This window comes from Raphanus sativus, chromosome 6 (genome assembly GCF_000801105.2).
Source record: "Raphanus sativus cultivar WK10039 chromosome 6, ASM80110v3, whole genome shotgun sequence".
NCBI lineage: Eukaryota > Viridiplantae > Streptophyta > Magnoliopsida > Brassicales > Brassicaceae > Raphanus > Raphanus sativus.
This window is the reverse complement of record NC_079516.1, coordinates 49935865-49987709: the sequence shown is the minus strand read 5'-3', so window position 1 is coordinate 49987709 and position 51845 is coordinate 49935865. Positions and strand designations below refer to the sequence as shown.

Here is a 51845-nt window from a genome sequence, read left to right as displayed (position 1 = left end):
TAAGACCTTTTATGGCTGTTTCCTCAGGACTGTAGCTTTTGTCTTCGAAGACCAGAGCGTTTCTGGTTATCCAAATCGCCCAGCATATCCACGGTAGAATGTTCAAGGAGAAGCCCGACGGTGGGAGACAGACGACTGACCGGAAAGCCACCACCATATCTTTGAAAGTAGCGCTTGCAGCTATGTGAACTGCTTGTTTTAGGGGAACGCATTGCCAAACTTTAACAGCAAACGGGCAGGTAAAGAACAGATGTGTGTTATCCTCCAGTGCATTACACTTTAGGCAATTTGAAGCTGATACCAGTCCTCGTTTCTGCAGGTTAACTCCAAGGGGCAATGCATTCTGGATAATCGTCCACAAGAAAGCTCTCATCTTAGGTGAGAATTTCCCGGACCACACATCCTTTATCCAGTGGAACTCTTCATCTTGTGGTGCTAATCTTGTTTCAGTGCAGGGAGTAGTCGCTGTACGGTACCCAGACTTCGTGGAGTATACCCCCGATGGCGTAGGGTACCAAATGTAGGAGTCTGGCCCGCCTTTTCGGCTAGGTTGGAGGCAAAGAATCTGCGGCAAGTAGGTAGGTAAGATCTCTTGTATCCTACTGCTATTCCATAGTAGGTCATCCGTTAGGAGGTCTGAGACAGTGAGGTCTAGATCCGATTCTTTGATGGGTCCTATGGGTCTCTCCACTCCCTCGAGTGATATCCAAGCATCTTTCCAGATTCGTATAGTTTGTCCATTCCCCACTGCTTTCCCAAGATTAGCAGTTAGGAGGTCTCGACCGAATAGAATTCCTCTCCATCCATGAGAACAAGCCTGAGAAACTGCCACATCTAGAAAATGCTTCCCATGGCAATATTTTCCTAAGAGTATTCTTGCTAGTAGACAATCTGGTACTGTAAGAAGCCGCCAAGCTAGTTTAGCTAGGAGAGCTTGATTGAAAGTTTGGATGTCTCTTAATCCTAGTCCTCCCATGCTCTTAGGTGCTGTTAGACGATCCCATGACACCCAGCAAATCTTTTTCTTTTCGTCGTTACCATCCCACCAAAACCTTGTTAGCACCGATTGGATCCTTTTACACAAGCTAACTGGAATTTGAAAACATGTCATCGTGTAGGTTGGAATGGCACTCAGTACAGACTTGAGCATCGTGAGTTTCCCAGCCCTAGAGAGCTTCTTCGAAGACCAGCTGATTGCTCTCTGCCTGATTCTATCCACAATGGAGGTGAATAAATCCTTTTTTCTTCTTCCAAAGTGTTCTGGCAACCCTAAATACTTGCCTAGTCCTCCTTCCTTTGTGATTCCTAGGATTAACTTAGCATTATCTCTGATCTCAGGTGGAGTCTTGCTTGAGAACGTAATGGAAGACTTGGATTTGTTGATCATCTGGCCAGAAGCTCGTTCATAGTCTTTGATGATCTTCAGCAGATTCTCGCAGTTAGGGGCAGAGGCCAAACAGAAAAACATTGTGTCATCTGCAAAGAGCAGATGACTGACCCTCGGGCACCCCCTCGCTACTCTGACTCCCTGTATTAATCCGTTTCTCTCTGCCTTTTTGCACAAGCCAGACAGCACTTCACTACAGAGGATGAAGACATAAGGCGACAGGGGATCACCCTGCCTAATCCCTCGGTAAGGTTTCACGTCCCCGTAGACTGAATCGTTCACTAGGTAGGAGTAAGACACTGTAGTGATACACTGCATTATCCAGTTGATCCACACCTCATGGAAGCCTAGTCTTTGTAGCACATGTAGGACGAAGTCCCATTCTATTCTGTCATAGGCTTTAGACATGTCTGTCTTTACCGCCATTGTGCAGTTTTTCTCTGCCTTAGACATCTTTAGAAAATGAAGTACCTCGTGGGTTATGAGGACATTGTCTGCTATTGCCCTCCCTGGTACAAAGGCTGACTGATTCTCTGATATTAGTGAACTCAGGACCGTCTTTAGCCTTAGGGATAAGATTTTTGATATAATCTTGTAGAAAATGTTGCAAAGGGCGATAGGCCTATAGTCTTCCACCTTTTTGGCTCCTGTAATCTTGGGGATCAGTCTCACATGCGTTTTGTTGATTGCAGGGGCGAGCAGGCCTGTGAGGAAGAAACTCTGGATCTCTTGGATAACAGCTGGGCCGACAACCTCCCAGTTTGATTGGAAGAAACAAGCTGAAAAGCCATCCGGCCCAGGAGCCTTGTCAGCATTGATAGCAAAGGTAGCTTCCTTTATTTCATCTGCTTGCGGCATTACAATCAGGCTTTCATTTTGTGCTTCTGAAATACAGGGGTGTAGTGCCTCTGCTATCGTCTGTTGACCATCAAAGCCACCCGATTGAAACAGGTCTGAGTAGTAGTCCGATATCACCTTTGAGATCTCTTCTTCTTCGAAAACCGGTGAGCCATTTTTCTTTTCAATTACTGAAAATCTGTTCTTTGCTGAGCGACTTTTTGCCACTGCATGAAAGTAGCCATTGTTTGAGTCTCCCAAAGCTAACCATAACTGCCTACTTCTTTGTTTCCAGAAATATTCCTCGGTTTTGTACAGGTTCAGTAGCTTCAAGTTTAGCGCATGGATCTCCTCATCATCTGGAATATGGTTAGACATTGCAGCTTCCAATTTCTCCTTGACTTCCTCTAGTGCCTTCTGACTATTTTCATGAAACTTTTTGCACCAAGCACAGATAGCTTTCCTGCAGAGCGTAAGTCTCTCATCCACTGAGAGGTGATGTTCTCTTCCCCAAATCTCCTGAATAATGTTTTTGATCTCAACATTGTCTTTCAGGCGTCTATCATATCTGAACACTTTTGTGCCTTTTTTCCTTGACGTGTCTAGGAAAGTTAGCAGAGGTCTGTGGTCCGAGCCTTCGAACTTCAGGTACTGGTTTCTGCTAGCTGGAAACAAGTCTGTCCACTCGCTGTTGCTTACTGATCGGTCCAGTCTACACAGCACCAGATGCGTGTGCCTTTTACCTCTCCAAGATAAGAATTTCCCAGAAAATTTTAGATCGAACAGATCATTCTTAGACAGAAAGGATCTAAAGGCGCAGAAGGTCCCTTCTGCTCTTACTGGTCCTCCCCGTTTTTCACTGTTGTCCACTATTTCGTTGAAATCCCCTGTTAGTAGCCAAGCACCTCCTGCTACTGGCTGTAGGTTTGATAGTGTATTCCAGACTTGGACTCTTTTTGATTGATCTGGTTCCCCGTAGACAAATGTAGTTTGGAAGGTCTTGTTTTTGTAGATGATTGTTGCATTGATATAATTATGAGAATATGAGAGTATCTGAAGATCAATGTCTTTTCTCCAGGATAGAAAGAGACCTCCTCCTCCTGGGGAGTGCGGTGGAACCGCAAAGTGATTATTAGTCTGAAGCCAGTGAAGTTCTTTAATCACCATCTCTGTGGGGTTTTTGGTCTCCATGAGGAAGACTATATCGGGATCGTTCTTCTTCTGGATCCCTCTGAGACGCTGGACTGTTATGGGGTTCCCCAGCCCACAACAGTTCCAGCTGAGAATAGCTAAGGAGCCTGGTGTGGAAGAAGGCGAAAATCCGCCTTCCTCCTTGTAGTAGCTGGGATGAGATGAATGGGGGGGTTGCTCCTGCCTTGTGGTGCATCCGTATCCTCATTACCCGCTTTCCTCAGCATTGGCTTCTTCCTTGACGGCCCACTCTCTGAATGCCCAACTCTTCTTCCTGGTGAGTTTTGAATCTGTGAGAGATTTCTCTTTTTTGAGCTTGCTCCACGCAGGATATTCGGACTGACTCGAGGGGATCTTTGTTTTGCAGGGTTTTTCAGGCGTTTCTTTATCTTGTCTTGGAATGCCTGCAACGTCTCCTCTCCCTCAGGTACATTTTGTGCTTCTTGTTCTGTGTTAGCCTTTTCAGTTTGAGACCGATCAGCGTCAGGGCTGATTATGATTGATCTCATCTTTCGTCCTCCTCTCTCTGCTATAGCTAGATTTTGTTGCATACGAGGAGGATCTCCAATTGACACCGAGGTCCCACCTCTTTCCTCAGCTCCACCAAGTGGGGAGGTGTCATCCACTGGTAATGTTGGAATTGTTGGCAGGAGCCCATAGTCATAGGGGTAGTCATTGATAGGAGGAGGTGTGACAGGGTTACTATCAGACAGTTGCAGCTGACGCGGTGTGGCTGGAAGCTTTGTCGTGGCCGCTAAGATTGTTTCAGCTGTTCTCTCCAACAGTCCATTAGTGTCGCTGAAATGGACTCTTTGTTTTCGGGCCGCCGCTTCTACCGGATCAGGGCAGCTTAGGTACTGTCTTGTAACCTCATGTAACTCTTCCATTATTGCCTCCTTTGCTAGTGCTCTTTGTTCATTGACTTCATCTTGTTGTATTGTCATAACGGGTGCAGCAGGAGCTCCAAGATTTTGGACCGACTTGGAGTTGTCTGGTTCTATCTCCGCAGTTGACATGTTTCGCTGCCTCCAGTCTCCTGGGCTTTGTTGAGGGAATAGGTCCTTTCCCCTTTGTGAAAGCCTGGTTGATTGCTCTCTAGTCTTTGCGTAAGGAGGTGAAATCATCAGAGCATCTCTTCCATTTGATTCCTTTACCTTCCAAACTGACTTAGAGTTCTCTTGTGTGTTCCTAGGGATGTTCGCAGGTGGAGGGGGGTTACGCGTCTGCTTCGTGCTGACCCTCTCTCCAAACCTATTTCCATGTCGAGGAGAACGTGCTTTCTGCTAACTCATTCAAAATCTTATAATAGTAACGAATTAGATAAATATCAAGTCCACAACACATGGTCCACATCTATTTTGTCTGGTAACTTTATAGTTTCAGTACGCGTAGATAAAGAAAGAAGAATATCAAGATTCTAAAACTGAGGAATGAGAAACACATCCATCGATCTTCGAAGACTTTTCTCCTTCAAACTGTACAACAAATCACGAAACCCCACTTGTGTGACTTGTCTAGTTTACACACATTATTATAACTAAAGGTTCATATACCTACCATCTTATGCTCTTTACCATTTCACTATAAACATTTGAAACCTCCCAAGAAAATCAAAAGTCATCAGGATCATTGACTCCTGTAAAGAGACAGAGATAGAGTGACATGGCCGGCGCTTACGATGCGAGCTTACCGGGGGTTCCTGATTGGCTCAACAAAGGAGACAACGCGTGGCAGCTTACGTCGGCGACTCTGGTCGGTCTCCAGAGCATGCCAGGTCTCGTCATCCTCTACGCTTCCATCGTCAAGAAGAAATGGGCCGTGAACTCCGCTTTTATGGCTCTTTACGCATTTGCCGCCGTTCTCCTCTGCTGGGTCCTCCTCTGTTACAAAATGGCTTTCGGAGATGAGCTTGTGCCTTTCTGGGGTAGAGGTGGTCCCGCCTTCGACCAAGGATACCTCAAAGGACAAGCCAAGGTCTTGAAACTAGTTTATGTCCACAAAGTGTTCTGTAAGAAAATGCCTTTGGTTGACTCTTGTTTTTTTTTTTTTGTAGATTCCAGAAACTATTAGGAAGTTTGGGAACGGTACGACGGAGAAAGAAGCGACGATGCCGTATTTTCCGATGGCGACTTTGGTTTATTTTCAGTTTACTTTTGCGGCGATAACGACGATACTTGTGGCAGGGTCTGTGTTGGGGAGGATGAATATCAAAGCGTGGATGGCTTTTGTGCCATTGTGGTTGATATTTAGCTACACTGTCGGAGCTTATAGTCTATGGGGCGGTGGGTTTCTGTACCATTGGGGTGTCATTGATTACTCCGGCGGATATGTTATTCATCTCTCCTCCGGTGTTGCCGGCTTCGTCGCCGCTTACTGGGTACGTTTCAAGAAAATTTAATGTCTTCAGTTTTATGTTTTTTCTTTCAAGATTACATTAAATTTTCTCGTACATTTGTCTTAAATATTTCTTTCCACTCGTGACCAACATAATTTCGGACCTATTTCTTTTTGTGTCTTTACCATTGAGTATTCACTGGAAGGTTTTTGGTTAGTTTATTTAGTTTCGAATCATGTTGGAATTAAAATCCTGGGATATTATTTTATTTTCTTTATTTTATTAATAGAATTAAATTAAAAATAGTGGGTTGGAAAAACGGTACATTGAAGAACAAGATATTTGTATATCGATAGTTGTTGAAAATATTGGATTTAACTAAATTTACGGTAGACGACATGGTCATAGACTCGGGAATTTTCTAATAAGTATATTTTGATGTGGACTTGTCATAGTTTACCAAGTCGTGTTTTGCTTCCTCTTACAAGATGATCACGTATTCAAATTTCAAGGTCCTTAGTTAATTTATAGATCAGTTTAATGATTGATCGGCACACTAACAAAAAGTAATTAACAGTCTACATAATATACAAATAAAACTATGCAAAAGAAAAAGAACATTCGTCAGCAAACAATAGGCGAGAAGAGTCGTACTCGTACCATGACAATATTACTACCATGCTGAATAATTTATATTGAGTTGAATATAACGTAGACTGAATTAAATTCGATATGTGTGACACATGTTGTAGGTGGGACCCCGACCTCAGGCTGACAGAGAGAGATTTCCACCGAACAATGTTCTCCTAATGCTTGCCGGAGCTGGGCTTCTATGGATGGGATGGTCCGGTTTTAACGGCGGGGCTCCTTATGCCGCCAACTTAACCTCCTCAATCGCGGTGCTCAATACCAACCTCTCTGCCGCCACAAGCCTCCTCGTATGGACCTGCCTCGATGTTATTTTCTTTGGTAAACCTTCAGTTATAGGAGCCATTCAAGGCATGGTTACTGGCCTCGCCGGCGTCACTCCCGGAGCAGGTCCCAGTCTTCTAACATCAGCTTAATAGTATCTAGTTTGTTATTGATTAAAATAACATATGTGAGAAATAACATTGGGTAATATTGGTTACACAAAGATAGTAACAAAAAATTGGGATAAGAGATACTAGTGATACGTGTGTGTCTGTTTGGTTGGTGACTCTTGTGTTACAATCAAACAGAAAAACATTGCATGGTGAATATACTAACAGACAAAATGTAATGCAGGGTTGATCCAAACATGGGCGGCCATAATAATTGGAATATTCTCAGGATCAATTCCATGGGCCTCTATGATGATCCTTCACAAGAAATCCATTCTCCTCCAACAAGTAAATTATCTTCACCCTTACAAGCATAAATTTTTTTTCTATATACGACTGTGTTTGTGTAGTATAAACTAGATAATAGTTCTTTTTTTTTTTGAAAAAGAACTAGATAATAGTTCTTACCATATAATAGTATGAATTTGAGGTATGCTTTATAAATAATTGTTTATTTTGGTTGGTCAAATAAACAGGTAGATGATACATTAGCGGTATTCTACACACACGCAGTAGCTGGAGTACTAGGTGGCTTACTGACAGGCTTATTTGCACATCCTGATCTGTGCGTCTTGTTACTTCCTGTTCCAAACACCAACGGAGCTTTCTACGGCGGCAATGGCGGTAAACAGTTTCTGAAACAGTTGGTCGGAGCTGCTTTCATTACTGTCTGGAATGTAGTGTCGACGACTCTCATACTCCTTGCTATAAAGATGTTCATACCGTTGAGAATGGCTGAGGAAGAGCTTGGGATTGGAGACGATGCTGCTCATGGAGAAGAAGCTTATGCTCTTTGGGGCGATGGAGAGAAGTTCGATGCCACGAGGCATGAAACGCAGATGCAAGAGTTTGAGAGAGATCAAGAAGCTGCTCATCCTTCTTATGTTCATGGTGCTAGAGGTGTCACTATTGTTTTATAAAAAGTCTCTTTATCTGCTTGCATTTTTGTGTCTCTCTTCTTTTTCATTTGGTGTGGGACACGAAAGAGTTGTGTTCTGTATATGTATAACTTCTTCATTTTTTTCAAATGTAACTGCAGCTAAAAACCATTTCTAATTTTTTTTTAAAATGATGCGTGGCAATAGTGATTTAGCTTGGGATTTTTTAGTAATGAACATATTTTCTTAAATTTTTCTTTGTGCCAATAAGACTTGTTATATTTGCCAAATAACTTTTTATCCTAATGGAGGACATGTTAAAATAGAACTACCGGTTTATTTAAATAGTTCTCATATATAGTTTGGATTATTGAAATTAATTGGTCTTTTGGGGACTTAACCAAACACATTCTTGTGATAGTGGTCTAAAAAGATGCGTACAAGGGAGCCATTGAAACCAAGATGAATAAAAAGCAAAGCTACAAAACATGTAGAAAACACACACAAGAACTTTCTAATTCTATAGTATCTTTTGATTGGGTGCCAAAAAAGAATACTCCCAATATGCCATGGAATAAACTCTTTAACAAAATATGACGTCAATGTATGGCTTAAATAAAAAAAGTTTTATCATGGGTAGCCAAATCTTAGGTTGGATGACAATGATTTGGCCAGGAAAAAAAAATGTAATAACCTAGTTGTTTACTTTATAGATGATAGTGTTAAACCTTTCCTTTGTTCATAGCTTTTTTGACTCTTTGACATGTGATGATGTGAGTCTTAAACCTTAATCCTCTCATAAACTTTTGACTAATACGTCACTGTTATTGTGTTAAATTCAATCCCTCTCTGGATTAGAACGAACTTCACATGAAACTCTTAAATCATAATTCTCCTTAGGAGCAGGGGTGATGTATCTACGTTAAACTTTATCATGAAAAAGTTTAGTGTATGAAATAATTGAACACTAATGAAATAATTGAAATTTTTGTCCTAGAGTTGTTCTTATGTGTCACCACTTACTTTTTATTTAAATTAAATTAAATTATTCACCCTAAAAAAGGTTTTACTTTGCAAGAACAAAAAGGCCTGCAAGTGGCGTGGTTTACACAGGATGGGCCTATAAATATCTAAAACACGAAAAACCTTTTCTCTCTTCTTCATATCCCATCGCCACTCAAACCAAACTCGTGGCTTACTGACTCTGACCTGAACACATAAACACAAACAGAGATTCTGTCTGGTTTCACCATGGAACCGAATATTTACCAACTTGCCCTTGCGGCTCTCTTCGGAGCCTCCTTCGTTGCTGTTTCAGGGTTCTTCATGCACTTCAAGGCCCTGAATCTCGTCCTCGAGCGTGGTAGGGAGAAGAAAGACAACAACAACAACACCACTACCGAAGGAGGAGACTCTCCGCAGCATCAAAGCCAGAGCCTTTCGAGGCGGCGGAGCCAAGTCAGAAGGAAAGGACTAAGCCCCGCTTCTCTCCCAGATGCAACTCCCTTCACCGGAGGAGCCGCCACCGATGGCGGCGGCGGCGGTGAAGCAGGAGGAGGGCGTACTAACGGCCATGTTTATGTCGATGAGATCCCTCCTGGCTTGCCTAGGCTTCATACTCCATCTGAAGGTATTGAGAAACTTGTCCTGGATTGGATTGTTCATATTAGAGTTTTAGTGTGATTTGTCGGAAAAAGATCCTATTTTTATTTCTGGGTCTAGTGTCTTTTGGTTCTCTGAGTGACGTGGATTGAGAAAGATCCAAACTTTTTATGTGGGTTAGTGTGGTTTTCAGTGTTCTGAGGGTTTGTAATGATGTTTACAGGGAGATCGTCTGTACATGGGACTAATAGTATAAGGAAAACTGGAAGCTTTGTCAGACCAATCTCTCCCAAGTCTCCCGTTGCTAGTGCTAGTGCCTTTGAGAGTATGGGAGAATCAGATGATGATGATAATATGACTGATACTGCTGGTTTGGATGCTTCTTACTTGCAAGCGAATGGAGACTTGGTGAGTGTTTCTTATTCAATCATTGGTTTTGTATTGAATGAGCAAAGCAAAAGGCTTACTTACTTACTTACTTACTTTGCAGCCTGCGGATGCAACTGAAGAGCAAATATCTATGGCTGCTTCAAGCATGATTCGTTCACACAGTGTGTCTGGTGACCTACATGGAGTTCAGCCTGATCCTATTGCTGCTGATATTCTTCGTAAAGAGCCTGAGCAGGAGACCTTTGTCCGTCTTAATGTTCCTCTTGGTAAGAATGATTACTTGTTTCTTTTTTTTTTCCTGTTATCACAAATCATTACATGTTTAATTCGTAAGTCCCACTAGTTTAAAATATTTGGTAGTGGCAATCAGTTAAGTGGCACTACAACAGGTATTCACTATAGCCTTGAGTGAGATAATAATGGGGTTAGTTAAAGCTTTAGAAGCTGCGCCTTTGAATCTCTAAACCATAGACTAAAAATTATACCTTGAAGCATTTTGTTCAGTCCATTTCTTAATTGAGATTTTTTTTTACACATGATTTGTTCAGAGGTGCCGACGTCAGATGAGGTTGAAGCCTACAAATGTCTGCAAGAATGTCTTGAATTGCGGAAGAGATATGTCTTCCAAGAAACAGTTGCGCCGTGGGAAAAAGAAGTCATATCTGATCCTAGTACCCCAAAGCCTAACTTAGAGCCATTTGCACACTATCCTCAGGGAAAGTCTGATGTGAGCTTTCTTCTCCTTTGTTCTTTCATGGAACTTCGCTATGCATTTTATGTATTTAACTTCTCTAGTTTTTTGTTTCTGCAGCATTACTTTGAGATGCAAGATGGAGTAGTCCATGTGTTTCCAAATAAAGATGGTAAGTTGATCTGGTTACATTCCTTCTCTTTTTGCCAATGAAAATGACAATGTGTTCTGTTTTGTTATCCTCAGTAAAAGAAGAGCTCTTCCCTGTAGCTGATGCCACAGCGTTTTTCACCGACTTGCATCATGTACTCAAAGTCATAGCTGCTGGAAACATGAGGACTTTGTGCCACCGTCGACTAGTGCTCCTTGAACAGGTAAGCGTTTCAGTTATAGTAGAATTAATCTCAATAATCAAGTTAACATCATGTGTTTTTCTCTTGTGTTTCAGAAATTTAATCTCCATTTGATGCTTAATGCGGATAAAGAGTTCCTCGCTCAAAAAAGCGCACCCCATCGTGATTTTTACAATGTTAGGAAAGTCGACACTCATGTTCATCACTCAGCTTGCATGAACCAGAAACATCTCTTAAGGTTTATCAAGTCGAAGCTCAGGAAAGAACCTGATGAGGTAAACTATTGGGGAACCATATTATTTTTAGGAGAGTATAAGATTCAACGGTACGCAGGTATGATAACCTTTTTGCTCTATGCAGGTTGTCATATTCAGGGATGGAACATATCTGACATTGAAAGAAGTTTTTGAGAGCCTGGATCTGACTGGGTAATTTACATTTCACCAATATTGATAATTATTACAAGTCAATAATTACCTCTGAGGAGCCACTGTTACACTGAAGAAATGAACATTTTCTCCTCCTTTTCACAGATATGATCTTAACGTTGATCTCTTGGATGTTCACGCTGATAAGAGCACCTTTCATCGCTTTGACAAGTTCAACCTCAAGTACAATCCATGTGGTCAAAGTAGGCTGAGGGAAATTTTCCTTAAACAGGATAATCTCATTCAAGGTAATTAAATTATCTTTTGTCCCTCTTAGCACCATTTTTTTTAGTTCAGTTGATGCGTCAGGTATGCAGTTTTGAAATCTCTCTTTTTTTTTCTTTTTGGATTCAGGTCGTTTTCTTGGTGAGATAACGAAACAAGTTTTCTCCGACCTTGAAGCTAGCAAATATCAGGTAAAATCGACTTGCAGATGTATAACAGAAAGAACACTGTTACAATCAAATGAATGATAATTAATAAGAACCTGATGAGGTGACTTTCCACACTGCAGATGGCTGAATACAGAATATCTATATACGGCAGAAAAATGAGTGAGTGGGACCAACTGGCTAGTTGGATTGTGAACAACGATCTATACAGTGAGAACGTTGTCTGGTTAATTCAGGTTTGCTTTCTTTTTAATAATATGCTTATGCGTCTCTCTTTTTTGTCACATGACTGCTAACTGACTACCTCTCGTTTTATGTCTGTCTGCTCACTAGCTTCCACGCCTCTACAACATTTACAAGGACATGGGTATCGTGACATCGTTCCAGAATATCCTTGACAATATATTCATTCCTCTGTTTGAAGCCACGGTAGATCCCGATTCGCATCCCCAGCTCCATGTTTTTTTGAAGCAGGTTAGCATCTATATATCTTTCAGAAACTATTAAAAAAGTTAGTTGCTGTTTCTGTGTTTTGTTTGATTGATTGCTGGTTTCTTCGTTTGGTGGTATATCAGGTTGTTGGATTTGATTTGGTAGATGATGAAAGCAAACCTGAGAGACGTCCCACAAAACACATGCCCACTCCAGCTCAATGGACTAACGCCTTTAATCCTGCATTCTCCTACTATGTCTACTACTGTTACGCTAACCTCTATGTGCTAAACAAGGTACCATTCCTGGTCTCTCTGCTGCAACTAACATTATAATTTCAAAACTTTGTAACACAAAAGTAACTTGGCTTTTTTCAGCTTCGGGAGTCTAAGGGCATGACAACCATCACACTACGGCCACATTCTGGGGAGGTATTGTACTTCTTCCTTTGTGCTTTACATACTGTTTTCTCTTTCAGTTCAACGGATGTTCAAGATGTCTATAAAATTTCAGGCTGGTGACATTGACCACTTGGCTGCTACATTTCTCACATGTCATAGCATCGCTCACGGAATCAATCTACGAAAGTCTCCTGTGCTTCAGTATCTCTACTACCTCGCCCAGGTTTGCATAGACTGCCCTGCTTGTGTTACACATGTATAATTGTTGTGTATGGTCTTACTGGACATTTATTTTTTGACAGATTGGTCTGGCCATGTCTCCACTGAGCAACAACTCTCTGTTTCTTGATTATCACCGAAACCCGTTTCCTGTGTTTTTCTTAAGAGGCCTCAATGTTTCCCTGTCCACGGATGATCCCCTTCAGATTCACTTAACTAAAGAACCTCTCGTGGAAGAGTACAGCATTGCTGCCTCGGTAAGTCATGTCACACATCGTAGACAAATGAAATTTTAAATCATCTTTTGATGTATAAGTCCTTGATGTATTGACTTAAAGATAATAACTTGAATTTCAGGTGTGGAAGCTGAGTTCGTGTGACCTGTGCGAGATAGCTCGTAACTCAGTGTACCAGTCAGGTTTCTCACATGCCCTGAAGGTACTTGATTTATCGCACACATAGACTGTAGCATCATGTACTTGTCTCTGTTCTGGTCTGCTGGTTGATTCTGACTCTTTGGCATGTTTTTATAGTCGCACTGGATTGGAAAAGACTACTACAAAAGAGGACCTGATGGAAACGACATTCACAAAACAAATGTACCTCACATAAGGGTGGAGTTCCGTGACACGGTAACTTTGATATCTCTACACAGATTACACCTTTTTTTGTTGGAAAACAAATTGAATTATGAAGTTGATGCAGATCTGGAAAGAGGAGATGCAACAGGTTTATTTGGGAAAGGCTGTTATCTCAGATGAAGTTGTTCCGTAAGAAAAAAGAAATGAGAAATGGCAACGTGTATGAATCTTTTATCTTAATGATCTTTTAAACACTTGTGTTGCAACATGTTCTTATGTGTGTGTCTCTCGGTGATTGAAATTCAGGGGAAGGGGATTTATACACCAAGGGAGACGTCTTCAGAAGTATACGATGCAGGAAGTAGATAGGGTAATAAATAAAGTGAGAGTGGCTATGTTGTTGTGCCCTTATGAAGGCTGCTGCCAATTCTATTGTTTCTATGAATCGTAATCCTTTTTTTTTCTAGGGCGGACTTAAAAGAGCTGCAAACGACATTGAGAACTGTTTCTCTCTCTATATATCTATATATAAAGAGACCATAAGAGTTATACTATCATTTAATTCTAGTTGAGTTTTGATTAAGACAGATTTATAGGTGCTACTAAGAAGATTTAATGCTGGTTAGATTTTGGGTATGTTTCATCACCTATAACAAGGAGGCAATGTGACTTTCTTATGCATTTTGGGTTTGATTAAATAAAAGAGGAGACAATGTGGCACCTAAACGTCTGCCTAGGCCCTGTTCGTTTGCTGGTTGCTAGCGTCAGCGACCAGAGTCAGCGACTCCGACTTAATGTCGCTGATAGTGTTCGTTTGGAGGTCGCGCGTTTAATCCCAGCGACCATTTTTTTTTAAAAAAAAATTTTGATCGCACGATTTTGATCCCACCGTTAGAATTTCTAGCGTCCAAAATTTTTAATCGCTGATTGCTAGCGTTTGGTCGTTACGATCGGTCGCTAAACCCGCGAACAGTAAACGAACAACGTTTGGTTGCTGAAATTGGTCGCTGACGCTAGCGACCAGCAAACGAACAGGGCCCTAATGGTCAATTTTGACTTGAAACAAAATGATCTTCTCAAAATGATTTTTAAAAAAAAATTGGTGCGACTTGAACAAAATGATTTGTCAACAGTTTTTTTTTTTTTGGAAATTGGTGCAGGCGTTCAAATATCGATATAGCGCCATTCGCCTAATTAATAATCCCATATAAATCGTCTAAATAGTTCCTAGTGATTTTTTGAACATTAGTTTTGACTTTTAATATACTAAGATTTGATCGTATGGGTGAAACGTCTTAGTAGCCGTCAAGCTAGTTGCATGATCTTGCTTGACGTATGAATGTTCAAGAGAGTGTACACATAACTATATATTAAATAGAAATCGCTAATAAAGGGTGTAAGTATAAATTACAACCAACTCAATCGAAAATGGAGTTTGAGGACCGACCTAGAGTCTGAAGGAGCCAAGTTGTGGCATTTGCTTTGCCAACAAAAAGGTCAATGTCAGTGACAGTATGTCTTGTTTTGTCCCTTTCAAGTTTCAATGAAACGATACACGATTCTCTCATTCATTCACCTAAAGGCCAAAGCTAAACGCGTGAACCTTCTTTTATTTATGCATAAATCATTATACACTGCTATGCTTATAATTTTTGATATTCTTATGGGCCAGGAAGATATGATTGCATGTAACTAGTTACCATGTTGATATCAAAAATAAAAGAAACAAAAAAATTGTTTGAAAATTTCGAATCCAGACGTGGGAGAAATAACTATGTCTGCCACTTCTTCTCTACCAGATCAGCAAAATTCAGCATCCTAAAATTTCTTTGAAAAATAAATGCCAAATATAATTAAATATTTTTTAATAATATTAATTGATTACAAACTACTGAACATATACCATTCAAAATTTATCATGAACCAAGGTCGGTGACCGACTTGGAAAACCATTATCACATTGAGATTAAATGGCATGCAAATAACATGGCCCAATAGATTAACCAGAATCAGTAGTACCATGGAGAAAAAGAATGTGGGGTTAATATATTCCTAAAGTCCCACTAAAATCTCAATATATGAGTATTGAGTTTTCTCATGAATATACTAACTATTCCCACCAAATAACTAAACCTACACTTCAAGCATGCATAGAAAGACCAACTTAACTTACGTTAAAAAAAACATTAGAGCTAAAGCGAACCATCTCTAGTAAGCTTAGCAAGCAATGCATTGATAAGTGAATCCCTCTTCTCTGCCCTCATCTCTTCCCTCGACCTCCTTTGCTCCTCTCTATCCCTCCACATCCGCTCCATTGTCATCCTCTCCTTCTCAAGCTCCTCCATCTTTCTTCTCCACTCTTCTTCTTTCTCTGCTCTCTCCTTCTCCCTCGCCTCCCATCTTTCTCTCCATTCGTTCTCCATTCTCATCTGATGTCTCATAAACTCATCTAAAACCTCTCTTACACTATTATTAGCACCACCACTACTATTACTTATACCGCCTTTTCGCTTCTTTGCAATGTTCTTTTTCGGGTTTAGGGTTTTGGGTTCGTTGCTGATATCTACTAGTTCTTCATTCACGTTCTCTTCTTCTTCATCCGAAGAAAACTGCTCCGAATGACTTCTCTTTCTCGTCGCGCCGCTTGTTCCCCCTCCTCCTCCTCCCTCGGATTCGGCCCATAGCATTCTTTGCATTCTACTTGCAAATATAATTTGCATATCATCATAAAAAGGGAATTGTTGTCTTGCTATCTCTTCATCCATTGTCTCACATCCCTGGATGATACACATGACCAGTGAGATAACATGCATGTATAAACTAATCTACTTAAATAATCTCAAACTAGGGAGAATACTAATTTCTTGTAACATGTATATTCATTTTGCATATTAGCATAGTTTCATGCATGACCTCCAAGTAATAACACACTACATAATTAAATATAAATAACATCCACAATATGAAAAGAAAGAGTGAGAGAGAGGGTTAAGTTGGGGTCGACCTTAAAGCGAGTGACGAGGTTCTTCCACTTGCACTTGCACTGTTCAGGACTACGAAGAAAGCTTTTGTCTCTCATCTTGTTAGAGACAACTTCCCATAGAAGCTTGTTCCGCTTTGTCTCCATGAAAGTTTGATCCAGCTCTCCTCTTATGGCTATCAACTCCTTTGTCTCTTCTAGGCTCCACTGTGGAAACCTATCCCCTGTAGCCGGAGAAGCTAGCTCGGGGGTTTGAGATTGAGGATGAAGTTGGTGATGATGTTTGTTGAGGTACTGAAGCTGGTGAAGCTGTTGCTGATCCATATCAAGAACTAATCAAGAAAATAACTAAAAGAGAAACAAGAATCACCAAACGATCTCTAAAGACTAAAGCAAAGGTTAGATTTCGAGAGGCTTTCACTTTTTAGATCGAAAATGAAAAATACAATCTTCTTTTTTTTTTTTGCTTTGAGTTTGTAATGTGAAAACGTCTAGAGAAAGATGTCTTATTTCTTTGATCGTAATTCTTTTCTTCTTCTCCACTCTCTCTTTCTCATGTCGCCATCTGTCTACGCGTTTACTTTTTTTTCCTTTTGTTGGAATTTTTCAAATATTATTTACTTTTTTCTGTTTTTCTTTTGACAAAAATATTAAAGAAAAAGCTTTCGGTAAATGTGTCGTTATTTGATCTTAGTACTCTATTTATTCTAATGGCCTATGGAAAAAGGATTAGCCTCTAATAAAAGTATATAATCTATTAACAACTTGACTTGTGATAAAATTCAGGGATGTGGATATTTCTATCGTTTTCTTCTCATGATGTAATAATCACTTTTAGGTTTGACAAATACTATTCTAGATTCGACAGTCGAGATATAATCAATCAAATATTTTTCGTGTCAATTATAATCAATCAAATGTATTTGAAATAGAGTTATAACCATTCTCTTTCTCCGTGTTGAGATAATTTTAAAAAATCCAGTTTTGATAAATACTTAGATTTTCCGTTTAAAATTTAAATTTTGATTGGGCTATTTTTCGGTTTAAACCATTGAGTGCTTTTCATTGGTCATGTTACAATCTTCTTAGTGTGACGATCGTATTGCGTTGACGTTTCATCATGCGAGAGCCTTCGGTCAAGTATACTTTTGTATTATTGTGTGGTTCTTAATTGTCGGCGACCGGTCGTAGCCTTAGCTTCACCCCCAAGTCTCTTTATTTACTAGGGATGGTCGCAGGATATCCAAATTTTGAAGCTTTATTATATACGGTCTGTTTAGTTTTGCCTAATTTGCTCATGTTCCTGATAATTTATGTTTAGTGAGATTTATATTCGATTATTAATTTTAATAAATATTTTAGTAGTTTAGCTAATAATTTATCACCCTTTTAGAATAAATAAAAAAATTATAACGATAATATTACAGCTAAATCTATATTATAATTAATTTAGTAATATTAAAATCTAATATATATGTTTATACTATATTTGGTATAATAATATTAAACCGATTCTATTTAAATATTAATATCACATAGAATAGAATGAATCAACTATTTTTTAAGAATTGTTTTTTATGACAATCAAAATTATTCATTGTGATAATTTCTAAAAAAATAGCAAATAATTCAAAAAAATTATACTATTATTTGTAAAATAGTTTTTTCTCTATCACGCTAAAGCTATAGCTTTTAAATTTTTTATTATCCTCAACAAATAATTAGACTAGATTTTTAATATATAATTACCCATAAATTTAAAAATAATTATCATTATATAAAAAGGTTTTACATTATGCTATCCAATAATATTTTTCACCATAATATTTTAAAGTTAAATATAAATATTGTACCTATTTTATGCAAATATGAATGTTTTCAAGTTTCTTTTACATAAAAATATATTTTATTAAAATAAAAAACTTAATTTATATAAGGATTTTTAATATTTAATTAATTATTAAATAAAATAATTACTCTAATGGCTTTTGAATTGATGATATATCTATCTACAAATTTCTGTAATATATATTCTATAGTTTTAATTAATTTTTCGATTCAATTTATAACATCAAAACTAAAAATGGAATTTTAAAATTAAAAAAGTATAATGAAAATAATAATATTTTGAATATAGATAAAATTTAATTTTAATAAAATATAAAACTAAATAATTAATTTTGTGGATAAAATAATGAAACTTTTTAAAATAAAAATATTATGTAATATATAGTTATTTTTATATGTATATATAGGGATATCATATTTGAAATGTTCTTTGTTTTCTTTTTAAAAGATATTTGATATTACTATTTAATTTGATTCATACAATTTTAGGTATCTATATTTTTCAGATTGGATCAAAAATGATGGAGTAGATCAAAATTTATGGACGTATTGTCCACCTTTTGGTATTTACAGTTTTAGTGGAATAAAATAATATTCTTTTTTTACATCTAATAAAATAATATTCTTATATAGGTTGATTCGAAACTATACATATTTTGACATTGTTACCTGATTACCCAAACTAGTATCTATTTTCCTAAATCATATGAAATTATGAAACAAAAAAAATTGCAAAACGTTTTGTTAAACATGATTCCAAAAATATATAACACACTTAGTCTAGTGGCCGCACATTTTACTCCTCTTTTCTAGTGTTTTTGGTTTCAACTTGTGGGAGATATCTTTCCCTTCCCTAGAGTTTTCGGATTCAATTTGTGGAAGATATAATTTTTTTTTATCAAAAAACACGATTCCTAAACACATGAAAGCTCTTTCACCCTTCAATATAGATATTTTTTAATTATGTGTTATGCATCCTATTACTAATTCCCTTTTTTTGTCATCAACGAAAAACATATTCATCCATGTGAACGATTAAAGACGGTTGATTCCTGATACTTCATGCTAGACTATTCGTCTTTAAATTCCTATTATTAATTTTTTATATAAATAATTTTGAGTTACATTGGGATTTTATATTTTGGTTAATGGGGTTTTGGAAATCTTCAAAACAATTTTGTATTCATGTAATCATCGTATTGTTAATATTATAACTGCTTATAGAGATTGTCCAGATGTAGTAGATGAAAATAAATATTATATTTTTTTCTTTTAATAATAAAATTGAATTCTAAATAAACTGGATATAGTTAAAGGATAATTGGAATATTTTACCTTGATAAAGTGTGTCGCACAATGATTTAGGACCACTAGTGTAATGGCAGTGGTTTTGGGTACGTTTGAGAAAGTTTACAAATGCATTTGTGAATGCGGATGATTACGGTTTTAATGTTTTATAGAGATTTATATGATTGGTACAACGATCAGAAATTGATGTCTTTACAGAACTTTTATAACTGATAAACTACCAAATAAAATAGCTTTTAAATAATAAATTAATAATATTTAAAATTTATTTAATTATAAAAATATTAAAATTATAATACTATAGTAACTGCTATCAACCACAAAGCTGTATTTGTAGGGTAGTAGGAGAACCCAATTATGCCTTTTGAAATCTAATCGATGATTTGAAATGTGTCGATTTTTTCTTATAGTTCCATGCAATGCGAAGCAAGGTTTGGGCACAGACAGAAATTTTAATTTATCGGGCCTTCACAGTCTCGCTCTCATCTCATAATCTGATTGAGAGAAAGATTCAAAGTAATTGCATCAAAAGGTTGTGGATGAAAGAGTTCATTGTTTATGGTAGAGTTAAATGTAGACAGGAAAAACACGGTTAGGATTATGGAAACTTTGACCACGATTTTTTTTTTCTATCTGTGTAAATGTATAGATTAGCCCTGATGTGTTGATGTGGAATACATATCCTATGTTGAGTAACCACTCAAATTATTTTGTTGTAAAGAATATCTTAGGAACAAAAAATGGAAGAAAAAAATAGATGAATAATTGTAGTTGGAGAAATAAAATGAATTGAGATAAACTAATATACACCAAATAATTTTGTAACACAATTTTAGAGTCACAAGGTTATGTTAAACAACACCAGAATCAGAATGTTCAAACCGGTGCTATGATCTTCTGTTTTTAGGTGCTATAAAAGACTTATCATCTTTTGGTAGTTTCACGCAGCAAGAGCTAACCACAAACGTCAAACTGGTCTGAAGCTTCAATAATCATAGAGGAGAACAAATGCTCCTGGGGAAGAAACAGAGACAAGAGAAAAAAAAAACATTCATGCGCTAAATATGAAGATGCTATGCTAACTTGATAAGGGGAGAAGGAAATGAAGATCAAAACTGTATTAAAGAGAGGTATGTGACTGTGTAGAGAGGGAACGAGATTTTTGCATTGAATATATGATTATGTTGTGGTTGTCTCTTCAAAAGTGGATGAATAACTTCACTACAAAGCTAGGGGCTAACTTAAAAGTTCAAACAATGGTGTTATCACAAAGATGGTAGTCAAGAGACAACGAGATAATGCAGAGAAAAAAAAGAGATCTGTCAATACTTCAATTATATTTTCATTATTGTTAACGCTTTTATATTTTCATCATACATTGATTCATATATATTTTAGACGGTATAGATTTTTTTCACTTTCTTTATCTTCTTTCTACATATTGGACAATTCGCAACAGCTTCTGTTATCCTGTAGACATAATAGCCATCCTAATGTTAGATACTTTAGATCAATCTCAACACCAGATAAGACTATTCAACAAGACAGTTGTATATTATCAAACTAGTTTCAACGGATAACAACTTACTTGGTTCCGCACTGATAACAAGTGGCACAATGACCACATGGGAGGAAAAAACAATCTCGGCGAGCATCAAAACAAATGGCACAGCGAGTTCTAGTTCCATAACTTCCTTCACTTTCGTTGCCACTAGAGTCTTCACGATCAGCATCATATGCTGCAAAAGACTCAATCCAGGAACACATGCTTGAAACATCGTCATCTTTGTTTACAAGTAGACTAATAGTCGATGAATCGTCATCCATTACATATTTCTCTTCCCCAGTACGCAGTAACCATTCATTTAGTTTTAAGGCTAGTATGATGAAGCAAATCAAGAGACCTGTATATTCACAAATGCTACATGTAATTGATACCAAAAAGAATTAGTTTACAATGGCTCAGATAATAAATGAAATGTTTACCTGTGACAATGGCATATGAAGTCCATCTAGCTTGATATGAGATTCTGATGGACCATTCTTGTTCTTCAGTTAATGCTCCCTGAACTCGGAGACAGTGAGGGATGATGATTCATTCATCTGAGACAAGAGAATAATATTAAAATATAAATTTGTTGGTGAGTGCGAATACATACCTGTCTATGTGATGGTGAAGTTAAAACAATAGAAGTTCCAACAAAAGGCATTGTATTGAATGCGCACGCGCTGTTGCTGAAGTTAGAATGGTGGTTCCTTGGTATCATACACTACAGCCCTCACATCAATATCCAGTTCCACCTGAACAAATACCATCTCAAGTTCAGAAAAAAAAAGAAGAAGTAGACATGTGCAAGAAACACAACAGAAACCAAAGTAATTATTACCTCTACGTCCTTCAAGTTCGGGTTGGCCACATTAAGATGATAACTTTCAGGATCAATTATGTTCACTTGAATCACACCACTCCCTGTAACAGAAATTTTCTTAACTCCTGAATAACCATTAACCAGTGTAAACAATGCACTTAAGTTGGATCTCCTAGTTGACTAACCTTGAATCAGATTCAATGGGGGAGGGGTCAGAAAAAATTGAGGTTGAATCAGGGGAGGGGTCAGAAAAAATAGAGGTTTCTCCAGTAACCAGTGAGAAGCCATCTCTGTGAAAACGAGATCATTGAAACAATTAGTTGACATCCCTAAAAAGGCAACAGTTTTAAACAAACAACTAACATTAAATCACGATTAAGACATCTTTCTCAGTTAGGTTTTGCTTTACGTTTTGGAGTATGTTTAGGAAAGTTATAGAAGAGCTTTAGGGTATTTGTACTCTATCAATCACAACCTTAATGACAAATATCAAACCAACATGCAAACCATAGAAGAAAGACAAGCAAGAACACAAACATAATTTAACCAACCTTTTTCGACCACAAGCCGAACTGAACAGCCTTCAGGTTTAACATTATATGAAATATTCAACGAAGCTCCTCTGTTCAGATAGTATGGCCATCCCTGAGAGAAGTGAAACCAGATTCAATAAATTGTCTGATTAAATATTAACTACTTTAATTATCAATAACAACAACATTTTCAAATAGCCACAACAATCATAAGGAATCTCAAACCTACCTTGTATGATCTTTGTGAGGGAGACATCACACGAGATTCAGACCAATTCGCTACATCAACGCGAGGAGTTGTGTAGAACCCAAATAGCTCAAGACCAGATTCAAAACCATCCAACTTTTCCACCTAACATAAAAAAGAAAAAAAACATGTCTCAATATATTAATTAGCACGAACACATGAAGGAACACAAAAAGATGTAACCAGACAACAACCTTAACGCTTTTGACAAAGATGGAGTTTGGTTCAACAAGGATGGAAGAGTTAGGTCCAATACAGACATTTGTTGGTCGGTTAACAGGCAGAAGCATAGCCATCTCCACTGATTCACAAACACAGATTCAAACAAATCACATAGGAAGAGATTTTCAGTATGCTAAAACCAAAAAAAAAAAATCAAAAATCGTTTTATTTATTAAGATCAAAACAAACCCCAAAGCCAGAAAAAGAGAACCACAAACACGAATGAAAATTTGTATTCGGCGTCAGATAACGGAGCCCACCCACGCACAAACCGAGAATCCATCTCAACTAATCTAAAGAGACAGAGAAAGCAGAGAAATGAGGTGAAGAGATGATGATGATAAGATTGATGGACGCCCTAGTAATATAAAGGAGGAATCTGAGAATCTGTGAGGACGTGAGTATATGAAGAGAGTTAGCAAGTTAATTAATGTAACGGTTAGACTATTTGAAAAGTGTATACCAGCGAGTCTTGAACAGTAGAGGGTGTTCTCGTAATTTTGTTAAGATAGTATCTTACATATGCTTTGCTGTCAATTGTGGGTTATGTTTTGGTTTTTTTTTTATAACGCTGATTTATTATGATATTACAATTATTAGGAACATTACATAGACGATTCGACAACCGACAATACTACCTGTCTTATGAAAATCTACGCCTAACTGCATCATCTGAGCCGTCCTATGAAGATCCATGTCTGACCAAATTTACTTGCATCATATTGAAGATCTCTTGTAATCCTTCCTTCCATAATCGCATAGTTGCCTGTAATCTTTCTTTCCATAATCTGTAAAGTTGCCTAATAAATCGCGCTTTCTCCGGGATTTGAAACCTGGATTTGAGAAAATCTGCAATAAATTGCATAGTATGGGAGTTGAACCCTAGACCTGGGTGTAGAAGCCTTTAGACTTTAACCATTTTGGTTTAAGGAGAGTGTATTTTTAAAAATGAAATTCCTAAGTTGTCCTTCGTCGGAAGTTTAATTAGTTGTATTGAGTTGCCAAAAAGAAAGAAAATATTTTATGTTTGACTACTAATCTTTATTAAATGTGTATACGGTATTTTAGTAATAAAGTAGTAGACCGTATTAAAGTATGTGCATGCATATCTTTTTGTTTGATTTAGGAAAGAAATATTGTATGATATCTAAACTTCCGCTAGCTAGATTACATGTCAGCAATTTTAGAAAATAAATCTAATATGTTATCTAATGATATGTTGAATTTATTTCCATGTTTGTAGTTTATATTTCTCAATCTATTAGAATATTGATTAGAAATTTTTACCAAAAAAGTATTGATTAGAAATATAATATAATATTATTTACATAAATGAAACAAGAAAACATATTTTTGTTTGATTTAGGAAAGAAAAATTGTATGATATCTAAACATCCACTAGCTAGATTACATGTCAGCAATTTTAGAAAATAGATCTAATATGTTATCTAATGATATGTTGAATTTATTTCCATGTTTGTAGTTTATAATTCTAAATCTATTAGAATATTGATTAGAAATTTTTACCAAAAAAAAATATTGATTAGAAATATAATATAATATTATTTACATAAATGAAACAAGAAAACAAAGAAACTTTAAAATTAGCTCATCTAAAACATTATAAAATCTCCATATGTTTATACTAATTGAGATAAAGAAAAAGTTATTGTAAAAATGTAATATACTAAGTTTATTGTATACAGATGTACTTATTTGAAATATATGTAATATTTTAACACAAGTAAATTTCATATTAAATTTTGTTGAATATTAATTTTTACATTAAATCTTAAATTTTCGATAGAAATTTACAGCATTAATATTACAATAAAATAAAACTGACTAAACAAGAGAAAAATACTAACGACAATAAACCGAAAAGCAAAATAAATTAGAGTCATTTTGCTCTACATTCATAAAAAGTTAAAGAATAAAAAATATAGCTATACTATAGTAAAATCTATTTGATGGGATAGTTTACCCACAAACTTGACCATATTCTCCCTATAAATTTATGTGTGCGTGAATAATAATGTTTAAATGACGAAATATATTATACTATATATGTCAAATAGATAGTATAAAACACTAAATTCATAGTAATAACATATTAAACATAAAACATTATTCTTTTACCAACTGCAAAAAGATGAGTAAGAGGAGAGAGAGCGGAGGAAGAGTCCAAGTGAATGATAATAGATGATACTAGATTTCTCAGTTTGTAAGTGTAGTTGAATCACTGTGTGTGGTGTAAATCATGTACCTCCAAATTGGTGAATGAAAAGTTAGATATTGAGTTTTAAAAAAGGACAAAAAGTGAAAGGCATTTTCACTTTAACTAACAGGTGATTATCAAAATAGGTAGAATATATATTTACTGTATGTTATAGTCAAATATATTCAAAATTCCTTGTTGCGTACTCTTCAATTTTATTCTCTTATTCTGTTAACTTGTTAGGGCATCCGCATTGTTGAACCCTCCAATTCCCGAATTCCAAAGTCAATTTTATAATTTTTTATTTCTTTTTTCATTTGATTTAAAAAAACAATTTTAATCAATCAATCAATTACATGCCGCCACATGTTGTGGAGCCCGCGAAACAGTGTTGAACTCGCCTCTTCGAGGTAAACTCACGTGAACCAGTTTCATAACTTTTTCAATATTTTAATATATTTTTTTTGGAAACTGTGTGAACTCCCCTTCATAACTCTCAATGCAGATGCTTTTAGGTCCGGGTTAGCCGTATGATTTCCCTCTAGTGAATTTCTAAACATGGTAGAAAACCATTTTAGCCTGGGTGACCCACTAAAAAAATTTAAGAAGTAAGTCTTCAATGTATATAATTTAATAAATTGGGCCTCTGTACAGCATTATAAGGATTCTGGACTTCCAAACTACAAAGCATATTACAAAAGATGGTGCGACATCCAATTCTTTTGCAGTGTCGGCCCATGCCAAAAGTAGGGTATGCATAATGCTTTTGCCATAAACTAAACTCACAGGCTAGTATAATGATAATGAAAAAGTATAAACATGATAGATAAATAAACCAAATGCAAAGGATAATGTTTAACGTGTGAGCTATTTTAGCTAACATATGATGTGAGCTACATGTTGAATCTATAATTGCATGCTTGTTATCTAGATGTGCGGTTAATCTTAATTTGTCAATCCATCGTAATATTGATGAAGTTTCATGTGTTCGTAGTATTCATCACCAAAGATTCTACGTACCATTTGTTATGTATATCTTGAAAACAGATAAATGATAAAGGTGAAGAGGTAACTTTCTTATTGATTCAACTCTCTTAACATTAATTTCTTATTACATCGCATTCTCTTATATAGCTAAATATCCTATTTATGTGCTTCCTTGGCAAAAAGGAAAAAAAAAGCAAGGAGAACACTGAGTATGGAATTAGATGCAGAAGAGTCACCGAATCCATAATGACATGAGGGAATTGAAATTCCTTCTATCCTTTCTTGCAGTGATGGTGTGTTGTGGATGTCCCTCTCTATGGTTCTGAAGGTTGTCTGCGATGCTGCATACCTGCTGAGATGAACTGCTGCGTTGCGCTGTCTCCACACGTTATATATATATATATATATATATATATATATGATTGAGTGAGCTGCTAGCTTTCTAAAAGTTGATGCCGCTGAAGAGCCACATATTCTTTCTTTGTGAGAAGATATAATTATTTTACATTCTGAGAAGATATATTATTTTTACATTGTGAGAAGGTATGAGTATGATTACTTACTTCTAAATGATAACGCAAAGTGTCTAGTTCCGTACACGTCAAGGGACCTACTCGTCAAATGGTCTCTGACCAAGCTAGTGATCTATAGATGCCCTAACATGCTAAACTGGAAGAACTTTAAATAATGTAGGCGCTTTGATTCCATTCGATTTAAAAATCTTATGATACAGACAGATAAAAACTGTCGTTATTTATTATCCAAGAAGGCTGGGTCGATAACAACATACATCTTCCCACATGCATGTGAGAAGTACATGGACGTATCCTCATGAAGGCAGCTTCCGGGAAGTTTCCTTTAACGTCAATTACATTTTAAATTGTCTTGGCTCTTTTCATCGTTGTGACCCAAGGCATTGTGCCTATTGTTTGCCCATACGAATATGTTGATAAACTCAAACAAGAAATCAGTGTAACTTCCGAAATCAACAAAGATTTGTGGGGGCATTTCCATGAATAATGATGTTGTGGTATGTTCGGACAAGACAAATGCGTCTTTCAGCTTGTTTGTGTCTTTATCTACTCAAGTGGGCTCCCTGATCCTCTGATCTTCGGCAGCATCCGTTTGAATACTTAACTATGGTTTAGGGACCATTTAGTTCTAATATATATAATTTTTTCAGAGGACTACATAAATGTAGAATTTTATGACGTTGTAACGAAACTTCAATCCTCTGGGAGTAGTGGCCATATAGTACAAGAATCAAGCGATCGAGATGGAGGGAATGTAATAAAAATGTGCAATTTATTAGGAATTTAGGATATATGTGGATGTATATGTACGTGAACTCATTTTAGAATCTTTTATCCACGTACTCTACCACTTGTTCAACTTCATCACTCCTCCATTTATTGATGAGATCTTGCCAAAATCTTCAATATTCTTTTTATAGAGGTATATATGGATTGGATGGTCGGTTTGGCAGCCAGTCATGAAAGTATAGGTGCTTAATGGAATATACACAACCTTACTTTTTTTGGATCTAAGGTTTTCTTTAAACATTCCTATTTTATATGTAGCATTTAAGCAGAGATATTAACATTGTGAAGTTAGAGAAATATCTGGCTCATTAGATGGAAGCTATACCTTTTTTACTATTTATTTAAATTGTGAACTCTGTTAAACTGGTCGAGTTTGGCTGACCCGTGACATAAAAAGCTTTTGGAACAGTGTGCAGTTATTGTTGTCGGCAGATTATAACCATTATCCTCAACATATGGTGTACTTGTTTGCATATAGTATCTCTTTATTATTATCTTTTTTTTTGAAAAAAATCTCTTTATTATTATCACCGAGGGTTCTTTTAAGCATCAAATTGTTCTTCCTAATTTACCGATGGATTCAAATAACTTTTGGATTTAGCCAGAGATCTCAATTGATTTGTCTACCTATAATCCTTTCTTTGATTTTAATGATAAGTTTTTTTAAAGAAAAACATTATTTAACATCAGCCACGTTACTAAACAATATTCTAATATGTTTTATAATATACTTGTTCTAACAAAAAACATGAGAATTCTAAAATAGTTTTGTTAAGAATATTAGTTTAATAGATATTATTGAAATATAAAGGTAATGTACATTTAAAACAATAATTCATGTAAATTATATTAGGAAACAAGACAAGAGGCAGGAGCCACTTCCCACCTTTTATCAAAGCTACCTCCTCGTTAAACAAAAAGACACACGGCAAAAATCAGCAGCTCCGTTTTCGTACTACACGTAACACGACACAATATAGGCCCTTAAACTTTCTCCAAAGAAACACTCTCCAAGCACGTATCATACATACCCATGCTAATCTTTATCTCTTCTTATGCGAATCTCAACTGGATACAGACCCGAGTTTTTTTTATAACAAGTAAAACATTACGTCGAATAAATAACTTTATAGTGAAAAGATAATAATTTATGGAACCCATACACAAATCTCTCGAAGAACAGGCCTATAAAACTAATAAACCCAACTCATGAACAAGATGGATGGAATATTTGATATGAGAAGCCAAAATATAAATGAGGAGCTCTTAAGATATTAATAGTTTAGTGCTGTAAAACTATCTGCAGTGGAAGTATTGAATAAAAGATTCAACATTTGAATCACTACAAAGAAGTGTTAAAAATAAAATTTAATTACGTGGATTAATTGGTGTTGAATAATAAGAAAGTGGTGATCACTAATGATACATGTCACTTTTCTAATAATTTTTGATATTCTCATCTTCTATTTGTTATTTAAAACTAATTATTTTATTATAAATTAAATAATTTATTTTTTTAGTTTTAATACAAAAATTATTATTTTGAACTATCTATCAATAGAAATTAAGTTTATTTAGTTTGAATATAGAAAAAGATAATTATTAATTTGTAAAATAGGATATTAAATTATTTTTAAAAAATTATCGTAATGGACAAAAATTGAATGTTATGTTGAATTATGAGATGGAAGAAAGAGAAAATGATGTACAATGTTAAAAATGAAATGGAAAGTGTTAAAATCTTAAAAGATAGTCTAAGAAAAAGATAGTGCGATCCTGGTCTCTAATAATAGGTTGTTGTGTGTTGTCATATGTGGCGAATAAAAGAGAGAGAAAAAGAGTATTGGTTAAGGAAGATTTATTTTGAAATTGAAGTCTCAAAAACTTCTTGCAGGGTCACTAAGTCATGGTGTCATAATTCCGAAAGGAGGTTGATTTTATCGTTTGGCGAGCTGTAGAGAGCATTGGTAAATCTCGTTCATAAGCTACCGGCAGTTGGGAGAATATGCAGTTTTTAGTGTTAAAAATTTCCGTTTAGATGTCGTTTTATGTTTGCTTCAGTTGAGGGTTTTCTTTCCTACAGTTTGTTCCATAGAAACTTGTTTTTGCTTTGTATTGGAGATATTCACATTTTTCGTAGGCTTTGCTTCTCTCTTTTGGGCGTATGTTAAATTAACCGTTTCATTTTAATACATTCTAGTTGACGTCTTACTGCCATAATGTAGTTAGAGTAATCGTTTTTCAGTATGTTATTTTGTTTAGAGTTATGTGTTACTCTGTTGTTTTTTTTATGATCTGGGGATGTCCGGTAGACCAAAATCTAACCGACTAATTTTCTGAAGGTTTGTCCGCCGGTACCAGATAGACCTGATTACTCCTAATAAAAATTAAATACTCATGTCGTCTAATCATATAAACGAATAAATATGAGTTTGGTAGATCTCGAACCCGAGATGCTTATCACTTTTACAAATCCGTCATATCACTCGCACGCTTGTGTGGTTAAAAACAAAGCTTTGTTTCCTATTACAGTAGGTAATCTATTCTGCGAGTATCTTTGTGAATTTCATCATGCTTTTAATGAGCTTCTAATAACAAACATGTTTCAGTGAAAAGGTAATCTATTCTGCGAGTATCTTTGTGAATTTCATCATGCTTTTAATGAGCTTCTAATAACAAACATGTTTCAGTGAAAATCTAAAATAATAATAAAGGTAATATGAATTTATCTGTTAAATTGTTTTAAATATGTATGGAAATCCTTCAAAATCAATATATCATGTACAAAAGGGAATAAATTCCTGTTATGCCATAGCCAAATTGTTTATCAAGAAAAGAAAATTCAATGCAATTATGATTTTTGTTAGTAGAGCTATTACTCTCGCCTTGTAGAATTTTTTCCTTTTCTCGGGACCTGGTGGCCAATTTTGTCACCACAAAAGAAAGTTTGGAGTCGAATTCTTTCATATTCCTAAACTTGCAGAGGTGGTACAGCCAAAGCCAAGTGGTTCTTGGCACATTCTCGTGCAGAAGTTAAAATGTATTGTAAACAACAAAAATTAGTATGTACTATTACATTATACTATGATTGACATGTCATTTGCGCAGTTGTAAAGAAACTTTCTCGTCTGTGAAAACTTGTACTATGTAATAGTATAAAATCCCCAAAAAGGATTAATGTCAAGATTTAATGATCTTTGTCACCAAAAACAGCTTCAAGAAGTATTAATTCGAAAAATAGTATTAATTCATAAGATGGTACACTATTTTTTAATCAACATAAACTTTCATTCAAGAAGTAGAGTTCAAGAAACAAGACACGGAGAGCTTACACCAGCTAAAGCTGATTTTTTCCAAAGAGTCTGCCCAAACAGTTTGCAGTACGAGGAATATAAGTAAAGGATATAGAAGAGAAGAAAGTGGCAAGGCGACCAATGTCATGGAAGATGCCTGCAATTTCATTCTGATCAAGCCCTGAGCGCAGGGAGAAGATAAGGACTGATGAGTGTGATTGAACTTTTAGCTTTGTGAGGTTGAGAGAAACGACATCTTTCATAACTTCCTTCACAGCTATGGCCTCTTCTACCGGAGCAGAGCCCGATGTACCTTCATAAGATGGTACACTATAATGTAAAATTACTTCATAATAACAAAACTACACGTGGAAGTTTATTTGGTCTAATGGTTTTACCAAAGGTTCATTAGTGATTCTACATCAAAAAGTCTAGAATTCAATTCCCGGATAATAAAACAAAATTACACAATTTTTATTTTGTATTAAATTTTCTTAACGTAGTATTGTAGCCATCTAAAAATTGCCTTTAATGTAGTATAATATTTCTTATGTATTATATCTTTATAAAATTCTTTAGAACAAAAAAGAATCTTTATAAGATTCATTGATAAGGTGGTTTGAAAAGGAAGGTGGAAATCGTAGTTTTGATAATATCATGATGGCCTGGTTTGGTTCGAGAGAGACTTAAGAGTATGCGCAAAGGTTTGGTTCGAGAGAGACTTAAGAGTATGCGCAAAGGTTTGGTTCTGCAAAAGTTTCTTAAGCTAAAAAATAATTTTAAAATTAAAAGTAAGAAAGAAACAATGAAAAAGTAGAGAAACAATCTAGGAAGAAGAAACTTTCTTTATGTTCAAAAAAGAAGAAACTTTCTTCCTCTTTCAATAGACCTAATTTACGAGTATCTACCCATAAATTTCTAACACTTTAATTTTAATTATAAAACTATTTATGTTAAGATACTAATAAATTATTACTGAGAGACTTTGTTGAAGAAACCTATCACTAATGATGTTCTAAGACATTTTGCAGAGTTTTTAGTTTTTCCATTCTCTAATTCTTTTAAATTATTTGAATCAAATATCATACTTGTTAGAAAAAAAGTTTTTTGAGATAATAAATTTAACTTTCTTTTGATAAAGATTTGTTCTGTATTAATTTTTCTTTTAGTTGTATATGTAAATTAAAATTTATGAAAATAAATGTAAAATAAATGTAGGATATAGAATTGTAAGACTAGAGTTTATGAGTGATATGACTAAAATACAAAGAAAGATGGAATCTAAAATTTGATGTTTGAAATAATGATTTTCACTTTTCAATTTTTTTTTTTAATATTAGAGTGGGTGAAACTTCAAAAACAAAGTTTTCAAGTTTTATTTTGGAACCGCTTTTAGTAACATAAATTTATGTTTAGTCCACCAAAGATTTTTACGCACGGGAGAGGTTAAGAAATTAATTATAATTTTAAGAATCCTTGTAAATATATAAGTTTTGAAAGCCTAATCAGCAGTGATTTTGAGTCCTTTGACCATATCATCTTAGAATATTTCCTTTCCAATTTAGCCATTAAATCTGAAAATCAAATTTTAATTTGGAACATATTGCTCACCTAACAAAGATTAGAAAATAATTTAGACAATCACATTTTCCTCTTAATATTTTGCTACTAAATTAAATCATTATTCACCAAAGATAGATTTTAACATCTTGCTATAAGTATTAAAGTGGTAGTTCCCAAAAATCCAGATATGGTATCTAGATCTACCATTTCTGATTTTGTTACCAGATTTTTTAAAGAATAAAATCCAAAATTAAAAAATCAAAGGAAATTTCGTGGAAGCTGCCTCGTGGGGACCCAAATCACAAAACTAATCAGTATTTATAAAACCACACAACCTTAGAACCAGCAAAGCAAAAAACATATTCGTTACTCAAGAGTATATAAAGATTTTTTGAATAAGTGTAGAAATGGCGGGGATTGTGCCTGAACAATGGTCATCAGCGGAGAACGGTAACGCAAACATGACCGCGAAAGGATCGAGCAGAGAGCTGAGACATGGAGGAAGAACAGCTCATAACATGTCTTCTTCTTCGTTGAGGAAGAAGTCTGACCTCCGAGTGATCCAGAAGGTTCCATACAAAGGTCTTAAAGATTTTCTCTCTAACCTCCAAGAAGTCATTCTCGGCACGAAGCTTGCCATTCTTTTTCCGGCCATACCTGCGGCCATCTTCGGCACTTACTACGGCTTCAGCCAGGTGAGATTTGTTTGCATGATTATCAATTTCTTATGCTTTTCTCATAAACTAAACATTCAAATTACCAAACAGATTTGCGTTGAAAACACTCCTTCAGTTAAAAAAATCACTCCTTCAGTTTTGTTTACGTGTCAGTTATAATTAGTTTTGAACTCGCCACTAAATTAGGGAGAGGAATTTCATGGAAGAATTTAATTGGTTGATTCTGCAATCATTAATGATAAGAGACTAATGATTTGGTGTGTAATGCCACGTAACTGATAAGTGATTAATTACCACATATGCGCGTACTTAACATTATGTGAAATTGCGAACGTTACAGCCGTTGATATTTGGACTGAGTATGCTAGGACTCACACCTTTGGCTGAGCGAGTCAGCTTTCTGACAGAGTAAGTAATACTCCCTCCGTCCCACTTTAAGTGGAGTTTTAGGGAAATTTTTTTGTTCTATTTTAAGTGATGTTTTCAAGTTTCTAGGTAAAAAATAAATGCATTTTAATATTTTTAATTATTTATATTCTGTAGTCTAATTGTTTATTGGTTGAAATTACTTTAATTATTATTGTTTTTAGGCAAACGAGAAAAATAGAATAAAAATTTGTAATTTCTTAATCAACGTGCAAAAACCTCAAAACTCACTTATTTTGGAACAGAGGGAGTATTTATTATATTTTTGAATTCTTCACGTTTCGACATTTTCTTTTTGATCAAGGACAAAGTTTAGCCAACTGTCTAAAAAATGAGATCGTATCCACTGTAGATAAATATCATGTTAAATCAAATATTATATGCCTCTTTCAAAACAAGCTATTGCAAACTTTGTCAGTAGTTTATTTTAATTTGAGGGGATATCATGAATTTCATAGTATAATATAATTAGGTCTGAATCCACCATACATTTGTTCGTTTTTTTCAAACAAATAGACCAATATTCCTTCGGGATTCGTCATTGCATGATTGGGTATCAATTACAGACAGCACATAATTATTTTCCACTCATATGTCGACGTGATAGCATAGTACAACTATACTAGGATCTAGAATCATTTGATAAATTTATCGTAGTTATTTATAAATTTCATTTTGTTCCCTTGTGGTAACTCTATAATAACGTATCTCGTGCATCCCGTGCAGGCAACTGGCTTTCTACACTGGTCCTACATGTAACGTCTTCTTTACCAACTATTCGTTTCCAATGACACATTTACTTCTTAGTTAATCAGTCCAGAACTCAAGGCTTTTGTGTGTGTGTTTGAACCGCAGTGGGTGGCTTATTGAACGCAACATGTGGAAACGCAACTGAATTGATAATCGCAATTCTGGCATTGACCAATAACAAGGTCGCGGTGGTGAAATACTCGCTGCTAGGTTCCATTTTGTCGAACCTTCTGTTGGTTCTCGGGACTTCGCTCTTCTGTGGTGGGATTGCTAATATCCGAAGTGAGCAGCGGTTCGACCGGGTATAGCTTCCCTCCATATGTACTCTTATTATATCAAAAGTCAAAACCAATAGTAATTTGTTTAAATGGAATAAAATAGGTTTGTTACTCTTGAATCATTACCGGTATTATTAGGGTTTATTTACATTTTGACTTGATGAATAATCAAAAGGTTGTATACTTATCAGTTTAATTAATTAGTAAAATATTTTTGAACCAAATTTAGTAATGAACTTGCTGAAGCAAATCAATTAATTTTGTGATGTTCTTTTTAATATAATTGTTGCAGAAACAAGCCGATGTGAACTTCTTTTTACTCCTAATGGGTTTGATGTGTCACTTGCTGCCAATGTTGTTCGGATACGTTGCAAACGGAGAGACTCCGGCTGGTTTAGTTGCCGACATGTCACTGAATCTGTCACGAGCCAGCAGTATTGTTATGTTGATCGCTTACATCGCATATCTTGTTTTCCAGCTTTTTACTCACCGCCAATTGTTCGACGCACAAGATGAGGTACACAAATATATATACAAATAATTAAGATAAGCGAAGGGAGTCGAATTTTTCTTGTTCTAACAAATATTTTAAACAATTTTTGGTTCAGGATGACCAGTACGATGACAATGTCGCTGAGGAAGAGACCGCGGTGATTAGCTTTTGGAGTGGGTTTGCATGGTTGGTTGGGATGACACTAGTCATCGCATTGCTATCCGAGTATGTTGTGGCCACCATTGAGGTAACTTTTGTTAAGTCTCATGAAGTTCAATGAATGAACTAGTTCTTAACTTTTAACATGAATTGCTAGTGTTTTTTGAGTCTTGATGATCATATAAATATACATATGAAAAAAACTTAATTGTATTTATCTTTGGTTAGAACGCCTCGGAATCATGGGGACTATCAGTGAGTTTCATAAGTATCATATTGCTCCCTATTGTTGGAAACGCTGCTGAACATGCTGGAGCCATCATTTTCGCTTTCAAGAACAAGCTTGTGAGTTCTAATTTTGCTTTATAAAAAAAACTTGTGAATTAACCAAAAAGTGATACAATGCATGAACTTGTCTTATGCAAATAATTTTGCAGGACATATCTTTGGGAGTTGCGTTAGGATCTGCAACTCAGATTGGTTTATTCGTCGTCCCATTGACCGTTATTGTGGCATGGATTATAGGAATTAATATGGATCTCAATTTCAATCTTCTTGAAACCGGTTCTCTTGCTCTTTCCATTATCATCACAGCCTTCACATTACAGGTTAAAACATTTTTCAACACTTTACAAAAGATTATCAATCAATTTATACAAATTAATGGATAATTTACCAATTCAAGTTTTTTTTTGTGGTTCTTTAGGATGGGACTTCTCACTACATGAAAGGATTGGTGCTCTTGCTCTGCTATATCATCATTGCCATTTGTTTCTTCGTTGACAAACTTCCTCAGAGTGAGTTAAATTCTATATGTACATATTATGTATATACAATACTTGTATACACACTACTTGTTAATTAGATTGACATTAATTATTACATAACAAAAAACTAATGTGATCATTGTTTTTTTTTATTTCAGAACAACCAAATGCTATTCACTTGGGACATCAACCAATGAACAATGTTGCCGCTGCATTCGGCGAAGGTGTTTTCTCATCTTAAAAAGAGGACAATTTCTTGATTCAGTTTCAGAAATTGGAAAACAACTTGTCAGAAAGATTCAAGGTGTTGAGGGGGTCTTGATGAAGATAAGTTTCGAGAAAATTCTTGTTTAAGTTTTCGATTGTCTATCTCTATGTATGCTTTATATTGTCCCATCTATCAGTTATAAGTTCTCTTTTCAATGTTAATCATTTTCTGAGCAGTTATAAGAAATTATGAATAATCGGGTTATTAAGTTCCTTTCTAGTGATCAACTATCAAACGTCTTCAATTGGTGACCATGAAAATGAGCGAAGTGAATGGATAAAAGTTAAAACACAATTTCATTTAAACAACTGCATTGAGAAAAAAAGTTGAGTATAGATGAACTAACGGTTCTTATCAATTTTAGAAAAAGAAAATACTGCTTCAATACAGTGGAGTAGAGCCTATATGTTATTAGTTTTGAAAAAAAAAACCACTTAACCAGTATCAATTTTGAGGAACAAAAAAAGTTATCATCATTTTTTCTAAAAAGTGTCACCAATTAAAGCCTAAGAATATTCACTACCCCTTCCATTTCAAAATAATTAATGTTTAAAGTTTTTGCAAAACAAATTAAAGAATTACCATCTTTTATTCAGTTTACCTGTTTGGCAAAACACAAATAGCAATAATTATAGTTAATCACTCAATTAAAAAATCATTAATATAAATGGTCACAAACACCAAATAGCATATAATTTTTGTATAAAAATTGAAAATACCATTTAAATTGAAATAAAAGAAAATCCTAAAACATCATCTATAAGAAAGGGAGTAATATATGTTCAAAAAAATTGACCAAACCAATCCGTCGTGGGCTTTTTAGGTTAAAGCCCAATTAATCAGCTAAAAACAACCCCAGTCCTGAGTGGACTCTGAATCTGACAAAACTTCAAACAATTATTTTAGTTCAAACAATCAATTCTCTAAGATGCTGCATAAGAGCGCAGTTGAGAAGTTCTTGGACTCCGAGAACCAACGACTCAGATTACGTGTGGTACTTCTTTCTTTTAAGTGCTTTTTGCTTTGTGAATTTGGAGAATGATATGTTCTCGTATAGTGTTTTGAATCTGATGCGTAGTGTCAAGGCTTCCAAGCAAATCACATGATTAAACTCTTCAACAGCTGTTACCAAACAAACCAACACCATTGTAGAACCAAAACCAATCACTAAGCCTTCAAGACAAGCCACTTTTATCTTCCACAAGACATCTTCCTTTACCACCCGTTCATCCTTGGTGGGAAAGTCAGTTTCTACTGCTGCTAAGTCTACATCTTTAAAAATACATGACATACCGGCTAGACCAGTCTCAGCTTCAAGAAGCAGAGGCTACAGTTCCGGTGACAGATCAGCGGGACAGACAGTCCAAGATTAGCAATGATGGTAATCCTGTGTTGATGGGGACACAAATGGTGGAAAGAGTTGTGAACATGAGGAAACTTCCACCTCCAAAACAAGTCGATAACATGAGCTCAGGCTTCGAGAGAACTCTCTCTAGGTCGTCTCTCGACATGGCCTTGAGACACGTAGTACAGATTCTAGTTCCTTTTAGTTGTAACTTCTTGTTGATTTCTCAACATAAGGCATAGAAGTTCAGAGAATCTGAGGGTAACAAGTAATGCTCTAACAAACTCTATGGAGAAGAACGAGTCATCTTCTTGATAACCATAACATATACTATGCTTTCCAATTAATGAAATCTCTGTTAACTTTGCTGCAACACTTTTCTTTAGCACAAATCCATTAGTAATCATTAAAGAGTTGACAAAAAAAATCAACTAAATCATTAAATAGTTTGGCAACAAAAATAATCAGTAAGAATCATTAAAGAGTTTGGCAAAATTATTTAATTAGAATCACTAATTAATAATTTGCTTATTTATAAGTTTAAGTGGCTTAGTTTTTTGAACAATATGGCATTGAAAAGGCCGAAAATAGCATTTATGAAAAAAATGAAAATGCACGTAAAACTATGTACATGTTTATGCTGATGAATAATTTTATAGATGTCTAATAATTGTAACATTATAAAACCAATTTTTAGAATTGTCTTACTACTAAAAAATCTTCAACATGAAATTCCTACAAGTTAGTGGTACGCACATCTTCTGCATAATCCCACAAGCTGAATCATATGTTATCTTTATGACAACCAAACTCCCACATAAGATTGACCTACCAACATTATAAAAATGTAGATTTATTTCATATTTGTATAGTTAGTTTTGTTTAAAGCCATCAAACCATGAATAGCCTGTAGAAAATAGGAAAGATGAATTCTACCTCTCACCAAAACACCTTTAAACACATTTGAATATTATTATAACTCTTAAAACTTATCATCTTTTGTGAGGTTTTTGACTTTCCCTCTCTGTTCTAAGGCATTCTTGTAACAATGGAGAAGGACAACATCAACAAGAAGAGCCTCTCTGAACAACTCAAGCACATGAATTCCCCGGTCTTCTCTACCGCCATTTTCGCCTTCATAATGCTGCTTGTTGTGGTGGGAACAATGCTCTCAAACATGTCTCTAGAGTCAACTTTCTTCTGGACTTCACCGACCTCTGAGGTAATCACAATGGAGAGAAAGCCATTGGCTCCTCCCAAGAACAGTACAAGCAGATACAGGATGGCTTGGCTTCGATCACATCTCGAAGAATTCGAGGTTTTCAAGTCAACTAACCTTTCAGAGCAGTTTCATCAAAGGGTTCTTGAGTCATTCAACGATGAATGTGAGGTTAGATTCTTCATGACATGGTTTTCACCAGCAGAGTATTTCGGGAAGAGAGAGCTTCTAGCTGTAGAGAGCGTCTTTAAATCTCATCCTCAAGGCTGCTTGATGATTGTTTCAGGATCCATGGACTCTCCACAAGGAGATGCCATCCTTAAACCGCTACGTGATATTGGCTACAACGTGTTTGCAGCCACGCCAGACGTTGCAACGCTGCTAGAGAACACACCAGCCAAAACTTGGTTTCAAGAAATGAAAAGCTGCAAAAGAGATCCAGGGAGGATACCGTTATCTCAGAACCTTTCAAACCTTGCAAGGCTAGCGATTCTATACAAGTACGGAGGTGTGTACCTGGACACAGACTTCATCGTCACTAGAAGCTTTATAGGGCTGAAAAACTCAATAGGAGCGCAAACAGTGGTGGAAGGAGACTCAAAGAACTGGACAAGGCTGAACAATGCGGTTCTGATCTTTGAGAAAGAACACCCTCTTGTTTACAGTTTCATGGAAGAGTTTGCTACAACTTTTGATGGGAACAGATGGGGATACAATGGTCCTTACTTGGTAAGCAGGGTAGCGAAGAGAGCACAAGAGACGAATGGTAACAGTTTCACAGTATTGCCACCAGTAGCATTCTATCCATTCAATTGGATAGACATTCAAAGACTGTTTCAGACGCCAAGGAACAGTACTGACTCAAAATTACTCAAAGCAAATCTGATCAAGCTGAACCAGAAAAGCTATGGGCTGCATCTTTGGAACAAGATCACCAAAAATCTTAAGATCGAAAAAGGCAGTGCTATAGACATCATAGTTTCAGATCATTGTGTTGCTTGCAGAGGAATTCAAAGATGAAGAGAATCAAAATCTGTGTCTAGGAGTCTCAACTCTAATCTTGACTGTCAATTTTGGGTAAGATTGTGTCCTAAACCCTAAATGGTAAACACTTTTTCACTTCATAGTCAAATACATGATGTTTGATATCTTACACTCAACTGTCTTGTGACACACGTATCAGAATTCAGAAGCTCAAAACTCCATACTGCACTCCTCTGTCTTGATGCCCATATATGTGTTGTGTGATAGATGAAGGTAGAAATAGATAAGTTTTAGCGAACATTTTTTAAAAAAAAGTTTGAGATAATTATACAATATATATGAAGAAAAAGGAAACATCTATCCACAAGTTTCCTTTTCTCTATAATTGTTAAATGGATTTAGGGTTTTTCCTATTTTAGAAATTGGAGTCACTAAGAAAAGTAAAATTTTCAAAATCCTTCAAACGTGGCATCGAGGGGTTGGCTCAGGAGATATAAACTTACTTGTGGCCTAAGGCATATTCTAACTCCTACTTCTATTAGGACCTTTGTTTTCTAGGTGTCCTAAACCAAAACAACTTGTTCTATTGAATTAGTTTTCAGAACCGGCAATCACAGATAGAATCCTACTTCGTCTAGGATCCGGAACTAATCGACATACAAGTTTCTATATAAACTAAACCACCTAAGAACGAAGAAACCTCTGTTCTGTCTGACGTAAAGCTAAGAAAACCCAACAAGAGCTCTCTTCAAAAGATTAAAGATGAGATCAAAGGAGTTAGCGATGTTGGTCATCTTTGCGATATGTGCTATATTACACCTCCTCTACTTGAAATCTCCAACATGTACTCTCTCTGTCGATAAGCCACCGTTCAAACCAAACGTGCCTCTTCCCGGAACCACTGTCCCTATGAGTACTAGCAATAGCAACGTCTCTGTTGTGACCTCAGATCAACAAGAAAAAGAGGAGATAGATCCGTTGCTACCTCCTCCCAGAGCTACCAAAAGCGAAAGAATCAACTGGTTTAGAAGAAAGCTACCTGAGCTGGAGATACTGAAGTCCACAACCAAGAGCAAGAGGTTCCATGGAAGAGTGTTGGAGTTGTACAACAACAACTGCTCAGCTCAGTTCTTTATGGTCTGGCTATCTCCTGCGAAGTCCTTTGGGCCAAGAGAGATGTTAGCTGTCGATACCCTCTTCACCACCAACCCTGACGCTTGCTTGGTGATTTTATCCAACTCCTTGGACTCACCAAGAGGATACACCATGCTTAAACCCTTTCTTGACCAAGGTTTCAACCTCTTAGCTGTGACATTAGACATCCCGTTCCTAGTCAAGAACACTCCAGCAGAAGCTTGGTTGAAAAGGCTAAAGAGTGGTAAGATGGATCCTGGTTCCATCCCTCTGTTCATGCACCTCTCTGACTTAACGAGACTCGCGGTGCTCTACAAGTACGGAGGAACCTATCTAGACACAGACATCATCGCCCTCAACTCCATGACTGGACTGAGAAACGCAATAGGTGCACAGAGTTTGGATCCAGAGACCAAGAGATGGACAAGACTAAACAACGCGGTGATGGTCTTTGACATCTACCATCCCCTCATGCATGAGTTCTTGCAAGAATACTCCACGACTTTCGACGGAAACAGATGGGGATACAACAGTCCTTACCTGGTCTCTAGAGTTATTCAGAGGCTAGGACACAAACCTGAGTACAATCTAACGATCTTCCCACCAGATGCTTTCTATCCAGTGAACTGGCTTAAGATCCCAAGGCTGTTCAAGAAACCAGCAACGACAAGAGAAGTGAAGTGGGTAGAGGAGACGGTACAAGAGATGAACAAAGGAAGTTACATGATACATCTGTGGAATAAGGTTACAAGGAAGATGAAGATTGAAGAAGGAAGCGCAATGCATAAACTCATCTCAACACATTGTACAGTCTGTGGAAACATTACAGATTCTCACACTTAAAAAGATTCATTCTTATGTAAATAAAGTAGAGATTCTTGTGAGTGTGATTGTTTTTTTTTTAATCTTTCAATGTCTAAACAGATTTTCTTTTATAAAACGAAGTTAAAGACTCAATCAATCACTCGTATTACCGAAACATTTATCAATGTAAACAAGAAAGCAGAATTTTTTTTCATAGAAAGATGAGAAATTGGAGATGTTTAACAAGTTGCAGCATCTGTTCGAATAGAATTACAGTGAAGGAAAGACTCTAGTTGGAGAAGAGGGACTCGTCGATGTCGATTTTGATCTTCTCGTCGTTCTCAAACTTATCCTTCCTCGGTGGAGCAGGAGGGACAGGAACTCTCTGTGGCCCTCTTCCTTTATTCTTGTTCCTTGGCCTCGCCTGCTCAGCATAATCCCAAAAAAAAACATTTCAAAACCGACACTCGAGAGTTCGCAATGTTAAGTTTTGAGACTTACATTCCCGAAAGAGTGATTGAAACGCTTTCCTCTCGCTGTTTTGCGGTCACCTCGGCCACAGTACACTGAAAAAAAATTCGAAAGCTTCACGGGCGTTAAAGGGAGAAGAAAACGAAGCGAGCTTTGTTTTTGAGGTGATTTACCAAGTGGAACTGAGCTGGATGATGACGAGGCGGAGAGAGACAGTTGCTGAGGGAAGCAAGAGAGAGACACGCCGAGAGTTTCCGAGTGAGATGATGATAGCCTCGGAGATGATGGGACGGTGATAACTCGCGGAGGAGCTCCGAGTAGAAGCGACGCCATCGCCGTGAATGTCTGTCTGAAGAGGAGGATAAGGTTGAAATGATATTGCTTCTTTTTCGTTATCTGATGTTTGGTTTTTAAGACATGTTTTTTATTGCATAAATGGGCTTGTATTCTTATAAAAGATCCACTGGGCCTTTTCTAAGCCCAAGTCCATTCTAAAACCCTACATGCGCTTCTCACGTGTTAATCGTTCTTCATCTTCTTTTCTAAGCCTAGGTAGGTCCTTTCGCGATGTTCGGATTCCACTGAGCTCAGAGAGGAGACATATACTTCGGTAAGATTTCGGATTCTAAAAAACTGCGAATTTAATTAACCTAATCTCTCTCTAACGATCTAACTTCGTGTGTTATCTGATCTGTGTTGCTGAACAGGGTTCTTACTAATCCCAATCGCAGAAGATTTTTAATCGGTAATGCTCTCTTCTGTCCTAACGAAACTCGCTTTTAAACAAAACCATATGATTTAGAATCTTACTGTAAGTGGTACGATCCCTTCAGTGTTTTTCAGGATATGGGAGATAAAGAGGAGTTCGATGAGGGTGAGATTGAGTACACTAGCTACGCAGGCGAGCATCACTTGCCATTGATTATGTCACTCGTGGATCAAGAACTCAGCGAGCCTTACTCCATCTTCACTTACCGCTACTTCGTCTATCTCTGGCCTCAGCTCTGCTTCCTGGTATTATTAACACTACTCTTTTTTACTTCTTGTTTTTGATGGATTTAACTGATAGAGTAGCTTCTTATTTATTTTTATCTGTTTTAAGGCGTTTCACAAAGGTAAATGCATAGGAACCGTAGTGTGTAAGATGGGAGAGCATCGACAGACCTACAGAGGGTACATCGCCATGTTGGTTGTCATCAAACCCTATCGTGGCCGTGGCTTAGGTAAATATCTAGGTCTCTACATACTACTGATTGAACAGTCCTCAGGTTCTGATTGTGATTGTTCTACTGCCAAAGCAATGCACTCACTTAAGTTTGGATGCTGTTGTTTGTGTTAACTTTTTTTTTCTTATTGTGCTTTTACAGCCACAGAGCTTGTAACAAGATCAATAAAAGTGATGATGGAGTCAGGCTGTGAAGAGGTATATATGCTTGCTCTCATTCATCTCTTTTTTTCTTCTCTCTTAATGGGAACTTAAGATACTTTTGTAACACTAGAGTGTGATCCTTACCTGGTAGTAGAATTCTAGATAAGATCCCACCTACTAGAGTAGTAGTTATTTGCAGTGTTCTAAAGCCTAAGCCCCTGCCTAGGCAGCAAATTGGGCCTAAACTAGACGACTTTTTTTTAGAACGAATACTAAAAGTTACCGGCTAGCGATTTCATGAACATTGGTTAATCGTATATGTGATTACTTAACTGTTATTTGATTAGTAAGTCAACATTCTAGAAATGATTCTCTTGAGTGGCATTTGCTCTGCAAACCTCCTTTTGATTACACATTATAAATTTAATGAAACTGGTGTATGATTGAAGGTAGCCTTGGAGGCAGAAGTGTCGAACAAAGGAGCGTTGGCTCTCTATGGGAGACTCGGGTTCATAAGAGCCAAACGGCTACACCACTATTACTTGAATGGGATGGATGCTTTTCGGCTTAAGCTTTTGTTCCCAAGGCCTCATGTACCTCAAATGGTTTATGAAGAGGAACCCCAGCCAGAGCACGAGATTTACCCAAGGCCTCGTGACTGAAATGACATGATGACCCACCACGGTCACTTCCTTTTCATAGTTTCAACCTTGAGGCCTTGGAAAAGAAGGTGTTGTATTGCTTCTCTGTATTCCGGATAGTGAAAACATAACCTAGACTGTGTTCTGTTTCATATTCAGGACAACCAAAAAACACTAGTTAATTTTTCGAACATTATGAAATACTTAAAACTTGTGGCCATATTTTGGATATGAAATTTAGAATTGTATATTATATATTGTTATTTTTCTATATATATTGTAGTAGCTATAATTGTAACTCAGCTATTTTTTGTGGGATGAAAATACATGATTGAATCATTGTTTTGAGAAATGTTAAGGATATAGCTTTATTGCATTTGAAGTTGTAGAAAGACTATCAGTGTTATAAAAATGGTCACGAACGAAAATGGGGTTTTTAGACTGATTTTTTATACATTAAAAGAAATGTATTCAATTAAAAGTTTAAGATGATTTGTATTGAAAAGACAAATCAACTATTATTCATACATGAATTTCAAAAAAAGGTCTAGTGCTATTAAACTTGTTACTGATATAATTTGTAATTTATTGTTACTGCATATAATTCAAGTTGTGTTTTAGCATTTTTAGTCATTTTATTATGTGTTTGGGTAAAGTTTCTTATTTAAAAAATAAACGTTTAATTCTCATAATTTATATGAAATCTTAAAGTTGTTCAACAAAAACTATGATATGATAAACTTTTCATTTCATCTAAAATTCTACTAAAGTCAAATCAATTCAAATTATTGATTGAGTACACCCCTTAAATCTTTATAAAACGGCTAATTACTTTAGCAATTTCTTCAATATTTCTATGAAAGCGCATCTATGAGTTCAGATTAATGCCAAAACAATAACACTTGCACAAGTACCATCTTTGAAAAGAAGTCCATGTAGCAGGATTTCATGTGTACAATAGTTTATCTTCCCCTAGTATAAAGTCACGTGGCCCAAGACCAGAATAAATACAGACAATTTGACGACCCACTCCCTAACCAGCGTCAGTCGATACTAACTTCACCCTACGTCGAGGGTCCCGCTCCACATCGCAGCAAAGGAAGATCACTTGCATCCACATTGTCATTGTCCTACATTCACATCTTTTTTTCTTCTTAGATCTCAACAAACGATTATTTGCTATTAGAAGTGACATTTTGGGGAAAGCTTTTTATTTTTTCTAATACAATAACGATAAAAAAGTCAGATTGAAAGTACAGGAATGATCACTGGATTTAAACGAGAATATTAGTTAATAATTCACATATGCGTACATATAGTTAGTTTTTGTCCAAAGTACATGTGAAACCAGAGCATATGATAAGGGTAACGATTGAGTAGTGTTATGAACACATGCCATATTTAATAAGGGAGACAAGAATGGTCCTCCGATCCATTTCTTCAAAGTATCTGATCAGAGAGAAAGAGTGAGAAGTAAATAATGGCACGTGACTCAGACCATGAAGCCACGTGCGATCTCTCCCCCCACACCCATGTGCCCCATGTATAACGACCGGCTCCCTCGGTCCAACTTGTCCATGTTCCCATTTTATTTCCCAATTAAGTAAAAGTTTCAAAAACTAAAATTCCTTTTTTACTAAAAATTCAATTGGCTCATGATACAAAAAAATCCGGATATTAGCAATTTACCTATAACAATAAACATTGGTATCTAGCACTCAAGATACCATCATGTGGAATTTCGGGATTCACTTACATAGAAAGAAAGTTTTGTGTACATGGTGCAATTTCTCTTTACAAAATCATTTTTGAAAAACAAATGTTGAAAAAAATGTCATATTATTACGGGTTGGTTGTAGGTTTTGATGTAATTAATGGTGTTAATATACAAGGTCAAATTCAAATAATTAGTAGCCTGTGAGTATATGACATTTAGTCTATTTCTTAAGTCGCATCAGAAATATTAAAGAATATATATTTTTGTTAAAACAAATCCACTAATTAATCAATTTAGAGTTAAAGCATTATTCATTTTTGACATTAGTAACAATAAAAATGCATCACAAGGATTGTTGTGTGAAACTGAAACATTGATATAGCCACAAGTAAAAGAAGAGAAGACGATACATTTCTTTTAGCCTATTGTTTTCACAATACCAAATTAAGAAATCACACGCTACTATATTATCGACCTAAGGAGTGAAAACATACAAACCCCCCCCCAAAGAAAAAAAAGGAAAAAAATTTAAGAACTTAACACGCATGAAAGGGGATAAGAAGTACACTATTTTCGTGACTTTTACTCCCTCACGTATACGTACGCAAAACACAAAAGAAGAACAAATAATTTTATATTAAAACTCCACAAAAGCATTAAACCATGCAGGCTAGATCACTCAAAGGCGGTGGTGTAAAGCAGAGACCGGAGCGTGCGCAGCTGCTGCAGCTGGAACCGGTGATTTACATTGGTAACACTTAGCAAACAGACCAAAAGTGTCGACTTGGCGAACAAAGTTGGTTACACTAGCCCATCCACCGAACCCGAACCCGACTATTAGAACCCATATCACCACGAAAGCGTTCAACACGTACATCGCCGTCCAGCTCGGCAAGAAGAACGGTGGCTTCTCCGCCGCATTCTACAAGAAAAATCCAAAAACAAATATATAAAAAAATTCAAGAACCAGTGAATAGAGAGATGATGATGATTAAGTGTATGAGTTTGTGGGTATTGTCGTATAGTAATGGACAAAAATCCAAAGCTTTGTTGACCCATGACAAAGAGAGAGACATGATTTGTCATACTCAGACTCTCACTTTAGATTAATGTTAGGCAGTGAGTCACCATTGTACAGCTTCCTTTTCATGTCTGATTGTGACTCTTACCTATTCTCCTATCCTTATTTTCCTCACAAATTATTCCTTTTCTAACTTTTATTTTCCTACTGTTAATATATAATATACACGAGTTTGATAAAAGTAGGAAAAAAACAAAACAATTCATAGTCAATTACTAATTCTAACCTAACCAGAAAATACGAGTTTGGATTTTAACTTTTTATAAAAAGTATAATTAAAAATGAGGTTGAAGGACGCCAGCAAGGAATGTGGGTGATGAATGATGATCATATCTTCCGTAAGATACGGAACACATAGCCCCATCTATCTTCAGACAAAGACATTCATGCCCTCCAATGACAATAATCTATTCACAACCCTACCACAACTACATAGTTGATCACTATTTAATATTCCTCCACCGATCGTTTATTTATTTTTAATAACTACGAGTATAATTGATAACACTTTGTAAAAGCATTTACCTGACGAGCGGAGGCAGATCGGTAAGTGAGCATGTGAGCGAGGGAGGGGATAATATACACGGTGAAGCTAACCAGAAGAGCACCAACAGCTGAATTGATTGGACCGAAGAACGGGAAGATAATAGCTAAGAACCATATCGGTATAACCACAGGCAATCTAGCTAAAGCCCTCAAGCAAATGCTCTTTGTGTCATGCATCCCTATCACTTTCTCCCACACAAAGTAGAGTGGGGTACACGCGAATCCGAACGTTATAAACTGCATGAATATATTACAATAACTTAGTTAACCTGATCATGATCTAAATTTACTAAATGAGAAAGAAACAAATACTTATTAACATAAAGGTTTATTATTATATGTTTTACCTGGTGAATGAGCATGAGAATAACGGCAGCGTCACGCCATCCGTTCTTGGGGAGAAGAGAGAACGCGTTGGAGTGGTCTAGAAGTGCGTCTCCGAAGGCCCAGTAAACGGCGGAAGCTGACGGAAGCGTTAGTGTGAAAACATACAACGTCGCCATCAAGTAAATGTACTTAAACTTTTGTGGTTTCCACATTGCATGCATAATCTCGCTGCACAATCAAATTTACTGTTAATTTATATCCATAATTAGTCTTAAATTATCATTTAAGTAAAGATGATAAAGGGTGTATTTGACATTTCAGAGAGGCGTACTATTACTAGTAGAAGTGCTTAAGTGGCATTCAATAGTGTGGGGTAGGAATATTAATTATTATAGTTCCATAGAATCTTTTTTATTAAAAGTTAGATATTTTTTTGTAACATATTATTACTACTTTAAGGATAGAAAAATAATAGTAGAAAATAATAATGATATTCGTGATGACTGTAATAATAGTTACACCTTATTTGCCGGCAAAAGCTGCAATAGAAGCGGCGAAGAAACGATACAGCACTCAGAATTTAATATTATCTCACCAATTTTATCATATATGTTTTTCCTGCTATTTGAGCTTTAACTTAAATAGTTCTTCAACTATACGTCTGACAGGATTTAATGATCTTTTATAAACAGTTTGATAGATTAATTAGTAGTAATCATTAAGAAATGAAAAGAAATAAACTTACACAGTAACCGCGTGACCACCAAATGTATACAAGATATTGGTAGCTCCGGTAAAATAAAGCACTAGCTTCGTTGGACCTGTGTGCTTCACACCTTCCGTCTACAAAATTCAAAATTAACAATTAAAAACAAATCTTAAATCAGACTGAGAGAATATTAAGAAAATGCTAAAATTGCCTAGTTTTAGACGAAAATTTATATACAAATTTGGGTTTAGATGCACGGAATAATTCAATTCCTTTTCCCTAACCATAAAGAGAAATGCGAATATTTTTTTCCTTTTAATGAAGATATTTTTTTCTTTTTAATGAAGGCATATACTGTCACTTCATTACAAAGCACAAAATATTATATTTTTATGTAAGAAATCTAAATATATAAATAATAATTTATACCTGGCCGTGGATAATGGAGGCGATGGCTAAGTACCAGGCGGTGTAAGTGGTCATACCCAAGCCGAGGAATGACCAGATTCGGTAGTTGTGAAACGACGGTATAAACACAGTGGTTGCACAGCACGCGCCGAATATATAAGTCCATGTTCTCTTGTCCAAGTGATCGTTTATGTAATAAATGTTACTGCAACCAAGTCCAACCAATCATCATTTTATTATAATCATCCAATAATAATTAAAGAGAGAAAGGGATCATTAAAAGAGAGATTAAAGAGACCTGGCACAAGCAATGAGTTGGATTACAGATCCAAACAAGAGGAAAGTGCAATTAAATGCGAGTCCTACTGCTTTCCAGTATGTGCCGAGTAGTCCATCAAGTACTTCGAACCACTGTTAGTATTTTATCAAGTAAGATTTAGTCAAAGTTAATAGTAACCGATTAGTGAGTGATTAAATTTTGTATTATAACCTGAATAACATGGTTTTTGAAGCTTTTGCCTTCTTTCTCTTTACGAACTCGATACTCGACGTAGAGAACACTGATGAGATACGCAGTCCAGCTTCCGAGTAGACCATAGAAGATCTGTAACACTATTCCTGACAACATCCCTAGTTGACTGAACGAGTACGGTAACGTCAAAAGCACTTGCGCCACCTGAATTAAAAATAAAATAAAAAATACATATCTCATGATGGTTCTTGATATCAAGATTTTCTTGTTTTTTCTTTTCAATTTTTTAAAGGGTTCTTGAAGCTTGTACCTGGTTAGATGCGCAGCTGAACCAAGCGTCCCAGACTGATCCGCCGTGCCAGAGGAAGTTGCTTAGTGCAGAACCGCTCGAGGGGTCGTGCTCGTCGGGTTTTCCGGTGTTGGTGCCGTTGATCTGATCTACTTCGTTGTCATTTCCGCTTGAGACTATCGCCTCTTCTCCATGACTCACACCCGCCGACATTTTTGCCTTTAGATCTGAGGAAGAGATAAAAAAATGTCTCAACACTTTATAGAGAAAATAATCAAAACCTAAGTGAGCACTAAACAGAGACGTGAATAAACAGAGCAGTGAGAGATCTCAGAGTTGGAAGAAGAAGAGCACTTAAAGCAGAGTGTAAAAATAATATTCCTTGTTCACGTTGTTTTTCTCTTCTTTAGTGAGAAACAGAGAATGAAAGAAAGAGAGTGACTTACGTTTTCTCTTTTAGAGAAGAGAAGAAAGAAGGTGAGAACGAATCAGAAGCAAACAAAGACCAAAACTGATAGGGTCTCTCACTTGCTCTTTTCTTTTAAATAAAAAAATCTCTGTTCTCTCTATCTTTCTCTGACTTCAAGAAACAGAGCATGAACCCAGAAGATGGCAGAGAGGAGAGAGAGAGAGAGAGTTATGGAAAGAAGGAGAAAGACTTTCTTTGATCAAAGCAAAAAAAGGAATGAAGAAGCTAAAATAACTATAAGATGCTTCGAACTTCACCCCCTCTCCTTTTTATATACTTACCAATATCTTCTCTTTTTTGGTTCTTTTATTTTTATTTAAAAACATAAATAGATTAAACAGCTGCTGTGACAAAAGAACGATTGGTATGAGCGTAACTTTTTTCTCTCTCCTAATTGATTTCTCTTTGTCTTCTATCTAAAACTCCCCGGCGTCAAATGGTTCCGGCCGGCGGATGAGCTTCCACAGCCACCGCCGGTCCGGTCTCTCTCCTTTTTCTTGCTTTCCTTTGCGCTTGCTTCTTTTAGTTTAATCCTCCTGGTTTTCTTTTTTGTTTTATCAAAGCTTCCGGCGCCGCACCCTTTCTCGGTGGACGGCCGGCTCAAGTCTCCGCCGTTGCACCTATCCGATTAGGGTGAACGGTCGGCTCTCGGTTGCCGCGTCGAACGGTTCTTGCGTTTTTGACGGCGGCTCTGGTGTAAGTGTTATGGTGTACCGAAGATGTGTCGGTGTGGATGTGTGGCTTCGCCTCCGGTTGAGATCCCGACGGTTTATGGGTTCTATCCGGTGAAAGAAGCGAGAGAAAGAAGATGGCGGTTTCTCGATGGTTCGGATGAGATCTCGGGAGAAACCCGGTGAAGCTCTCCGGTGGAAAGAGTTCAGGCGTAAGAGTGGATGAAGGAAAGTTCGGGATCCTGGCTCCGGCGTTTGTGAGGTGGTCCGGTGAAGCGGCGGTTTGGCTTGCTCCGGTGTTGAGTTACTGTCGGTGAAAGCGTAGCGGATGTGTGACGCGTGTGCCTCGCTGGGCGAGATGACAACACGTGTCCTCCGCGCTTTTCAATGTCCACGCGTTCATGGTGGCGTGATGGTTAAGACACGCGCCCACAGACAGTTTCTTTTTCGTTGGTTTGGACCGGGTTGGGTCGTTGGTAGTTCGGGCCGATGTTGGGCCTCTTTTATGTTTTATGTATGTTTTTTCGGTTCCCCTTCTTGGGTTTGTATGTGGCATTGGGCTTTTAGCCTTTCTTCTATAATACTACTTGAGGGAAAAAAAAAAAAAAGATTAAACAGCTGCTGTAAAATCACACTACCATTAACTTTTTTTAGGTAACGGTAGCATCTAACTCTTTTTACGTTTCGCATTAATAATTAACGTGACCATTGACATCCAGAATTTCTGGGTTCTACTTATAAAATAAAGAGAAGATATTGGTAAAGCCCATATGGGTTCAAAATACATAACCGTATATAACATTTTTCATCTAACAAATCATTGGTTGTACTTGAATGACAAAAAAAAATCATCAATTAAAAAAATTAAGACATGATGACAAAATTAATAATGCAAAGTTAAGGACTTATTTGACTTGTAGCATCTAGATTTAGAGATCTAGATTTTTCAACAGCTATCTATAAGAATACTATAGTCAGCATCCTTCCCAGTTTTTTTTTTTCCCGAAAGAGAATCCTTCCCAGTTTTTGCACCATCAATTTTGAAGAAACAAAAACGTAATCATGTGAGATTAACATATGATTAACCCCCACCAGACTAAAATAAGTCATGTAAATTTTAATCTAGCTCGACTGACCTTAGAATCTCATATGATCCGAAGTTCAGATTTGTAAAGAGCAACCAATTTTCTGTAAGACACCTGACCATGGACCAAAGGCTTCATGTATTGAGTGATGAGTTTGCAAAATACTCATTGCTCACCTAAGAAATAATTGGGTACTA

The 51845-nt window shown here is 36.3% G+C and overlaps 9 protein-coding genes, 1 long non-coding RNA gene and 1 pseudogene across 12 annotated transcripts; 6 read left to right on the top strand and 5 right to left on the bottom strand.

The window, feature by feature from the left end:
- Positions 1 to 4858: 4858 nt before the first annotated feature.
- LOC108806857 (ammonium transporter 2) lies at positions 4859 to 7901 on the top strand. The gene is made up of 5 exons (XM_018579062.2): positions 4859 to 5389; positions 5469 to 5792; positions 6503 to 6788; positions 7017 to 7120; positions 7309 to 7901. Exons 1-5 carry the CDS (start codon positions 5078 to 5080, stop codon positions 7750 to 7752), a joined length of 1470 nt encoding a protein of 489 aa, XP_018434564.1. The 5' UTR covers positions 4859 to 5077; the 3' UTR covers positions 7753 to 7901.
- Positions 7902 to 8861: 960 nt separating this feature from the next.
- LOC108813328 (AMP deaminase) lies at positions 8862 to 13782 on the top strand. Its single transcript, XM_018585858.2, has 20 exons — positions 8862 to 9340; positions 9536 to 9720; positions 9803 to 9968; positions 10251 to 10429; positions 10514 to 10565; positions 10640 to 10767; positions 10842 to 11021; positions 11107 to 11174; positions 11280 to 11422; positions 11529 to 11590; positions 11689 to 11802; positions 11900 to 12040; positions 12142 to 12294; positions 12376 to 12429; positions 12512 to 12622; positions 12702 to 12875; positions 12976 to 13056; positions 13152 to 13250; positions 13324 to 13419; positions 13506 to 13782. The coding sequence occupies exons 1-19, from the start codon at positions 8962 to 8964 to the stop codon at positions 13390 to 13392; spliced, it is 2538 nt and encodes an 845-aa protein (XP_018441360.1). The 5' UTR covers positions 8862 to 8961; the 3' UTR covers positions 13393 to 13419; positions 13506 to 13782.
- Positions 13783 to 15047: 1265 nt separating this feature from the next.
- LOC108809008 (trihelix transcription factor GT-3b) lies at positions 15048 to 16704 on the bottom strand. Its single transcript, XM_018581130.2, has 2 exons — positions 16204 to 16704; positions 15048 to 15976 (listed from the first exon to the last, which is right to left on the bottom strand). The coding sequence occupies exons 1-2, from the start codon at positions 16501 to 16503 to the stop codon at positions 15392 to 15394; spliced, it is 885 nt and encodes a 294-aa protein (XP_018436632.2). The 5' UTR covers positions 16504 to 16704; the 3' UTR covers positions 15048 to 15391.
- Positions 16705 to 20179: 3475 nt separating this feature from the next.
- On the bottom strand, positions 20180 to 23084 carry LOC108808774 (E3 ubiquitin-protein ligase APD1-like; annotated as a pseudogene).
- A 2890-nt stretch (positions 23085 to 25974) lies between these two features.
- On the bottom strand, positions 25975 to 26618 carry LOC108810678 (uncharacterized). 3 transcript variants are annotated; one of them, XR_008934911.1, is made up of 2 exons: positions 26475 to 26618; positions 25975 to 26369 (listed from the first exon to the last, which is right to left on the bottom strand). It is a non-coding gene; the product is annotated as an uncharacterized LOC108810678 (long non-coding RNA). The 3 variants fall into 3 exon arrangements; XR_008934909.1 differs by having other exon boundaries at positions 25975 to 26390; positions 26475 to 26611; XR_008934910.1 differs by having other exon boundaries at positions 25975 to 26386; positions 26475 to 26611.
- Positions 26619 to 32447: 5829 nt separating this feature from the next.
- Positions 32448 to 36068, top strand: LOC108813460 (vacuolar cation/proton exchanger 1). Its single transcript, XM_018586022.2, has 10 exons — positions 32448 to 32784; positions 33107 to 33174; positions 33919 to 33947; positions 34048 to 34244; positions 34513 to 34737; positions 34829 to 34960; positions 35101 to 35217; positions 35310 to 35480; positions 35579 to 35669; positions 35798 to 36068. The coding sequence occupies exons 1-10, from the start codon at positions 32497 to 32499 to the stop codon at positions 35878 to 35880; spliced, it is 1401 nt and encodes a 466-aa protein (XP_018441524.1). The 5' UTR covers positions 32448 to 32496; the 3' UTR covers positions 35881 to 36068.
- A 138-nt stretch (positions 36069 to 36206) lies between these two features.
- Positions 36207 to 39714, top strand: LOC108810529 (uncharacterized). The gene has a single exon (XM_056987526.1). It carries the CDS (start codon positions 38301 to 38303, stop codon positions 39489 to 39491), a length of 1191 nt encoding a protein of 396 aa, XP_056843506.1. The 5' UTR covers positions 36207 to 38300; the 3' UTR covers positions 39492 to 39714.
- A 209-nt stretch (positions 39715 to 39923) lies between these two features.
- LOC108807329 (uncharacterized protein At4g19900-like) lies at positions 39924 to 41547 on the top strand. Its single transcript, XM_018579600.2, has one exon. It carries the CDS (start codon positions 40218 to 40220, stop codon positions 41430 to 41432), a length of 1215 nt encoding a protein of 404 aa, XP_018435102.1. The 5' UTR covers positions 39924 to 40217; the 3' UTR covers positions 41433 to 41547.
- On the bottom strand, positions 41540 to 42260 carry LOC108807330 (30S ribosomal protein S31, chloroplastic). The gene is made up of 3 exons (XM_018579601.2): positions 42038 to 42260; positions 41895 to 41959; positions 41540 to 41817 (listed from the first exon to the last, which is right to left on the bottom strand). The coding sequence occupies exons 1-3, from the start codon at positions 42195 to 42197 to the stop codon at positions 41683 to 41685; spliced, it is 360 nt and encodes a 119-aa protein (XP_018435103.1). The 5' UTR covers positions 42198 to 42260; the 3' UTR covers positions 41540 to 41682.
- Positions 42261 to 42388: 128 nt separating this feature from the next.
- On the top strand, positions 42389 to 44145 carry LOC108809025 (N-alpha-acetyltransferase MAK3). The gene is made up of 6 exons (XM_018581145.2): positions 42389 to 42474; positions 42572 to 42609; positions 42698 to 42878; positions 42967 to 43087; positions 43232 to 43287; positions 43683 to 44145. Exons 3-6 carry the CDS (start codon positions 42711 to 42713, stop codon positions 43893 to 43895), a joined length of 558 nt encoding a protein of 185 aa, XP_018436647.1. The 5' UTR covers positions 42389 to 42474; positions 42572 to 42609; positions 42698 to 42710; the 3' UTR covers positions 43896 to 44145.
- A 1773-nt stretch (positions 44146 to 45918) lies between these two features.
- Positions 45919 to 50145, bottom strand: LOC108812920 (auxin transporter protein 1). The gene is made up of 9 exons (XM_018585318.2): positions 49870 to 50145; positions 49445 to 49650; positions 49153 to 49338; positions 48961 to 49073; positions 48684 to 48867; positions 48291 to 48388; positions 47566 to 47773; positions 47198 to 47455; positions 45919 to 46513 (listed from the first exon to the last, which is right to left on the bottom strand). Exons 2-9 carry the CDS (start codon positions 49634 to 49636, stop codon positions 46271 to 46273), a joined length of 1482 nt encoding a protein of 493 aa, XP_018440820.1. The 5' UTR covers positions 49637 to 49650; positions 49870 to 50145; the 3' UTR covers positions 45919 to 46270.
- Between the last annotated feature and the right edge of the window lie 1700 nt (positions 50146 to 51845).

Coding starts and splice junctions, on each gene's coding strand:
- LOC108806857 (XM_018579062.2), top strand. CDS start 5,078: ATGGCCGGCGCTTACGATGCGAGCTTACCGGGGGTTCCTGATTGGCTC. Junction 5,390..5,468: donor ACCTCAAAGGACAAGCCAAG/GTCTTGAAACTA, acceptor TTTTTTTTGTAG/ATTCCAGAAACTATTAGGAA. Junction 7,121..7,308: donor AATCCATTCTCCTCCAACAA/GTAAATTATCTT, acceptor TCAAATAAACAG/GTAGATGATACATTAGCGGT.
- LOC108813328 (XM_018585858.2), top strand. CDS start 8,962: ATGGAACCGAATATTTACCAACTTGCCCTTGCGGCTCTCTTCGGAGCC. Junction 11,803..11,899: donor ACGTTGTCTGGTTAATTCAG/GTTTGCTTTCTT, acceptor TCTGCTCACTAG/CTTCCACGCCTCTACAACAT. Junction 12,041..12,141: donor TCCATGTTTTTTTGAAGCAG/GTTAGCATCTAT, acceptor GTGGTATATCAG/GTTGTTGGATTTGATTTGGT.
- LOC108809008 (XM_018581130.2), bottom strand. CDS start 16,503: ATGGATCAGCAACAGCTTCACCAGCTTCAGTACCTCAACAAACATCAT. Junction 15,977..16,203: donor ACCTCGTCACTCGCTTTAAG/GTCGACCCCAAC, acceptor TGTATCATCCAG/GGATGTGAGACAATGGATGA.
- LOC108813460 (XM_018586022.2), top strand. CDS start 32,497: ATGGCGGGGATTGTGCCTGAACAATGGTCATCAGCGGAGAACGGTAAC. Junction 33,175..33,918: donor CGAGTCAGCTTTCTGACAGA/GTAAGTAATACT, acceptor CATCCCGTGCAG/GCAACTGGCTTTCTACACTG. Junction 34,245..34,512: donor GTGAGCAGCGGTTCGACCGG/GTATAGCTTCCC, acceptor TAATTGTTGCAG/AAACAAGCCGATGTGAACTT.
- LOC108810529 (XM_056987526.1), top strand. CDS start 38,301: ATGGAGAAGGACAACATCAACAAGAAGAGCCTCTCTGAACAACTCAAG.
- LOC108807329 (XM_018579600.2), top strand. CDS start 40,218: ATGAGATCAAAGGAGTTAGCGATGTTGGTCATCTTTGCGATATGTGCT.
- LOC108807330 (XM_018579601.2), bottom strand. CDS start 42,197: ATGGCGTCGCTTCTACTCGGAGCTCCTCCGCGAGTTATCACCGTCCCA. Junction 41,960..42,037: donor ATCCAGCTCAGTTCCACTTG/GTAAATCACCTC, acceptor ATTTTTTTTCAG/TGTACTGTGGCCGAGGTGAC. Junction 41,818..41,894: donor TCAATCACTCTTTCGGGAAT/GTAAGTCTCAAA, acceptor TATGCTGAGCAG/GCGAGGCCAAGGAACAAGAA.
- LOC108809025 (XM_018581145.2), top strand. CDS start 42,711: ATGGGAGATAAAGAGGAGTTCGATGAGGGTGAGATTGAGTACACTAGC. Junction 42,879..42,966: donor GGCCTCAGCTCTGCTTCCTG/GTATTATTAACA, acceptor ATCTGTTTTAAG/GCGTTTCACAAAGGTAAATG. Junction 43,088..43,231: donor CTATCGTGGCCGTGGCTTAG/GTAAATATCTAG, acceptor GTGCTTTTACAG/CCACAGAGCTTGTAACAAGA.
- LOC108812920 (XM_018585318.2), bottom strand. CDS start 49,636: ATGTCGGCGGGTGTGAGTCATGGAGAAGAGGCGATAGTCTCAAGCGGA. Junction 49,339..49,444: donor TCAGCTGCGCATCTAACCAG/GTACAAGCTTCA, acceptor TTTTTAATTCAG/GTGGCGCAAGTGCTTTTGAC. Junction 47,456..47,565: donor TTCTCATGCTCATTCACCAG/GTAAAACATATA, acceptor ATATTCATGCAG/TTTATAACGTTCGGATTCGC.